Source organism: Pelodiscus sinensis, chromosome 1 (assembly GCF_052426305.1).
Source record: "Pelodiscus sinensis isolate ZL-2025 chromosome 1, ASM5242630v1, whole genome shotgun sequence".
Classification (NCBI taxonomy): domain Eukaryota; kingdom Metazoa; phylum Chordata; order Testudines; family Trionychidae; genus Pelodiscus; species Pelodiscus sinensis.
The window spans coordinates 236,639,103-236,710,425 of NC_143052.1; the positions used below are offsets into that span (position 1 = coordinate 236,639,103).

The 71,323-nt window shown below is 42.6% G+C and overlaps 1 protein-coding gene across 1 annotated transcript; it reads left to right on the forward strand.

The window, feature by feature from the left end:
• The first annotated feature begins 634 nt into the window (after window positions 1-634).
• On the forward strand, window positions 635-46,446 carry SLC9A4 (solute carrier family 9 member A4). Its single transcript, XM_006127647.5, has 12 exons — window positions 635-1,320; window positions 7,098-7,561; window positions 13,545-13,804; window positions 19,696-19,913; window positions 22,501-22,703; window positions 24,279-24,365; window positions 25,908-25,978; window positions 29,876-30,037; window positions 36,524-36,620; window positions 40,187-40,318; window positions 42,137-42,227; window positions 45,506-46,446. Exons 1-12 carry the CDS (start codon window positions 1,065-1,067, stop codon window positions 45,865-45,867), a joined length of 2,403 nt encoding a protein of 800 aa, XP_006127709.3. The 5' UTR covers window positions 635-1,064; the 3' UTR covers window positions 45,868-46,446.
• The last annotated feature ends 24,877 nt before the right edge of the window (window positions 46,447-71,323 follow it).

Sequence of the window (71,323 nt, forward strand, 5' to 3'; positions counted from 1 at the left end):
TAGATCACTCACGCAAGATATGGAGACACAGGTTCAAATGCTCTAGTTTTAACTGATGTGGAGCAGGGATGTGAGCCCAACTTGTATGTGAGTGCCCTTACCACTGAGCTATGGGACATTGTGACTGGGTCTCTCTCTCTCTCTCTCTCTCCATTTCTCCTGTTGAAGCTGTTTCATGTATGAAATATTAAAACACTCACTGGGCCAAAAAGCATGTGAGGATGACTGTACAATATGGTAGCTAGGGTTTTTATTTTGGGTCTGCACATCCTAAACTCAAAACCCCAATCATCTGAAGAAGTGGGCTGTGCCCACGAAAGCTCATGATACCATCTACATGTTTTGTTAGTCTATAAAGTGCTACCCGACCATTTGTTGTTTTTTAAGTTTATCCTGTACACTACAGACTAACTCAGCTATCCCCTGAAGCTTCAGTGTTTAAAGTGCCTCAGGACTTGTTTTTATACATTGAAAGTGCAACTTCGTGGATGTCCACTAGATGTCACTAACAGAACCTTTGAAGGGTCTATTTTCAATTAAACTGGTTTATTACAAATAAAGTGAGTGTATACCATTAATCAGATGCTTGAGTTACCTGCTGACTTGGGCACATAGAGTACATGAAGGAGAAAGAGAGGGAGGAAGACAAGGTTATGGAGCGGGCAAGTCTACATGTTCAGCATTTTGGGATCTTCGCCCTGTGATTTTTTTTAACGTGTGGTATTTGGTAAATGAGTTCTGTTCATTATTTCCTAGTTTTCTCTGTTTCAAGGAAAACTACTAAGCCTAGAGCAAGTATAAAAATCTTCAGGAGAAGAGAGACTGCATTCCTGAACAGTGCAAGGTTGCTGAAGTTCTTATCTGGATTTCAAAAGCCTGCATATACCTGTGTCTTCATCTGAATTCAAAGACACTCGGATGTTGGGACTTTTAAAGTGATAACTTGATAGATAATTTCCTAAGGCAATCTCGATGGCTAGGGTCAGTGCAGACAGAAAGAATACATGCAGTCATGTGTACAGTACATATTACATATAGTATAACAGAACATTTCTGCCCCAGACATGGGCTCTCAGATATTTATGCATGGTAATTTTTTGAACTGGTTGCTGTTGCTACTGACTCTTGAGTGCCCTTCTGCTGCTACTTATTCTGATGTATCTAACCTGGGCAGTAACTCAACAACTCCACCTGACCATCACAATGCTGAGGGCTCTCCTCAGGATGAGAGACTGGATATTTTTACAGTGGATTATAACTATGTGCAAATTCCCTATGAAGTTACACTTTGGATACTTCTTGCATCCCTTGCAAAAATAGGTAAGTAGAACATGGCTAGGTGAAGTTTTTCTTTTGGCAGTGGGAGGTTGGGGGTGAGGGGGTGGGAGGGGAGAAAAAAAACTTTTGTAGGTAAGAAGTTAAAGAAAGCAGTAAAACATGTTTGATAGCCAAACTGTTTTATAAATGTAGGAGAATGTTTCTAAATTATTGAGATTATTTTTGAATGCCCTTTGCTGGAAAAAACAAATGTCTTAGTTGTCATAATGCCAACTGCGTAGGCATCAGAAAAATGTTATAAATGATACCATGTAAGTTCTCTGAAACCCAGGACCTTTCTAGGCTACAAGCAGGTTCTGTCTGTCCCCAGGGTGGGGAAGCTAGCAATCTCCCCTTTTTCAGCTGTTTCTAACTTTAAATGGGACAATATATCAGGCGTAAGTGCAGCATGAAAGATTGAGATTGCATGTCCTGAACTTCAGGCCTAATTAACTTTGTGGGGGAGGGAGAAATGCTCAGGCTGGGGGGAATGGAGGGAAATATATCCCTGGAGATATTTTGAAATGTTTACTATTTGAAATAGCTCAAATGAAATTTTACTGGTTGGCCTGGATGAGAAGGACTAATGGGCAGAATGTAGACTAGCAGTCAGTGTACAAGATACTGTAAATGCAATTTATCATATGAACATAAACACCCACATACCTATTATATTGTTCAAACATACACATACATTTATTCTACAAGTATATATATGTGTATATATGAATGAGAGTGAAAGAGAGTGTACTATTTGCAGCATCAGGGCCATATTTATAACAAAGATTAGTTGGCATGTATCCTATATACAATAATTCATTATTATTAATTAGCATTTATATATTAGTTTCTAAATGGTACAATCATGTTGGGATCCATAGTGCTAGGTGCTGTACAAGCATATAGTAACTTTACAGCTCCTGCCCCAAAAGTTTACATATAATATCTGAATATTCCCATTGAGTAGTTGGTCAGTGAGATTGGTTGACTCCTGAAATTTGCCTTGTGATATAGAACTTTTCGTGTTTGAGCCATCCAGCATATAGGGAGCAAAGATAGTTGTCACTGACAATTGTTTCCCTGTGTGAAATTAGTTGATGATCTCAAGCCAGCTCTTAGAAACATGTCCTCATTAGTAAAACCATCATCAAATTCAGCACCAACTTTGACTCCTTTCTTGTTCACAGATTCATAGATTCTGAGACCAAAAGCACTGTAGCCATCTGGTCTGCCCTCATGTATAACACAGGCCATAGAACTTCCCCACAATAATTTCCAGAGCAGATCTTTTAGAAAAACATCCAATTTTGACTTAAAACTTATCAGTTATGGAGACTCTTGATAAATTGTTATGGCTAATTATTCTCACTAAAAAATGTATACCGTAGTTCCAATCTGACTATGTCTAGTTCAGGGGTTCTGAAACTCCACGGCACTGCGGCTCCCTTTTGACAACAAATATTTCTACATGACCCTCAGAGGGGGTACTGAATCCAGAGCCTGCCTGAGCTTTGCCTCCCCAGGCAGGGGCCAAAGCCCAAATCCCACCACTTGGAGCAGGAGGGCCAAAGCCTAAGGGCTTCATCCCTGGGCAGGGAGTCTATAACTCACCCTCAACACCCAGGGCTGAAGCCGAAGCCTGAGCCCTGCGTGATGGAGTCCAGGTTTTGGCCCTGGGTGGTGGGGCTTGGACTTCAGGCTTCGGCCCAAGGCCTCAGTCAATCTTATGCTAGCCCTGATGATCCTGTAAAGCAGGGTTGCAACTCACTTTGGAGTCCCAAATCACAGTTGGAGAACTGCTAGTCTAGCTTCAACTTCCAGCTGTTAGACTGTGTTATACCTCTCTATGCTGGATTGAAGAGTCCATTAGTGAATATGTGTTCTCTATGTTGGTATTTATAGACTGGAGTCAAGTCATTCCTTAACCATCCCTTTGTTAAGTTAACTAGACTAGTGTTTCTCAACCAGTGGTACCAGTACCCTTAGGAGTACTCAAGAGAAGTCTGGGTACTTCAACACAACTGAAATTTGGAGAAAACTGAATTTTTGTTGTAAGTTTTAGAAAGCTTTATTATTTTTGTACTTTTTATACCCAAAAATTTCAGCGCCTGCCTAGCTACGATTAAGTTGTTTAAACAAATGTGTTGCAATGGTAGTAAAAAATTGTGTGTGTCTGAAAACTGTAGGTACTAGGGGTACTTCTAATTTTTTTTTTTTTAAGGGAGTACTTCTTATATTTTTTTTAAAGGGATACTTTATGAAAAAAAGGTTGAGAAACACTGAACTAGACTAAACTCATAGACTCATAGACTCCAAGGTCAGAAGGGACCATCATGATCATCTAGTCTGACCCCCTTCACAATGCAGGCCACAGAATCTCACCCACCCGCTGCTAGAATAATCCTCTCACCTATATCTCAGATATTGAAGCCTTCAAATAGTTTGAAGACCCCAAGATGCAGAGAATCCTCCAGCTGTGATCTGTGCCCCATGCTACAGAGGAAGGTGAAAAACCTCCAGGGCCTCTGCCAATCTACCCTGTAGGAAAATTCCTTCCCGACCCCAAATATGGCGATCAGCTAAACCCTGAGAATGTGGGCAAGACTCATCAGCCAGACACCCAAAAAGTTCTCTATTGTAACTCCTATCATCCCTCCATTGACCTATTTCCCACTGATAATGAATGGTCAATTAGTTACCAAGATCATGTTATCTCATCAAACCATCCCCTTCATAAACCCATCTAGTTTTTTCTTGAAGCCAGATAAATCTTTTGCCCCCACTACTTCCCTTGGAAGGCCATTCCAGAACCTCACTCCTCTAATGGTTAGAAACCTTCATCTAATCTCAAGTCTAAATTTCCTACAAGCCATCTTATATCCATTTGTTCTTGTGTCCACATTGGTATTAAGCTTAAATAATTCCTCTCCCTCCCTGGTATTTATCCCTCTAATATATTTAAAGAGAGCAATCATGTCCCCCCTCTGCCTTCTTTTGGTTAAGGTAAACAAGCCAAGCTCCTTGAGTCTCCTTTCATAAGACAGGTTTTCCATTCCTTGGGTCATCCTAGTGGCCCTTCTTTGTACCTGTTCCAGTTTGAATTCATCCTTCTTAAAGTTGAGAGACCAGAAATGCACACAGTATTCCAAATGGAGTCTCACCAATGCCTTGTATAATGGCACTAACACCTCCTTATCCCTACTGGAAATACCTCGCCTAATACATCCCAAGATCGTATTAGCCTTTTTCACAGCCATGTCACAATGGCGGCTCATAGTCATTCTATAATCAACCAGGACTCCGAGGTCCTTCTCCTCCTCCGTTACTTCCAACTGATGTGTCCCCAGCTTATAACTAAAATTCTTGTTATTAATCCCTAAATGCATAACCTTACACTTCTCACTATTAAATTTCATCCTATTGCTATCACTCCAATTTACAAGGTCATCCAGCTCTTCCTGTATGATATCCTGATCCTTTTCTGAATTGGCAATACCTCCCAACTTTGTGTCATCCGCAGATTTTATCAGAACACTTCCACTTTTGGTGCCAAGGTCAGCAATAAAAAGATTAAATAAAATTGGCCCCAAAACTGATCCCTGAGGAACTCCGCTAGTAACCTTCCTCCAACCTGACAGTTCACCTTTCAGTATGACCTGCTGTAGTCTCCCCTTTAACCAGTTGCTTATCCACCTCTCAACTTTCATATTAATCCCTATCTTTTCCAATTTAACCAATAATTCCCCATGTGGTACTGTATCAAATGCCTTACTAAAGTCGAGGTAGATTAGATCCACTGCATTTCCTTTATCTAAAAAATAAAGGAGTCTATCACTGTAAGGAATGTTTATAATCCTTTAATCACCCTTCTTGAATCATAGACAACAGAACTGAACACATTACAACAGCAATTACACTTGTGTCAAATACAGAGGTAAAATAGCCTCTCTACTCCTACGTAAGATTTCCCTGTTATGCATCCCAGAATGATATTAACCCTTTTGGCCACAGCGTTGAATTGGGAGCTCATGTTCAGCTGATTATTTTGTTAACACAGCAGTGCATTAGGTCAAATGGAGACATAGGAATTGCTGTGCTATACACATAGGAGATCTAATCCAAACTCCTGTCTTCTGAGTGGCCAGAACCAGATATGTCAGAGGAATGTACAAGAAACCCCAGAGCGTACAAGATGGGATTACCTGTTGCATTCATTGGCTGCTATTTCACCTCTATGGTTGTAAATTGTTCAGACCAGAAATGGACACTGTTGCCATAAAAAGGCTATTTTTGTTTTAAAAATAGCTTTCCATGATTTCAAGTAATTTGGGCTAATAATTTTCACCCTTGGGTGTTGGTAGCTCAAGAGGTATAATTATGCCATCAACTGTGAAAATAATGTCTATAGCTTAAGGCACCAAAGCACTGCCAATGATTATATAGTTATTCTTAGTCACTTCACATGCACCATTCAATTTGGTTGAGGCTGAATATTAAATAGGAATAATGAAATCAGTGGACTTGAAATGGTGTGAAACTGGTACTAGTGAGAGGATATTCAGACCCACAAAGCTTTCATGACAAATGCAAACATGTACATGAAAAGGCCTACCTTTGCAGTTGCTGGCAAAAGAGTCTTTGATTTTAGTGGGAATAGATCTGAGTCCAAAGTTCAAATTCAATAGGATCATTCTTACCAGGAAAACAATCACGAGGAAAATGGGAACTGAATTCAATCAGAGCTGTGACATCTTCTCTTCCCATTTCTTTGATGGCTGCAGGGAGATCTTTACTTGTGGCTCCATCTGATACTGATTTTATTCAGAGCAGAATTACAAAGCTCAAAGTCTGTGCTCAGAAATCCTATGCAAGAACAACATAGAGGAGCGTCAGAAACATGCAGCTTGTAGAGATTCCTCCATAGAGATTAGTCCTTCTGTGGAAGGGATCAGGGATTCCAACACTTTTAATCTATGGCTCACCTAGGATCTGTTCAAGTCTCAAGAGATGTGCCTGAAGCAGAGAGTTTCCTTACATTTAGGCTGTTGCCTGACCTCTCTGCAGCTTCTGGACAGCATTCAGCCAAGGTCTCTCCTGATGGTGATTGCCCTTAGAGTCTTGTCTGGATGTGGGTGTGAAGGGAAACAAATATGCTAATTTGCCCCATGGGTTTGGCAGCAGCAGAATTTACAGAGCTTGGCCACAGTGCCTACCTAGAACTGTCATCCCTTTCTCATCTGTAGCTGAAGCCCTCTGCCCAGCCTTCTTGGAAGGGTTACTGTAAGTTCTGAAAGAAGAGAGGAGTATCCTTATAGATGGCTTTCTCCACTTCAGCACCTACCCTATTGTGATGCTGAACTTTGGTTCCATCCCTGGGCACTGAGAGGAGTTTGATGTAATGAGATTTTATTGGGTTTCACCTCATCCTTTACTGCCATTGAGGATATGGTTTGGTGTGTTAATTTTCCTTGAGATTGTAGAGCAGCTGTTCAAAAATGTTTCTCCATGCTTGTAGACAGACACGCATTAAATAAAAAATGTAAACTCGGGGTGGGAGTTGGAGATATTCAGGGCCAAATTCTGCACCCAGTTATGCTGATATAAATCCAGAGAAATTTCCTTTGGATTTGCTATGGATTTATGCGGGTGTGACTGAGAGCAAAACTTGATAAAAGATATTGCAACTTGGGGAAAACATTTGTCTGAAGTCAGGAAGAGTTGGCAACATGGTAGCATGAAAACCTTTTGAACTCAGATCACTTTCCCATGTTTTATTCAAGGTTTCCATCTCTACCACCGACTGCCAAACCTCATGCCGGAAAGCTGCCTTCTGATAGTTATTGGGGCACTAGTCGGAGCAATCATTTTTGGCACGGATCACAAATCCCCACCAGCAATGACTACAAACATTTACTTCCTGTATCTCCTCCCACCCATTGTCCTTGAGGAGGGGTACTTTATGCCCACTCGCCCCTTTTTTGAAAATTTTGGGTCCATTCTATGGTGGTCTGTCCTGGGATCCCTCCTGAATTCATTTGGCATCGGACTCTCTCTCTATGGGATCTGCCAGATCGAAGCCTTTGATCTCACTGACATTAACCTGCTGCAGAACTTGCTCTTTGGCAGCATGATTTCAGCTGTGGATCCCGTGGCAGCGCTGGCTGTTTTTGAAGAGGCCTCCGTTAATGAGCAGCTTTACATGATGATATTTGGAGAGTCTTTGCTAAATGATGGAATAACTGTGGTGAGTTTGCTTTTGCCATTTATTTTAGCTCAAATCACAGAGGCAGAATATCATAGAGGAGAACCAGAAGGAACTCCACTGGAAATGCACTTATTTATTTATGATTGTTAAGGATCATGTGTGTATTTCAGTGGTGCCTAGACACTCTAATCAGGGATTCAAGCCCCATAGTGCTAGGCACTGTACACACATATCACATCCAGATAGTAAACACTAGACTAACCCATGAAAAAAGCCATATTGTTATAGCACTGCTGGAAGTGAGAGGAGAATCATGTTCCATATTTATTACTCAATAAATGACACCCACCGATGTGAATGACCTCGCAATAACTGCATTGTCAGTGATGCAGGGTCAGACCCTAAGCTTTGAGAACTGTATTGGTATTGTAGAAGCAACAAAAGAAAACAGTCTATTCCAATCAGGCCCACATTTCCAAAGAAGCTTGTGATTTTGGGTGTCTCCATTTTTGTGTCACCAAAGAGACAACTTTAAAAGGGCCTGATTTTCGGAGGGCAGATGCTCATATCTTAATCAATCCCTTGTCAATCTGACACAAAATTGGTGATAGTAGAAAAATAAACAAAACCTGAATTTTATAACACAAAAGGGATGGTATTTGTGAAATTCTTTTCCAGGTGTTCAACCAGCTCTGCCGAAACTTGAGGCTCCCAGAATCACACGTCACTTAGGCCTTAGGACCTGATCTAGCAAAGCTCTTCTGGACTGCTTAACTTTAAGCATGCAAATTGTTTCATTGAAATCAATAGAACTACTGGTGCTAAAATTCAAGCATGGGCTTAGTAAATGTTTGGCTAGGGTGTTTTTTTAAAATCTAAAACACAGGCATCAAAAACAATTCTGACACAGGTTGAACATCAAGTGCTAGTGGAAATGTGATGTGTTGGAAGACTCATTGTTGAAAGTCTTTGCAGCTCATAGTACTTTGGGAGTGGTTTTTAAAAAAAGGGAAAGAAAGAGACTAATTTGATCTCTTGAGACCCAATTGTTATGAAATGGTCACAGGCTCCTAATTCCCCAATCAGAATGAAAATATATTAAAGTTAATGATGCATGCAATAAATCCTTGCTACTTAAATTTGTACGCACATTTCTTATGAGGTAACTCATTAATGACTGGTGTCCTTTTGTTATAACAGTAGCTTTTTAAAAAGACATTACATATTTATTAGGTTGAACAAAGGAAAATCTGAAGATTTATACAACATTGCTTGGATCCTTAACTCAAATATTTTTTCTTCATGTAAATCATTTCTCTGGGGTGGGGCTGGGGATGAGGGGTTCACTATTCAGGCTGTCCCTGGAAGATGACTACCCCAGCCCTCTCTCACTGTAGCAGCTTGTGGTCAGGTGAGACGTGCCTGTCCATGGGGGCATCGCTGGGGGAGGGGTGCAAGTCCCCCAGTTGGGGGACAGACAGACACACAGAAAGACACATAATCAGTTAAACTCTTTGGAATATATGGTAGATAGCCGTCCCTTTTCTCCACCTCTGCCTCCTGGTGGCCCAATGAGGTATTAGCTGTCCCATCCCCATATCTAATGCCTTGCTGCCCTCCCTGTGGTCATTCTACAGTATAACTCCCTTCTACCAGCCCCCTCCATTTCCATGTTATGAGAAACAATCAAACTCCAGGCACATCCCATTGTCCTGGCACAATCAAACACTGATCTTTCTTTAAGTTATGATAAGAGGAAGCTGCATATCAAATTTGGTGGTCCTAGAGCTTACTGTTTAGGAGAAGTTCTTGAACAAATGGACTTGCAAACAGATGCAGATTTCTAAAATATATAGTGAAGATAATATCATGGAAAAAAAATCCTTAAAAACTAATAAACTGTGGAATTGGAATAATGACTTGGAAAATATTCCTATTGATGTGACCTGAGGCCTAATAGCGGTCACCTTAGCCATTTAAATTGAACCATTATGTTCACAAGAACTCTTTTGCCTGTGAAAGATAAAAGGGCTCAATAGAAGAGCTGGTTGGCTGATGGGAGCCTTTTTATCTTTCTCATGCAAAGAGTTCTTGTGAACATAATAGCATAACTTAAATAATCAACATTTTAAAATTGTCTTGGGCATAATGAAACACAGGAGTAACTTGAAAGGGTGGTTTTTCTAGGTTTGCTGCACCTGAGTGGACACTTGTATTAAAATCAAAATATATTATTCATTTAATCTTTACCTACAGCGATCCATTATATGCATAGATAATTTATATTCATTGACTTTACTCCCTTCCCCGCCTCCCACGGTCTCTATCAAAATCATCATGTTGCTAATACACAGTTGTTCTGTGTTTCATTGTGCCCAAGACAATTTTAAAAAGTTGGAGAATAATTTTTTTAGAATGTATTTAGACATAGATCGGTGTTCCGCAAAGTGGTCCGTGGATCCACTCTGAGAAAACTGCTACTGGGCTGCTCCAGTTTATTTACTTACCTGCTCCATAGCCACTGAGCTTTGCTGTTCCCATTGGCTGTGGTTCCTACAGGTTCCCTTGGCTGCAAATAGTGAATCACAGCCAATGGGAGCCATGAAACTCCGTGGCTGCAGAGCTGGTAAGTAAACAAACCGGAGCGGCCCTGAAGCAGCTTTCTCAGAGTGGGTCTGTGGACCACTTTGAGAAACACTGACAGAGTAAGTTAGACATAGACTAGGTTAAGATTAAAAAATTATTTATCAATTAACTAGGCAAATATTGAGCAGTGTTGCAGCACCTTAGAGACTAACAAATTTATCAGGTCATGAACTTTTGTGGGTAAACCCCACTTTATTTATTTATTTATTGCAGTTACATACTAACACAGCTACTCCTCTGAGAGTATGGCTAGACTGCGAGGGTTTTTCGGGATACCAGAGGTATCCCAAAAAACTCCGCCACATCCAAGGAAAGTGTTTGCTCTTCTGCTTTTTTTTACAGACAAGCAAATGCGCTCTTTCGGAAGTCCCTGTATTCTTTGTTCCACGAGGAAGAAGGGGGCTTTTGAAAGAGGGTTTTTTTTTCCAAAATTTGGCCCAGTCTAGATGGACCAAATTTCGGAAAAGTCTTTTCTGACAAAAGTATCAGAAAAAGGTACACAAAATATGGAGCGCATTTTGCGTTTCTTTTTCTGATAGATCCTCGCAGTCTAGAGTACCCTGGGACTTTTAGTCAAATATTATGAAATAATACAAAAATGGTCAAACATTTTAAAGCACTAATTTATTAGAATAGTAACAAAAATGAATAAGCCTTTATGGGTTCCATGAGAGTTAACCTTGGGTAGGTACTTAGGCCTAATTACAAAAACAAGTTCCTTACGGGAGTTATTTTAATAGAGAAGTGCAAAACACAACGAAATTAAGTGCTGGAAAATGAAAAAATGGCACCATGATGCTACCAAACAAGTAGGCTGCCACCTGCACTACGGCATTCTTGCTTGAATATTTGACAATATTCGACTGAGATCAGATAGCAGGCAGTCAACTGACGGATCAATTTATGCATGACTGGCTTTTCAGGTATCATTTAGAAGTCATCAACAAAATCTTCCAAAAAGCTATAGGCTGTCTAACATAACACTTAAACTTATAATCACATAAGCTACGTCTAGACTATAACTGTAAGTCGGAAAATGATATGCAAATTGCAAACCACAATTTGCATATCTTTTTCTGCTTTTCTGTCGAAAGAGGCTTTTCTGATGTTTGGCATGTCTACACGATGCCAAATTTTGGAAGAACCTGCTCTTTTGACACAACTCGTTTTCCTCGTAGAATAAGGTTTACAGGGATGGAGAAAGAGTGTGTCTGCTTTTTCGAAAATGTTTTTGGAAAAGTGGACACGTTCCTTGGACGCAGCATTGCTTTTCCGGAATCCCGGAAAAGCACAGCAGTTTAGGCGTAACCTTAGTGGTGACCACATCACAACAGAAAAAAAGTTCTGCTCAGGTAATAAATGAACTCAGTCAATACATTAAAACTCAACACAGTGGGAAAGCTCCATTTTACCAATAGCACCCTCCTAATGCCCTCAGTTGACCTCAAAACCTCTATTAAAATCCTTAAAATATTTCTGTCAATCAAAGGATATAAATACTATGTCTGATTGATGTCTTAAAGGGGAACTGCAATATAACTGCCAAACCGCACTGTTTTAGGGAAAATATAAACCAAATCTATTAACTACAGAAAGATTTTAAGAGATTATTAGTAGCAGGCATAGAGATCAAAGTTAGTTACCTAAGAACTAAACATAGAAATTCAGTCTAAATGATAGGTGCTGACTCCATAGGGGCTCTGGAGCTGGAGTCATACTCCCTCCTCCCTTCAGTGACTCTCATCACTGTCACACCCACTGATCAACTCTTTCCCCTCCATCCCAGTGCCTCCCGCTTGCCATGAACAGCTGTTTCATAGCATTCCAGAGGCTTTGGGAGGGAGGGAGAGGGAAGGGCAGAGATGGGGCAGGCTCAGGTGCAGAAAGATGTGAGGCAGGGGTAAGCAGGGGCTGGAAGAGGTAAAGGAGGGGTGTGGGTTTGGGGGAAATGGTGGAATGGAGGCAGGGCAGGCAGGGAGGATAGGGTTGAGCAACCCACATCTAGAAGGGAAGTCAAAGCCTATGATCTAAAATCTAACTTGAATAGCCTTAAGCAAGATTAGAATCAAGCAGTGTTTCACCTTACCAGAAGGTACAAGCAGCTAACAGCTGTTCCGTACACAGACTAAACCACCTTCCAGCATGGGACCAAACTTGCCCAGGTCAAAGACTTTGCCTTCCAGACATTCTTCCAAGTTGAAATGGGGTGGGGTGAGGCCAAATGATGATGTCACTGTTTTTTTAATACTTGCTTCCCGCTTGCTGGAAAGATCTTTGCTGTGAGGTTCTGGGGTGTGTTTTTCCACTCCCAGAGTCTGCCTTTGCTGAGAAGTCTCTGGGTAGTGGATTGGCTGTTGATCAGCAATTAACGCCCATCTGTCTGGTGACAACTACTCTCTTGTTGCAACTGAAAGGCTGGCCATGGATGTTCACAACCTCCCAACATAGTTCAGTAATAAATATTACAATACTTCATCGATTCACATACAATGAGAGGATATCCAATCCAACCAGATATTAGTGTTCAACACATCATGATGCCTCAGAAAGCATAATTTATGCAGAGTACCTCATAGTGTAATTGCATATTAAACCACAAGTTGAGTACTATGAAGCTGGAGTTACCTTAGTTTCATTAGTTTCTATTCTATTCGATTCGATTAAATTTAATTCAATTCAGTTTGATCCTTAAGTTCTTACTTTTCCCTCATCCTAGTGCTTCTGAGCATCTTCTTTGCTACATATTTTATGGTATCTGATGCATCATGTACTATCTCAAAACATAACACATTCCATACACCAGACACAGGGGATATGCCTACACAGCAGGGCTAAACTTGAAATAAGCTACGCAACATGAGCTATGCTACTTGTGTAGCTTAAGTTGAAATAGCTTATTTCAAATTTGGGAATGTCTACACAGCACTTATTTCAAAATAGAGCATGCTTCCTCTGACTTCCCTTAAACCTCATAAAAAGGTTACAAGAGTCAGAGTAAGAAGTCCTGCAGCTGGACACTATTTCGACATGTTGAAATAACTGCTTGTGTGTAGATGCGCACTTTGTTATTTCGGAATAACGTCCATTATTCTGAAATAATGCTGCTGTGTAGACATAGCCAGCGTGTCCCAGACTACCTGTCTTGTTCTTTTTACAATATGCATATGATACATTCTCTGGCATTTTGTTCCATTTCTTCACTAGTGTTAGGACCTCTGCCAAGTAGATAATTTGAGGTCCTATATGTTCAGATTGAATCTGCAATTTTACTAAGGAATGAGAGTATACCACCATCTGTAGTACATATAACTAAAAACATTGGTAAAATCTACTTTTGAAAGATTTCTCATTTGCTGTCTATTATTTTTGCATTCAGGTTTTATATAATATATTCATCGCCTTCACCCAGATGCATAGATATGAAGAGATTGAAACTGTTGACATTCTTGCTGGATTTGCTCGTTTCTTTGTAGTGGGGCTAGGAGGAGTGCTGTTTGGCATCGTGTTTGGATTTGTTTCCGCATTCATGACCCGATTTACGCAAAACATTTCTGCCATCGAACCACTGCTTGTCTTCATGTTCAGTTATTTGTCCTATTTGTCTGCTGAAACCCTCTACATCTCAGGCATTCTGGCGTGAGTATTGAATAAGAATTTTCAAATGTCTCCCAGGGACAGAATTCCATTCTTAACAACATATTTTGTTTGGGGCTGGTATAATGATTTCTGCTGTCCTCGGCCCATTTTTTCCCCCAGTTTTGATTCTTTATGAGTCTAAATGTGCAATCTAATCTACTAAGATAGCTGTTTAAACACATCAAGATCTGATAGCAGAACAACGTACGTGCCATTATTTATTTCTATGTGGCATCCGAATAACATTATGAGAGGATGTAGTCAGTGTTCCCTCTAATATTTTCCAATGGTGAGTGGAGTGAGTATTGTCTTGTGCACCAATATAGAGGTCATGTGCGCTTGTTCGGATGTGTGCCACCATGATACCCACAAGTTGCTAACAAATATCTTCTATATATTTTAAAAATTATTTTTACTGCATCCAAAAGCAAGAAATAAATATAGCAATGTATACTCTCATACTGTGCTTTTCCTCAGTAGATCACACAATATTTTACAAAGGAGAGCAAATCATCACTATTTTATAGATGTGGAACTGAGGTATAAACCAGTAACATGTCTAAGGTCAATGACACATCCAGGTTTCAAACCCAGCTCTCCCAAGCCAAAATCCTATGCACTAGCCACTGGGTCACAATATTATAGCTAGAAGGATTACGGTCAAAATTTCTGAAGTCAGATGACTGGATAAATTATCCCATAAACAGAGATGTTCAGAACCTGCATCTCCAACAGATTTCAGCTCCTGTATTTCTCAGTGTCTCACTTGTCCTGTCTGACACATACCAAATTCTTATGACAAAAGAACAGATTGATTTTAAATATGCAGATTGATTTTAAAGTGTTATCTGCTTGCACTAGGGTTTCCAGCTCCTTTTCCTGGGTGCGGTGGGTAGTTTCAAAAACCACAGATGCCAATTAATTAATCCTGTGCTCTTCCCAACCCTGCTCTACATCCATTTATTCTGTACTTCCCTTGCCAGCCTGTGCCTTATCCCCTGGCATCATTTTTCAACCCCCCCCCATTCATTAACATGCACTCCTGCGCTGTTCAACTACCATTAAGAATAAACATTCATACTTGCATGTGCAGCTTGGCCAATCGCACATGCTAATACCATTCCCATTTCCCCAAGCACACCAATGTTTTGAAGAAAAAGTCAGTTACCCGTTTGTGCACCCAGCTCTCAAACAAGCCACGTGGTGTTCCGCCAGAGCTGTAACTGGGGCTGTGATTCCAGTTTAGAGATGCCTTCAAGGTAGCTACGTATCACCTATACAGCACTTTGCGTGGATCCCCTAACACACGACCCTGGCTGGCCCTGGGTGCCTGAGCACCTGCTTGCCACCCAGCACACGGCTCTGGCCCTGGCCAGAGCCACTGGAGGAGCAGCATCCTGCAGCTCCTGGGGAAGGGCTGAAATTAGAGCCAAGGCCAGGGCCAAGGCCGTGTGGTGGCTGCCCTGCTGCTCCTGGGGTAGGGCGGCCGCCTGCCATGTGGTCCCATCCTAGAGCAGCTGAACAGCCATTGCTCAGCTCTGCTGTAGAGGTGGGTGGGAGGCAAATTCTTGGTGCATACCTGCACAGGCATGCCCCTTAGAGGGAACACTGGATGTAGTTATATACAACATTGTTAATGTCAAAAGAACAAAGAATCTCGTTCTCAGTTAGAGCAATGTATATCAATTGTAACTCCATTGATTGAAATGGAATTATATTCAGGGCTCGACAAACTGATGTTTCCATTCGCCCATGGTGAATAGATTTCAGCGGGTTGCTCCATGTGCCCCATTCACTGGCGCTGCGCGCATGCGCAGTGCCAGTCTAGCGCAAGCGTGGTGCGGGGCTGGCGAGTAGCTCTTGCTGCAGTTTGTCGAGCCCTGGTTATATCTATATTAATTTTGAATTTGGAACTAAATCTGGCCCAAATATAAAACTCAGAAACATTAAACACACATGCGTATATACGTGAGCACACACACACACACACACACACATGCATACATATGGATGGTTGGATATTTATAGTGTGCATATTAAAGGCCAAGACAGGATGACAAATGTGAAAGTGCTCACTCTTGCTGGTATGTCATTCATGGGAATGTTGATTAGTAGAAAAAACTAGGTGGCTTGGAGAAGTCAAGCAAATGCCAGATTACAGGATGCCAAAGAGTGTACTGTACTTTCAAGCTCCTGAAGGGTCTAGAACAAGGGTGGGCAATAACCATTCATGGCCCAGAGGCTGGATACAGTTTGCTAGGATTAGCCCCTGGCAGGCTGCCAGATGCTGTGTTTATCTGAGCATCTCCAGGTATGGGCCATTTGCTGGTCCCATTGGCTATTGTTCACTGTTCCCAGTCAATTGGAGCTATGGGAAGTGGCATGGGCTGGGCCACCGTGTTGTACAGCTCCCATTGGCTGGGAATGGCAAACTCCAGCCAACTGGAGCTGCAAGTGGCCATGCCTACAGATGCTCAAGTAAATAAAGCATCTTTCAGCCAACCAGGTGCTCACTCTGGTGAACCACATGTGGCCCACAGGCTGCTTATTGCCCACCTGTGCACAGATTTCAGAATGCTTACAAAGAGGATTTAGTGTCCTTTGGAATCACTTTGGATGACTTGGAAAGAATGCCGCTCTGGTTGATGTAGTCAGCCTGTAGATGGAGTGAGGCATTGTCAGGCAGACTGGATCAAGCTTTGTGATAACTGGCATCAGTGCAAGAAAGAATCTACTGCTCGGATTCACAACATCGCCAGTGCATGGGTGTGCCCTACCTGCATCAGACTCAGCAGCCATCAAAGAACTTATCAGTGCATACTCTGAGCTCCATAAAGAGCAATGATTCCATTGATTAAAAGTTAGATTTTTGACTACAGTAATCTAGAAATAGTTCTATCACGGAGGATCTGATTCCAAATGTGTTCTAAATGTACAAGTGTGAGATGAAGAGGGAAGGTCATAAAGGACAGTATTTTATAGTAAACACAAAGGAAGAGAAAGTGGGTACATTAATAGGAGGCAGACGAGGGGGACAGGGATAGGAAAGAAGAGGGAAAGGATAGAGGGACGAGTGGAAATGTGCAGGGAGGCAGAGACAGTGAGGCGCAGCAAAGGGAACGTGAGCCAATTAATGGAGAGGAAAAAATACCAAAGTAAAAATGGAAGAAGTAGAAGACTGATGACATCACCAATTCTGAAGATAATTCCGCGGACTGATGCTGAGTCCAGTCTCTGGCTCCTGGGCTGGCAAATACCAGGGCTTTCCTTCCTGCCCTGAGTGCACATGAATGAGTGGGGATGGGACTTCACGAAGCCTAGTGTCCCTGAAAAAGTGAAGGCTACGTCCAAAGAGGACTCTCTCTTAGTGGGGACAGATGTTTGAACAAGTGTCATTATGAGTGCAAAAATGTTACCTTAGCTGTTCACTGCATGTTTCAGACTCTGACTAGTTTACAAACACCAGTTCACAGTCTCAGCGGAAAGCACACATATCTTGCAGGATCCTCTGAGGCACCTGTGTTTGAAAATTTAACCCAACTGTTTAATTAGATATAAAGTGCCTTGCCTCATACTCCCAAATGTGTTTATAAAGCAATATTAAGATGCTTCTTCTTCCAATCTAATTATTGACATATATATAGTTCTAATCCAGTTTTTCTCCACTGTTTTAAACCTTGTGTATGTATTTACACCTGTAGCAAAGTGGCCCAGATCCTGGTCCATGTTTTGCCCATTAATATATAATATATAGGTAATTGACAAAGCTCTCACTGGCTTCAGGATCAGGGCCTATCAGAGCTGAACATTAATTTATTATTCATGTATAGATTTGATCAGTCTTCTTGTACCATACAAATCACCTCTGTGAATGTTCATTATATAAACTTTATTTCACATGGGTCTTATTGCATTAATTTATTGAAAGTAATAAAATAATAATTTAATCAGGGTTTACTCTTCTTAGCAGCCTATTGCATATGTTAAGTATCAGAGGGGTAGCCGTGTTAGTCTGAATCTGCAAAAGCGACGAGGAGTCCTGTGGCACCTTATAGACTAACTGAAGTGTAGGAGCATAAGCTTTCGTGGGCAAAGACCCACTTCGTCAGATGCATGTCACGCATCTGACGAAGTGGGTCTTTGCCCACGAAAGCTTATGCTCCTACACTTCAGTTAGTCTATAAGGTGCCACAGGACTCCTCGTCGCTATTGCATATGTTATTGCTTGTTTTAGAGATGGGAATTTACAATTGCACCATTGATTATTGATGATTTTTGCATTTGGGTTATGAAAATGTATTATGCATATATCTTGAAAAGTCATCAGTATTAAACATTAATGTCTACTGATCTTGTCTTAGGATGTCCTTGGACCTGCTGAATGTCTCTGTTCCTCTGCAATACCCTACAGCTTTGTCTTTTTGGAAGAAATAGGAGACTTGAGGAGCGCTCAGAATATTCTGAGCACTCAAGATTAGAAAAATATTGCCATGTAGAAGGGTGATAGAACTAAAGTGATATAGATGGAAATCAGCTAGTTGACATGCTGGACTGTTAGTTTAGTATTCAATCTGCTTATTTATTTACAGTGTCCTTTAAGTTGAGGAAAACAAGACGGAAATGAGGAAGTCTTGAGAAAATGTTTGACTGCTGATTTAACAGAGAACACGGGATCTGCCATGCTGTAGGATACAGTAGAACCCCAGAGTTATGACATGCCAGGAGTGGAGATTGTTTGTAACTCTGAACAAAATGTTATAGTTTCTCTTTCAAAAGTGTACAATTGAACATTGACTTCATAGAGCTTTGAAACTTTACTATGCAGAAAAAATGCTGCTTTCCCTTTATTTTTAGTAATTTACTTTTAACACAAGATTTTTTTTTATCCGTTGTTCCCTGATTGAATACTTCAGTCAGATGTGTGTATGACTAGTCAGTTTGTAATTCTGGTTTTTGTAACTGAGGTTCCACTCTATCTTACTCCATTATCTCATTGTCTAATTATCTTCAGTGTGTGAGTAAGATGCTCTTTTGTGTGAGTAATAGTATCAGCACATGGCCCACATTGATTATTGATATGTTTGGGCCAGATGGTGGCCTGGTTCACACAGCCAAACAGAGAAGTAATGAGCTGTATAGTGTCCTTTCACTGCCTCATTCAAGCAGTCTGCTTTTCTCCCTTTTTGAGCCTGCATATGAGCCACAATCTCAAATGCAGAAGGGAGAGAGCAGCATCTGCAGAGCTGCTGGATGCTTCTGAGCAGGGAGGGGTGGAGAATTATTGAAACGAGGCCTCCACCCCCTAATATGCTAGTTAGCTGGTGTACGTAGGGAGCACTCTGTAGGTACAGGGCTGATGCAGGGTCCCTCCTCTGCCAAGTCAGAGTGAGGGAAAGCTGGAGGCAGATTGTGGCACTGACTTGTCTGCTCCCAGGGCAGCTCAACATTGCATTGTTCCTTGCTTGGTGGTGGCAGCAAAGCCATAATTTTGCCCTTTCATTGGTATTTGTGATGCATTCAAAGCAAAAATGACTTGGAGCCAGACTCCACTTTCTGACTCCTTTTCTTCTTCTTAATGAGGGATACACATACTAGCTAGCCTGATTCTGGCACTCTTCCATTCAATATCCGTATCATTACACAATCCCTTATGCCTCAAGGAGTCCCACTGAAATTAGTGGCTCCATTTGAGGAGGAAGATACTGCATAACGAAAGGTCTCAGAATGTGGCCCATAGGTGGGCCCAAATAAGGAGATGAGTAGATTGTGTAGATTCAACTATTGTAGTCTTCAGCCAGGATTGAAAAGAGGAGCCTCTCTCTTTTAAGATAATAAACACAGATGACCATTGCCAATATCTAACATTTTAAATGATGTTTCTGAATGAACAGGATGACAGCGTGTGCAGTGACTATGAAAAAATATGTGGAGGAGAATGTTTCCCAGAATTCCTACACAACGATAAAGTATTTCATGAAGATGCTGAGCAGTGTCAGCAAGACCCTGATTTTCGTGTTCATGGGAGTCTCCACAGTTGGAAGGAACCATGAGTGGAACTGGGCCTTTGTTTCCTTCACTCTGCTCTTCTGTGTGGTGTGGCGGGTTCTAAGTAAGAGACAAATACTGTATTTTAATATAGCCGTTCTGGGTAGAGGTGGTGTTTTTCATCTTTGAAAATAGTGCAAAGGTAGGTTAAGCAATATAGTGCTCACTTACGTAACCTGTTTAATAGGTGTGTCTTACTGACTAGCTAATTTCACAAATACTAGTACTAAACTGGCACAGGAAAAGACCCCAACAACCCAAAACTGGATTTTGTGATTCAGTGAAAAGGAAGCTTTTAAGTAAAATTAAAACACTTCCAGCATTCTGTTAATATTGAGGCTTGCAATATGTATTGCTATGTTTATTCTCGTAAGTGGGTTTCCTAATGGTTTCATTTTAGAATGTGGTTAATTTACCATTAGAAAGAGACCCTGAATGGTTCCTTATATATTTTTGGCAATTTGAACAATCCACTGTGCTTTTAATTAGGGAGAGAATATTAGTTATTTAAATTTATTCTTAAAGCAGATAAAGTTCTAAATATTGTGTACCCAGATCCTGGCTCTTTTCCACCATTCCTGGAAAGCCCTCTCCTTGGCTTGGATAGCATGAGTAGAGGAAATCTTCAGGTGAGGTAAAGCTGGCATAAATGGCTCTACCTCAGCTCTTCCCAAGCTCTCCACTGATTAGGGTGAGGCGGCCACATGGCCAAAAGGGAAAATGTGTGGCAGAACACCGATGCTCCCTGGCAGCAACCCAGCCCTGAGGCTGCTCTGACACACTCTGGTGTAGTTGAATTGGCTCCTGGTTCCCCAGGATTACAGAAATGGAGAAGTATGTATCCAGCTAATTTTGCCCCAGGCCTTCTCGTTCTGAATTGGCCAAATCCTAGGATTGGCCACAGTGTTTAGAGCAATTAAATTTGTTACTAGTAATGGTATACAAGTCCCAAAATAGCTACTCAGTCAGTCCATTGCATTCAGACGCAGTCTGTTTGCTCTTGGTTCTACTGCCTGGGAGCAGCCATTACAGGGAAATTCCTCCTTTGCCCCTCTGGCCCAGAGCTGGAACATTCTCATTATCTCTGTGGGGATGGTACATGCCATGCACAGCCTGGTCACACTTGGGAAGTGTGAGAGGATGGACTAGCTTCAATTATTCTATGAGGATTCAGTCTGCTCAATGGTGGGACCATGCTCAATGAGGATGGAATCTTAGAAAAGTTTAAGTGGGAAAATGATAACATCTCTACACAGCAAATGCAAACTGACATTTTACCGTTTGATAACTTGGCCACATGTCAGCAAATTTTAATGGGGACAGCAAAAAGCACAGCCCTGTCACAAATGCCACCTCCTAAACCCCTGTTTCAAAGAATGGGGATTGTAGAACTTTACAAATAATCAGCCTGGGTCAGACACCTAGCAGGGAAAACTTCAGCCCAAATGGTTAGAAATTTGACAAAGCTATAAGCAACTGAAAACAGGTTTTCATAATGGGAAATGCCATGAAACCTTAATATTAGGCGGTGCTATGAGATCCACCTAGAAGAGTAATCCACTAATTTTGTTTTATTTGTTGGTGTATAAAATGGAATTTTATAACTGTTCATTATTTACTTCAGTCAGGATGCTAACATGCAATATAAAATACAAGGGCATTTAATTAAGAAAATAAAGCTTTTAGAAAAGCACCAGTGAGGGTAATGAAGAAAACAAAACGAAACAAAACAAGCAAGCCACTGAATATACTATATGCAGAAACAGCAGACAACACCCAGTCACACAGAAGTGCAGATCTATAGGGTGAGATAGGACCACAAGAGTAATCTATGTCATATAGACAGTCACGTTACATAGTTTTACCTTTGATTAAAAGCAAAACTAATTAGGAAAATAAAGCAGCTACCACAATAGCTGTTTTGTTACTGAGTGCCTTTAAGTGTGTCAGTGAGGAGCACTTGCAACCCAGAAGTCCAGGGCTCTGTTCCCAGCTCTGCTCCTAGTCTTCTGGGTCACCTTTGTCTTTTCCACCCTTCTGTTATTTGGTCTCCCCTTCTGTTACCTAGGGATATTGATACTGCCCTTTGTCATTTGTAAAGCATTTTGAAATCTATTGATGAACGGGCACCAGATAAAGATGTAGGTATTACTACATGCAACTATTTAAAAAGCACTGTTCAAACATGCTGGTCTTCTATTGTGCAAGAAAATGGCTGGAGTAGCAAAGAAGGGGACCTAAATGCATTGGAGTGTGAAGGCAGAAGTATCTGAAAGAAAATTGTAGGGAAAAAATCAGGAAGAGCTCTTATCTATGATGTCTTCAAATCACCTCAGTTGAAGACCTCTCTAGAATACAAAAGTGTGTGTGTGTGTGTGCGGCGAGGAGTCCTGTGTGTGTGTGTGTGTGTGTAATATCACTTATCTCATCTTTTGAGCCTATTCAGCAAAACTCAAACATAACACATTTAAAAACATACACACTACATTAGAATAGTGGGTTAAAAGTTCCCATACAATAAGTCATCACATATATAATAGTATTTTAAAATACAATTGCAAAGAAAAATGTTAGTTTCCTAAGGCTAAAGATGCAGTTGCACTTAAATATTTCTTTGTTACTTTGTTGACAAGAGTTTTTCTCCCTCCTAGGTGTGTTTGGTCTCTTTTATGTCACCAACAAATTTCGGACTTACCCTTTCACCATCAAAGACCAGCTCATTATTGCCTACAGTGGCTTTCGAGGAGCCAGTAGTTTCTCTCTTGCATTTTTGCTTCCTTTGTATCTCTTCCCTAGAAAGAACATGTTCATTACGGCTACCCTTGTGGTTATATATTTCACTGTGTTCATTCAGGTAAGCAAGTTTCATAGTGGGTTCATTTCATATACAGGCAGTCCCCGGGTTACATGGATCCGACTTACATCGGATCCCTACTTACAAACGGGGTGAGGCAACCCCGCACTAGCTGCTTCCCCCCAGCAGACCAGGGAGACGCGAAGCTAGCGCACTCCCCCCCCCCCAGCAGACCAGGGAGATGCGGAGCGGCTTTCCTCAGCAGACACCTCAGCTTGAGAATAAAGGACTGAGGGAAGTGAGGTGTGGGAGAATAAAACTGAGCTCTGGAGAAATGTTTGGCTAGAGTTTCCCCTACAATATGTACCAGTTCCGACTTACATACAAATTCAACTTAAGAACAAACTTACAGTCCCTATCTTGTACGTAACCCGGGGACTGCCTGTGATAGAGGTGTCTACAGGCTCTATAGTTAAACTTGCACTGAAGTTTACACTTAAATCAGAAATAATGCTTCTAGTTCATACTCCAGTTGCTTGCTAGATAGAGTCTTCATTTTTAATACAATAACTCTTCAGTGGATAATTACATTTTTGTATACTTTTGTTTCAATATTTACTAACTTCTATGGTGGAAATACTTAAAAAAAGATTCCCTTAAGAATTCTTCTGAAAATGGTGTTTCGACTTTTACTTCATCTTGCACACAAAGACACAAAAAAGCTGCTCCCCTTGGCTAAATCTACACTGGCCCCTTTTCCGAAAGGGGTATGCAAATTTTAAACTTCAGAATAGGGAAATCCGCGGGGGATTTAAATATCCCCCGCGGGATCTAAATAAAGATGTCCGCCGCTTTTTTCCGGTTTGTAGATAAGCCGGAAAAAAGCATCTAGACTGGCCCGATCCTCCGGAATAAAGCCCTATTCTGGAGGATCTCTTATTCCTACTTTGAAGTAGCGGCGGACATCTTTATTTAAATCCCGCGGGGGATATTTAAATCCCCCGCGGATTTCCCTATTCTGAAGTTTAAAATTTGCATGCCCCTTTCGGAAAAGGGGCCAGTGTAGATGTAGCCCTTTTGTTCATAACTGGAGCTATGCAGGATGGAAACTGTTCTGTGAAGAAAATTTTGTGATTTAAACATTTGTCTTTGTTCTGATTAGGAATGAAACCCTACAATTAAGAAATTCTCTGCAAAAGAAAATTCTGAAAATTTGGGGTAAAACATTATATTTTGATATAGTATATTGAATATATTTATAACTAATATATTCAATATATAAAAAATGTCAAAAAGTGATGCTCAGATAATGTTGATAGTATTTTTTCCTCTTGAATGAAATTAGTTTGGTATGAGTGGTTAGCAGGCCAGGTAGTTTGCAGAAACCAATTCTTAGAGTTGGTTAGAAAATGCTAATTCAACTGTAATATTGATTAAAAAATGGAAACTTTTTTTTTGGAAATTGTTTTCCCACTCCAGCCCCATTTTTCAATCAGCCTTGTAGTAACAGAAGCCGCTGTATTCTAGACACAGTTTTCATGATTGATCAAATAAGATATAGTCACATCATATTTTGCCTTTTCTCTGCTTGTTCTAAAAGATAATTAACTTTCTCGTTCATTGACCTAAATGCAGGGAATCACAATAGGTCCACTGGTCAAATATCTAGATGTTAAAAAGACCAGCAAGAAGGAGTCCATCAATGAAGAGATTCATGTACGAGTAAGTTGTCTTTATCGATGAACTATATCCTAGAAAGAGAATGAGTGGGAGTTCCAAATAACTTCAAGAGAGTTAGGTACCTTGCTTCCTTGCAATTAATTGAGCAAATAAACCCAATAGGCTCCTTTGCAAAATCCCAGATGAGATATCTAAATACAAATTTTGGATGGTATTTGAGTCCAAAGAAGCTGTTGTGAAGTAATATCTGACAACCTATCGATGTGGATGCCAACTCATTAAAATTTCCAAACTACAAAATGGAGCTTTTTATAAAGTCACAACAGTAGAACAATATAGCAATTGGATTCCAGCCTTTCTATCTTAACATTTTGTAGCAATTAAGAAAAATCCCAACTACATCACAATGAAAAGTTAGGGTTGAAAAATCCACCACCAATTTACATGGAATCAGTGGTGTGACCGCACCACCTACAAACATACCTGAGCAAGCTTTGATTTAGCTAACTGGAACAACAACAGCAGCATGGATTTAATTGCTCAAGTACATACCAGGGTCCCAGGTGGGCTTGTATAGTCTCTGCTGTCATTATTCAAGCCATGTTAGATCAAAACTAGCTCAGTTCACACCTACATGTGCTGTATTCATGCCTCGGACTGCAGTGTTGAGTGGGCATCTTTCCCAGCTAGGGTCATCAACTTCTGCAAAATCTTTCTAAGCTCTAATTCAAATGTTTTTTTTGTCTTTATGCTTGAGATGAGTGGTTTCCAAATGTGAACTGAGATAGGCACCTTCATTGTCTCCACTGGCTGAAGGTGTGGTTCTTTCCACTGCTACTGTCTTTTGACCAGGTTTGAGTAGACATTAAAAAGCAGAAAAGTATTAAATCAGAGCACTCTGTTTTGTTAATTAAAATGAATAAAACCTCAGGATGCATTTTGAAGAATTCTGGGTTGTTTTGGAAGATCTATTTTCTTCTGAAACACTGTGCTTTAAATTTACATGCCATAATTCTTATGGGTAGGATAGAGAGAAGGTTATTAAACTAGCTTAATAATATTGTACAAAACACTTCAAAATGTGGTTAAATTTACCCATGAGAAGTCCTATTGAAATCCATGTGACTACTATATGTATAAAATTAAGCACATATGTAGATGTTAACAGCTAACTTTCATTTGATCTGAAATGTTTATCCTCAGTGTTTTATCTTTACATCGAAGCCATATATGATTTTATGTAAAATAGTATTATGTATAGTAATTATTGCTGGGAATTTTAAAGCTATTTCTATGGAAGTCCCACCTTGTTGTGAGAAAACATAGGAAGATGCCTGCAAAATCAAAGTAATTCATAGCAGATTTATTTGTATAAGTAAGACAATCTTACAGAAAAATAAAAAGTTCAGAGGTATTCCATATGGAGAAGTTTGCCTGGATTTTTATAAAATGTTGGATTTTCTAAGATTGGTTTAGTTTGAATCAGTGTCCAGACTCTTTAGAATCTGATTTTTAATTACCTCAGAACTGTGCTGACACTGATTTCATGCTATGACCATTGGTTTGATGTATTTTTTTCTATAGATGATGGACCACTTGAAGGCTGGAGTTGAAGATATATGTGGGCACTGGAGTCACTCTCAACTGAGAGACAAGTAAGAATGCTTTATTACTGTCTGGTAAAATAAAACAATTTAGCTGTGTCATATTGATCTATTCAAAGGTTAAAACAGTAGGGAATCCACTTTGTGCTCTCATAAGGTTTGATTAGAATGAAAATATTTCAGGTATGTGCCGTATCCTATTCTAAAATATAATTTGAACTCTTGTGTAGCCATCACCTTTTGGAGAGCAACATTCACATATGTTTCACTGCTGTGCCTCCTCAAAAGCTAGCATGAGATAAGCATGACAGAGGAGGAAGAGCATGACATTCACCTTCATGCCAGATGTGGACAAAAGCTGGCAAACAAGGCCTAAGGCCTAAGCCTAACCTTCTTCAAAGTGACAAGGAGTCCTGTAGCACCTTAAAGACTAACAGATGTATTGGAGCATAAGCTTTCATGGGCAAAGACCCACTTCGTCAGATGCATGTAGTGGAAAAATCCAGAGGCAGGTATAAATATGCAGGCCAGAATCAGGGTAGAGATAACGAGGTTAATTCAATCAGGGAGGATGAGGCCCACTTCTAGCAGCTGATCTGGAGGTATGAATACCAAGAGAGGAGAAGCTGCTTTTGTAGTTAGCTAGCCATTCACGGTCTTTGTTTAATCCTGAGCTGATGGTGTCAAATTTGCAGATGAACTGTAGCTCAACAGTTTCTCTTTGGAGTCTGGTCTTGAAGTTTATGCTCCAATACTTCCGTTAATTTATAAGGTGCTACAGGACTCCTTGTCGCTTTTGCAGATCCAGACTAACATGGCTACCCGTCTGATACTCTTCTTCAAAGTAACAACCAAATAAACAACAAATGGTCTGTTAACACTTTATAGACTAACAAAACATGTAGATGGTATCATGAGCTTTCGTGGGCACAACCACTTCTTCAGATGACCGGAGTTTTGAGTTTAGGAAGTGCAGACCCAAAATAAATAGGTTGATAGTATCCCAACCATCCTTCATCACAATTGAGTCAATTGGCATGAGACTTGAATTTGCGGATGAACTCTAATTTCAATGCTTCTTCGTGTATCTGTCTAGTAGAATTGGTTTGTGACAAGATAGCCACGTGAAGATCTTTTAAACAGTGATTAGGAAGATTAAAGTGTTCCCCAACAGGTTTCTGTATGTTTCCTTTACATATATCTGATTTGTGTCCATTGATTCTTTCCCGCAGAGACTGTCCAGTTTGTCCAATCTCTATAGCAGTGGGGCATTGCTGGCATTTGATGGAATAGATCAAATTACTGGATGTGCAGTCAAATGACCTTTTGATTTGGTAGCTTAGGTTGTTGGCTTCAGAGATGAATTCATTAGTATAGATATGTGGGCAGACTTGACATCGTGTTTGGTTGCAGGGCTGGGTTCCTGGATGCTTATGATATGATTGTGTGGCATGGTTACCGGAAAGAATTCGTTTCAGGTTGGGGAGGTTGTCTGTAAGCGAGAATAGGCTTTTCTTCCAAGGCCTCTGAGAGTGAGGGATCATTTTATAAGGTGAGTTGTAGATTGTGTATAATGCGCTGGAGGGGTCTGAGTTGTGGACTATAGGTAATAACAAGTGGAGTTATTACTATAGGTAATAACAAGTGGAGTTATTACCTATAGTCCACAACTCAGACCCCTCGGGAATGAATCAATGGACACAAATCAGATAAACGTAAAGGAAACATACAAAAACCTGTTGGGGAACACTTTAATCTTCCTAATTACTGTTTAAAAGAACTTCAAGTGGCTATCTTGTCACAAACCAATTCTACTAGCCAGATACACAGAGAAGCATTGGAATTAGAGTTCATCGGCAAATTCAATTCTCATGCTAATGGACTCAATTGTGATGAAGGATAGTTGGTACACTATCAACCTAACAGTCAATGAAGGTGCAAACATATCTTTGTGTAGATTCCTATGTCAGGAAGGATACTATCAATTGACTTTGATTCTTATCTGCTTCGTTTTAACTACCCAATCTTCAGATACTTACTGATTCCCTCTACCTTCCTGATTTTCTATACCCTTTGCCCCCTGTCTCCCACGTCCCTCCTTTTTTTCCTCCCCCTACCTTCTCTCCTATTTATTTTGAGTCTGCACAGCCTAAACTCAAAACTCTGGTCATCTGAAGGAGTGGGCTGTGCCCTCGAAAGCTCACGATACCATCTACATGTTTTGTTAGTCTATAGAATGCTACCAGACCATTTGTTGTTTTTTTCTGTACAGACTAACTTGGCTACCCCCTGAAGCTTCAAAGTGCCTCTTTAAATACAGACTTAGATTGCACAGTGTCCGAGGCATGGATCAGTCTTTTTATTTGAATATAAACCACTGTGCAAACATGTGGGACCGTATAGATAAGTTCATAATAAAAATAATAGTAAGTATTTTTCCCAGTTTCAGAATTATACTACCCTTCTGATTCTAGGAGAGAGAATATGAGAGATTCTGTATTAATAAAATAATTATGTGGGAGCAGCATGTAGGTAGATGAGATAGGTAGATAAGATGTTGACTTGATGTCATAAATTACCATTTGGTTTGTGACCTTTACATGATCAAATCTGTATGTGCCTATGATCATCTGTCTGTCCAATACCTCTGCATGCTCAGTGGTTGGTATAGAGCAGTAACACAAGCCTTTAAGGGGTCAAATATCTTTTCTGCTTGACAGATGGCCTTCATTTCCACAAATTTACAAACTATAGAATTCATCTGTAAATGGCCTAAAAATAGTCTTCTTGAAAATCTGTTGAGGATAATGCCTGAGTGGTGCACAGGTTATAAAATTCCCTATTTGAAGCCACAGACACAATCAAAGACACTGTCGCTGAGATAAGTTGACTGTCTGTCACTTCTCTTAGATCCATCCAATATACCTGATAGAAGGAGCCCAGGTGAGTAAATTATTGTTTCAGTCCAGTAAAAGCTAAGGAAACACATCATATAAAGAATCATATAGAAATGAAGGTATTCCGTTCATTAAGGTTAAGTAATATGCCTTTAGGAATTAATACCTTGGTTAACTGACAGTATAATTTCCTGTGGACTAGAAAGCTTTACAGAGCATCCAGAGCACAGAATAAAGCAGATCTATGTACAGACTTCTGTTACAGCAACAAATATTAAAAATCGTTGATTGTAAGAAATTGTATACATTCGGTACTGCTTTTCATTACACTTTAAAGCACGTATCTCTGCCCTAGCAAACTGCCCCATAGGAAAAAATATAAGAGCTGCTGCTGTTTGTTAGGTAATGCCTGAAAGCCAATACACCCCTCAACACACATGCACATTCAAACTGTGCATGCGGTATATTAGTGGTTTATTATAATATGCAGCATGCATACACACATCATTTTCTGGTCCATTCAATTTCCCCAGCATTCAGAATATTAGGACATATATATTTTCCTCTAATTGTCAGGATTCAAAATGATCAGCAACATAATGGGGCCTAACTACTGGGCCATTTAGAACATTATTGGCGTCTGGCTGAATAGGCCGGCATTGCTGTAAGTGCAGCTGCTGCTGTTATACCTTATTAGAATAGAACATTTGTACAAAAGCATAAAAGACTGGCCCCTTTTTATTCTTTTCATACAATTGTGGCAATGCCATATGCTTACACACACACAACCTTCTTTTTACCATGATTGCAGCTTGTTTCTTTCTTTTGTAGAGCAGATTTACTATCTATGTGGGCCAGTAGGCCATGCCCTTTGTCTTCCATCAGGTTTCTGTTCACTGATCCTTCAGCAAGTCCTGGGTGCCTACAATTTGGACTCAGTTTCTGACACAGAATTTTTCCAACATAGAATTTTATATACATGATTAATGTTGCCAGGGAAGAAGATCGACTCCTTTCCTTTTTTCAGCTGCTTTTCATTTCTGTCTCATAGATTTAAAAAGTTTGACAATAAATATCTAAAGAAAATCCTGCTGCGGAAGAAACAACCCAAATCCAGCATTGTATCTCTGTACAAGAAACTGGAAATTAAACAGGCCATTGAGATGGCAGAAAGTGGGATGATAAGTTCAGCTGCATCTACAGCTTCTCTCCAGTGAGTATCAGTTTTGTTACAGCTCACCAACCGTGGGGGGGGGGGGGGGGGAAGCGGGGGAGAGGACGGAGCAGGGGAATATGAAGAAACTGCTGATGGAGTCAAGGACCTTCCAAGAAATATGACAAGAGCAAGGTACTAGGAGGTGCAGTGGCAATAACTGTTAGGTGCTGGGACCTTGGCATGTTGTATTGGAAATGAGATGTTCTGCCATGATGGCTCTGTGTTCACACAGTGGGAAGGACTGTCTCTACCCATGTTTTTTCAGTAGAGAAGGGAGAGCCCGCAAGGCCTGGAGATTCAGACCTAGAGGCCATGGTACTCACTGGTAGCTTTGCACTGCTCCCGTGATGCCAAGCAGCCACATGTTTCATTGAACTGGCCATCAAATTCTGGCTTGCGGCTGCTTTGTGTTGAAAGAGCAACCCAAAGGAATGGAGTAGCTGGTTTGTCCGGCCGTCAGTTCAGAGTAGTAACCAGAATTCTGTGATCTGAAAGTTTGGGTTTAGCTCTCACGAGACTAGGCTCTTTCATATGATTGCAATGAGACATGATCAGAAATGCCATAAAGATGGGCTTACTTGTAGTACTTTGGTACTTCATCTTCTGTCTTGGCCAGAACTCAGGTGCAGAGAGGGACTAAAGAATAAAATAAGACAGCATCCTTTTTGGGGCTCTGGAAATGTTTGGTTTGACAGACGGGGAAAGGGTAAGGTTAGTTTTGTACTTTATCCAACTGCCCATTTCTAGTTTTCTTAACAAATAGGCTAAACAGTGCCAATTCATCAAAGGCTTTTGTTAATGGGTGGACAAAGGGGACATCCCAACTGTACAGAGGGAGTGGGCTAATGGCGCCACTATGCTGGAATAGTGAAATCTGTTCCCTGCAGTATGCTGATCTAGCCACCAGAGATACATGGAAGGTTTGAGTTTCTCTCTTCTCCCCCATACAGAGGATTCAACTGAAAGGCAATAGAAGGCTCTATGAAGCAGACTTGGTGAAATACAAACATAATCCCTATGGGGCAAATACCCTCAGTACAACACAGTTCTGGGTACTAGTCCAGGGACTCTGTAAATAGCAGTTGTCTGCTGTGAGCTGTCTATTAATGTTCTACTGCGATTCTAATTTCTTAGGCCATTTCTCCAGGGCCCCACACCATCCTTGCCCTTATCTCAGGGCTTTGTCTCAACAAAGTCCCAATGGCACTCTATGGGTATGTCTAGACTGCATCCCTCTGTCAGCAGAGGGATGCAGATTAGGCAGGTCGACATTGCAAATGAAGCGGGGATTTAAATATCCCGTGCTTAATTTGCATAAAAATGGCCGTCGTTTTTGCCAACTCAGCACTTTATCGGCAAAAAACGGCAGTCTAGAGGGGGATCTGTCGAGAAAGAAAGCCTTTTTCGACAGATCCTGTAAACCTCCTTGCAGGAGGCATAAGGGATCTGTCGAAAAAGGCTTTCTTTCACGACAGGTCCCCCTCTAGACTGCTGCTTTTTGCCGACAAAGTGCTGAGTCGGCAAAAATGGTGGCCATTTTTATGCAAATTAAGCACGGGATCTTTAAATCCCCGCTTCATTTGCAATGTCGACCTGCCTAATCTGCATCCCTCTGCTGACAGAGGGATGCAGTCTAGACATATCCTTTCCATGGTTCTGCAGCTCTTCCCACATGCCAAGCCCTGATCTTCAGCAACTGACCCTGGGTCTCAGTCCAGTCTTGCAATAAGCATTTCCCGGTGAGATGTCCTTCTGCTCTCTTTCAGCCAGCCAGTCAGACCGTTTTCACTCCTTGAGCTCCAAAGTGAAACTGCCTGGCTCTGCCCATCGTCTTTCTGTATACTGGCTTGCTGGGTCCTGATTAGCTGCTTCTCATACTACCTTGTCAAGGACCTCAAAAGACTCTACTGCTCTTTTCCTGGGGTGGGATGTGGCAAGGCCATAAACTTCCATGAGGGAGGCTTCGGGACCTAGGCTACCCCATCACACACAGACACAACATTGCTGTCTGTGGTTCTCACATTTTAGATAAGGGGAATAAATATTCTTTGTTAATCAGGGCACATCTTAGTTGAACCTTCTGGATTTGGTCCATGATCAGAACTTCCATTGGTGTCAGTGGGATTTTTACAAGTGAACTGTGCATTATGTATTTGCCTATTGACCGTGCAATAAGACATTTATATATGAGATAAAATATAGCACGTAGTTATGCTGGTTTAGAGAACATAAGCCTTATAATTGGGGATTTCAAAGGGAAAAGCACATCTAAGCAGATGCTGTAGATACCACATTTGTGTCTATATTTTAAAACAATATACCTTAAACATAATCATAAGAAGATAGAATGAGCTTGTTTTTGAGTTCACTTTCTCTGATTTCACTTTTGCTGTTTCTGAGCTTCACTTTTCCAATGACTCTTTGGACATCAGGGGAGTTAGATTTGATGTACACTGGTATAAGAAGGATCAGAGTCTGACTGAGGGTGCTTCTACACAGCAGGGCTTAACTCAAAATAAGCTATGCAAATTGAGCTATGTCAATTGCATAGTTTATTTTGAAATAGCTTATTTCGAAATTTGGGAGCATCTATACAGCACTTATTTCTAAATAGAGCACTCTTCCACTGACTTCCCTAACTCCTCATACAATGAGGGTTACAGGAGTCAGAGTAAGAAGTCCTCCAGCTTGACAGTATTTTGACATTATTTCAAAATAACAGCCTGCTGTGTAGACGTGGACTTCGTTATTTTGAAATAATGTTGCTGTGTAGATGTCCCCTGAATGTTTTCATTGCCAGTGATACAATTACACAAGGGCTATCTGATTAGGATGCTACTTTCTTCTGAGAAGAACTGGATGGAGAGTATGGAAATTCAAATTACAACAAAAAATGGGAAAATGGATAAGGATTTTTGGAGATTTTTTTTTTAAATTTTGTAATCAGCTCTATTTTTTAGAAAATATATGGGCAGTTTATTAGGTTCATTTATGGCCAGAATAGGTGGTTTTTGCCCACACAAATGTATAGGCAATCACTGTGCACCAGAAATAATATCATATCAGTAAAGTTTTTGCAAATAAAATACCCAGACTAGGCTCTGCAAATAAAATGCAGGAAGTTTCAATAAGCATCAGAGAAAGAATTTCAATAAATATTGTTTTATCGGGGTGGTAACAAGTCAAACTTGTTTTAGCTCAAAGCAGGTTTTTGAACTATACTGTATATTGTGAAATATGAATTAAAGGGAGTGCTAATTAAACTGAAAAGGTAACCTTTTCTCCATTCTCCAGGTGGCTCACTGTTATCAGTATAGCAGGTTAATGGCTAATCCCATGCAAAGACTACACTTTTTATTTGTGCTTTAGAACAATACAGATAATCTTCATGTTGTTTGTTCTGTTGCTATTTCAGTTCAGCTGAAACTGAGGGTATTTTATTTGAGTCACCTAAAGAACAAAGTGATAACAAGCACTGAGATAAACTAAGGCCTGCTGTTCCACCTACATCTGCAGGCAGAGGGGAGCCAGATTGGGTCGATCTGGAGTGGGGAAATTATCAGGATGAGGTGATCTGTGCATGATGCCATTCTCCACTATCCTTTCCCCTATCCTTTTTCCAATTCTTGATATAAAAGTCACTCTGCAGGTGTTCCACAGGCTTCTGGTTTCCTAAGTCTAGAAAGGGCAAACTTGAACAAGAAGTGGTTACACAGGCAGTTACTCTTTGTAGCATCAGGGATTGTAGTGCATAAGACTTCAGTTGTCAAACTATGTTTCATGGGCCACTGGTGCTGTGCGACTGGCCCACTTCTCAGTGGTCTGCAGAGAGTTTAAAAGCAGCCATTACAAAAAAAATTAGCAATTTAAGTGGTCATTGGACTATTCAACAAGGCACAGCCCAACTTCCCTATTTAGAGTGCTAATGGGTGCATTTATAAGTCCCTAGTCAGGCTGCCTAGACATTGAGTCTTTAACACATTTGAATTTTGGCAGTGTTCAGATACAAATGCCTGAACTCAACCTATCTCTCTAGCTTTGCTTTTCAAGTTAGATGCAAAACCAGATAAGGCTTATTTTCTAGTTATGCTATGAATAATTGAAATGATCCAGGAAAGAAAGTGGGGATTTTGCAAATGCAACAAATGATGGAAATGTTGTGAAATTAGCTATGATTTCCCATTATTTGGGCTGCCATATCTTAGCCTGGATTCTGCTTTGAACCTGAACCCCAAACTCTAGTCTAAACTAATCCATATCTGAACATCAAGGTTCCCAAATCATTAAACAGATAATTGTTTTTTTAGTTTACTCTACATGCAGCTTCTTTTGATATTAAAGGCTGCATTCTTTTACTCATGTAAGGGAAACTGAAAGCACAAGCCTTTCAGAATATAATTAAAGGAATCCCTCCTTTAATCAAGCCATTCACCACAATTACATCACTTAATATGAAGGAAAAGATGGACAAATACATAGAAAAGGAAAAAATGGACAAATACATAGAAAAGAAAGCAAAGAAAAAAGAAAATAAGTGGGAACAATGAAGTGAACTTTGACTATGGTTCAGTAGGGATGGTGATGCCCCTTTATTTTCTATCCCTTTTCTCCATTTCCTGTTAGTATATGTGACTAAGCTCTCACAGAGGTTGACCTGGCAAATCCAGTTAACATTTCAGATCAACCAGGTTCTATCCTGTCTTTAGCAAGTAGGAGAGGTAGTTGCAAATGACTGTAAACACCTCTTAACACTAATTTATAAAAATGGAAGTTATTGCCTTACGCATTTTCTTGCAGCTTAAGATAAGTGAGGGAGCTATACACCACGACCTCAGACCTCAAACTTACTATGAAGTTGCAGACATATAGAATCAAGATTATACTAGCTCTATTGTAGAGAAATGAAGCATGAGCACAGAGGAAGGCTGAAGAGCATTGGACTGCTGGTTTTGATTTTTGTCATATCTTTGTCAGCTGTTCCAATCAAATGATTGGACATAGTTAGTTGAACCCAGCAACCACCTCCATATGCAATTATTTGGTTTTGGCAGCTTTCTTGGTAGGGATGTATTATTAGAATGGAAGGGTAAGTATTCCAAGGGGTGAGTACAAGGAATGCCTCTACTCAGCCATCATCACATGGGTGTCAAACACTGTGGTGGCACTAGAAGATTGCCAGTGATGAACATAAACTGAAAAGCTGTTTGATCACCTTAAGCACCTACCCAAAGATTGACTCAAGTTACGCTCTGTCCACAAGAAGGCCATCTCCCTTTGGGATTTGTCATGATGATCATTTCCCCAGTTACAAGACAACTGTAAACATTTTCTAGACCTGCCAGCCAAAGCACCGGGGCTGTGACATCCCCTTGGTAAATCCTGAACTTTCTCCATTTCTATGGGACTGTCCTTTTTAGCTCTTGTTTGTTAAACTTAAAATCTCCCGCTGACTGCAGGAGCCATGCTGCACTATGGATTTGAAATTCCCCACAGAGCCGGGGTCAGCTGGGGACTCCCCAGCTAAGCCCGGGCTCCACAGCGCCACTTTGAAATGCCTCCTCTGCATTTCAAAGGGACAGTGCCACACAGCTGAGTGGGGCTGTCCCTTTGAAACACAGAACCGGCGTTCAAAGGGACAGTACTGCACAGCTGATCCCCAGTGGCTCAGCTGTGTGCAGGGCTGGCCTGAGCCCTTTTGGCACCCTGGGCCTGGGCGTGTGGCACCGCCCCCTGGGTGCAGGGCACATGCGCAGGCCCACCCCCGGGGTGCACAGTGCATGCGCTGCCCAGCCCAGCCCGGCCAGCGCTGCTGGCACATGCGCCAGGCCGTGCAGGGCCCCGCAGCCATGGGGGCAAGGGCTCTGCTGTCCAGTGCCACGGTGCCGACGCTGCGGGAGCCAGGCACGCAGCTCCTGATGGCAGCTATAAGGGACACCGCACGCCCCTTACAGCTGTCATCAGGCACCCCCCGTGGGCTGGTGCCCTGGGCAGCTGCCTGGCTCGCCCATGCCTCCGTCCGGCCCTGGCTGTGTGGTGCTGCCCATTGTATGCTGCCTCCTCCTTTCAAAGGGGCAGCCCAGCACAGCTGAGCCTGGGCTCAGCTGTGCAGTGCTGCCTCTTTGTAGAACACCTTTCCCTCCTCCTTCCCCCCCTTTTGCTGCATCTATCTGATAGAGGCAATAAAGAGGGGGGTAATTAACTAGTCAACTAGTCGACTGACTATCCGATAAGCTTTTACTTATCGGATAGTTGACTAGTCGACTAGTCCTTAACATTCTTAATGCAAAGAGCAAACTCCCTTCCCCCAAACTAAGAAGTTTTCTTTTTTAGCTTTTGTTGACAGTTTAGTATCATTGGCCAGGAAAGTGTCATTCCTGTCTTCAGTGTTCTAGAAATAATAACATAAGAAAATATATAATTTTATAGGAAAGGTCATTCCTGTGTGATTAGTATCATTTGTTTATCACTCCCTTCTGTTTACAGGAGCTATAGAAATCACAGAATGCATAGGCTTTCCCCTGCAGAGGTGGAGTCCATGCAGGACATGCTGGCGCATGGTCTGTATCAAGTACGACAAAGGGTATGTAAGTGATTCTTGTAACCAAGCTCTGTGCTTGTAGATCAAAAGAGCATGTTTTCTCTCCTCACAATCATCACAACAGCCAATGGCAGCTGCAAAGATTGAATTATTCTTCTCAGCATTGAACAATGTAAATGGGAAATATTAAGCTAGCTCCTCATCTGGTGTCAACTGGATTTTAATGGGGGGCACTCTGATTTATACCAGCGGAAGATCTGGCCTATTATGCTCACATCCTACAGCACAAAAAGTAAAAGGGAGTTTAGCTTCTAGCTTTTCACTCTGAGTTCTGGTCTGCAATCTAACAGGACCATAACCCCAGAAACTAGCTCTAGGGGTCAGGCTTCCCTAGCTGTAAAGATCTCAGTGACTCTTTTCTGATGTTGCCCAACACCTAGTGTATGTAGTTTCACTTTCCAGTCCCTCTCTCTAGTCACACACAAGCTGTGACCTGTGACAGCCGCAGACTTGCAGGGTGTTGCCATGGCAACCGAGGTGATGGCGCTGAGGTGGAATTCAGGAATAGGGGGATTTACCTCAACATATGCAGCAGGTACATTTTTTAAAGCAAATCACCTGCAGAGGAGATTTAAGACTGTTATTATTTTGACCTCAGTGAAGGAGAGGGCCATTAGGGACCAGAGCTGCTATTCAGGAGATTCAGGACCTCAGTGCAAATTTGCCAGGTTTGGGGGAGGAGGGGGCAGGTTTCATGGTTTGCTCTGTGGGAGGCAAACCCTGCCCTCACGATAGGATGATAGGGGAAGAATTCCCTCCCACCATGAGCTGGGGCTGATTTCGGCTGCTCAGAGATGGGGAATAATGCTGGCAAAAAATGGAAACTTTTGTTGGAAGGACATAAAATGCCAAGCTGGGCTGCCTCTGAAGAGGAGAACAGGCCTAGGAATTAGAGGGATCAGTCCTTCATTCCTTGGGTCTGACAGATTTATCTGGTGCAAGAACTGGGCGGGAGGGAAAGGGCACAAAGATGGATTCTTTGCACTCTCTTGATTCCTAAGCAGGCATAGTGCTGGGGTCCAGGCTACAGGAATATTCCTGGCCCGAGGGCCCTGCTCCAGCAAAGTCCGGGGCCAGGTCTCTCCCCTGGCCCCACCTGCTGCCCCTGCGTGCTCCCGCTGGTGCATCACCTGGCCCTTCTACTGCCCCCTGGTGATTTAAAAGGGTTGGAGGGCTCCCAGCACCAGCAGAGCAGTGGGGCTAAAGCAGATTCCTTCTTGCTCACTCTGCTGGGTGCTGGCACTTCCCTGCAGCCTCTGTGGGGAGGGGTGTGTCTGCATGCTGCCCCTGCCCCAACTGCCCCTGCGGCCAATGGGAGCTGCGGGGACAAACAGCAAATGAAGACCTCCCTGGCCTCCCGTGCTTAGGAGCTACTGCCAGGGTGATGTGCCCCAGGTAATCACCCCCACTCCCTCCCAGAGCCTCCCACTCCCAAAACTCTCTCCCAGAGGCTGCACCCCAGGCCCTCCCAGACTCAAACTCCATCCCAGAATCTGCACCCTCATGCCTTCCTGAGCCACCACCCCCTGCCCTGGCCCACAGCCTGCACCCTAGACCAAAGTTCCCTCTCATCTTTTCCATCCACGTGCATAATAAATGTTTCCATGTATGTTGAGGCATGTGAGAATGTGCACCCCCAGCAGATCCACAAAGCCGAACTGTGGGTGCTCTGCTAATCAGCTGGGTGGCATTTGAATCTCTCCTGAGCAGTCGCACAAGTGCACAGCTTACATGGAATACTGCCCCAGGCCTCTTCCCACACCCTCATTCCCTCCCAGCGCCCTACCCTCACCCGCTCTTGCACTCAAACTGCCTCCCAGAGCCTGCACCCTCCTACACCCCAATTCCCTGCCTGAACCCAGAATCTGTACTCAGCACCCAAATTCCATCTCAGAGCATGCTCCCTAGACTCCTCCACCCACTCAAACTACATCCCAGAGCCTTAGGCAGGTGGGTGGGAGGGAGTTTGGGATGGGGAGGGGTGCAGGGTTAGGGAGTTCTGGGCAGCACCAACATTTCTACTAATCTGCTACCCTTGTGTCCTCCAGCTTATGAAATCCTTTCATCCAGGGCTTGGCCACAAATCTGTAGGATGGGTAGGGTTGCCAGCTTTCTAATCACACAACACCAAACACACTTCCCCTCCCCTTTCCTGCCCCAAGATCCCACCCCTTTTCTGAGGCTCCAAGCCCACTCACTCCTTCCTGCCCTCTATCGCTTGCTCTCTCCTATCCTCACTCACTTACTCATTTTCATCAGGCTGCTGCAGGGGTTGGGGGATGTGAGAGGGGTTGAGGGCTCTGGGATGGGGTGAGAAATTAGGGTATGTCTACACTACCCTCCTAGTTCGAACTAGGAAGGTAACGTAGGCATACCGCACTTGCAAATGAAGCCCGGGATTTGAATTTCCCGGGCTTCATTTGCATAAGCGGGGAGCCGCCATTTTTAAATCCCCGCTGCTTTGAACCCCATGTAGCGCGGCTACACGGGGCTCGAACTAGGTAGTTCGGACTAGGATTCCTATTCTGAACTACCGGTACACCTCGGAATAGGAACCTAGTCCGAACTACCTAGTTCGAGCCCCGTGTAGCCGCGCTACATGGGGTTCAAAGCAGCGGGGATTTAAAAATGGCGGCTCCCCGCTTATGCAAATGAAGCCCGGGAAATTCAAATCCCGGGCTTCATTTGCAAGTGCGGTATGCCTACATTACCACCCTAGTTCGAACTAGGAGGGTAGTGTAGACATACCCTCAGGGATCCATGTGGGAGGGGGCTCTGGGCTGGGGCAGCGGGTTGGAGTGTAGGAGAGGGTGAGGTTGGCTGGGAGTACAGACTTTGGGGTGGTGTCAACAATAGGAAGTTTGAGGTACAGCAGGGAGTTGAGAAAGGGGTTTGGAGTGTGGGAGGGGCTGCAGGCTCTGAGAGGGAGTTTGGATGCAAAAGGGGATTCTGAGCTGGGGAAGGGGCATGGAAGTAGGTGCAGGGTGTAGGCTCTGGGCAGTGCTTACCTCAGGCAATTCCTTTGGCTCTTAGGCAGCCCCCAGTGGCTGTGGTTCCTGGCTAATGGGAGGTACGGAATCAGTGCTTGGAGCAGAGGTAGCATGCGGAGCGCCCCTGGCTATCTGGGAGCTGCATGGAACCAGGCAGGGAACCTACCAGTCCTGTCCTAGCCAAAATTTTAATGGCCTGGTCAGTGGTGCTAATCAGAGCCACCAAAGGTCTCTTTTTGACTGAGCATTCTGGCATGTGAATAAGGATAGTGTAGACCTGGCTGTCTACCACCTGGGGTTTTCTCCACAATGGGGAATCCATAGCTGCACAGCTTGGGCAAGACTAGAGTGGTATGAGGGGGCCATACTGAAAGCCTGGCTCTGTCCCAGAGAAGTTAAAAAAAGTATGCCAGATCTCGTAGTGAATCTATGGCAGAGCCAGGAACAGAACCGCAGAGAAGTTCCTTGTTCCCAGTAGCATGCTGGACTGTGCTGCTTCAGCCAACACAGAAAATGTGCATTGGGAAAAGAGTTAAATAAATGTACTTTCTATTTCAGACACCGTCTTATAACAGGCACAACCTGCCAACAGAAACAAGTGAGAAACAGGCAAAAGAAATTCTCATCCGTCGCCAGCACAGCCTGAGGCAGAATGTCTGGAAAGGAAACAGCTTACCTTGGGGGAAACCGGTAACTGTTATGCAAACTACAATTCATGTGATCAGGGCATAAAAATACCTGTATGTCTCTGGATATTCGGACCCCAGCCAATTGCAAAAGTTTGCTTTTGCAATAGTTAGAATGAATATTTCACACAGAGCAATGAAAGAGGAAAGCACCTGGAAACAAAGAGCCATATTCAACAATGATGTGATCAAGTTATGTCAATGACATGTCACTTGTAAGTCGGTCAGAACACAGTGTGATTGGTTTTAAACGGTAAACCACTGTAACTTGCGCTAACTTGTCATTCACTGTGTGTGCAACAAAACAAGGGAAGCAGACACACCTAGGCCTGGGCTACAGTCGGACCGTAGTCCGAAATTAACCCCCTAAGGTCAATTTTCTAAGCTACGTGTCCACACTACCAAGCCCGCTATTCTAGAATAAGAGACCACGGAATTTGAACTCTGTAGACCTGCTTTTCATGAGCTATGTCTACACTAGGAGATTATTTTGAATTTATTAAATTCGACTTCTGGGCACCCAATTTTACAAATTTGAACTTCAATATCCTCACCACGGGGAAGAATTGAATGTAGTCCGAGGCAAGCTCTGTTAATGTGGACGTGCTACCTCCAACTCAGAGCCCCAGGAAGCACTCTGGGGAACTGTGGGAAGCCACATGGAAGCCAGTAAGTTTGAATTAGTGGCACCAGAGAATCCACACTAACATTATTTTGGATTTACAAGTTCAGGAATAGTGTTAGTCCTCATGAAAAGCAGGAGTACAGAATTTGAATCCTGAAACCCCTTATTCTGGAATAACAGGCTTGGTAGCGTGGAAGCATCACTCACAAATCTGACTTTGATGGGATTATTTTGGACTAAAATCCTAGTGTAGATCAGGCCATGAGGAGTAACGCTATTCCTGAATTTGTAAATCAGAAATAACATTAGTGTAGACTAACTATCTGGCCCCTGGGGGGCCTCTCGCAACTTCCCAGAGTTCTTCCTCGGGCTCTAAGTCTGAGGCAGGCTCCATTAATGTGGATGTGCTACCTCAGACTACATTTGATTCTTCCCCATAGTGAGGACATGGAACTTCAAATTTGTGTCCAGAAGACAAACTTAGTAAATTGAAATAATCGCCTAGAGTAGACATGGCCCTAGGGACTAAGGCAAAGCCCTTTTAAGTCACTGGGACTCTTTCCATTGACTTCAGCTGGCTTTGGATCATATTAGGGCCAGATTCTGATCCTGTTTGGACTGGTGTAAATTCACTGTAAATGGGGTCAGAATCAGCCACTGAAAGTGCTGAAGGAAGGCAGGTATAGCGCAAAAACAGCACTATCTAAAAAACCACAGCTGCTTATTTGGATCTTGTTGCTAGGTGCTATTCTCACAGTAAGACAGCTTTACAGCCCCTTAGTGTGTAAGTTCATTGGTTTGGCCCATCACTGAATGCCAAAACAGCACCTCTATTGTTATACTAACTTTCCATTGTCTTTAATCCAGAATCTTCCTTAGCAATTTGCCCCCATTTATCTCAGATTGAATTTGGCCCATCAAAATGTGTAAGTTAACAGCTTGGAATGTCCTGCATGCTGAACTGGTTCTGCTTCTGAATCCACGTTGTCACAATTAAATGTACTGTATGTTTTTCTGTCTTTGCATGTAGGCTAGCACCACAAATGTGCGTTTCCTCTCTTTACCCTATGGTAATTTGGCCCATTTAAAATGTGTAAGTTAACAGCTTGGAATGTCCTGCATGCTGAACTGGTTCTGCTTCTGAATCCACGTTGTCACAATTAAATGTACTGTATGTTTTTCTGTCTTTGCATGTAGGCTAGCACCACAAATGTGCGTTTCCTCTCTTTACCCTATGGTACTCGCTATCCAGATAGACAACAAAAAGCAAGGCATGATGCTTTTACAGGTAACACAACACACACTTTACTCTGCATACTACTCCAAAAGGATACAGTGAAAAATAGAGAATTTGCTCCATGAATTTTACATCATCTCCTACAAAATCCAAAGTTTCTTTAAAGGGGACACATCCCTTTCACCTTTCTGTCTCTATGGGTGTGTCTAGACTACATACCTGTGCCGATCAAGAAGGGCTTCTTTGTCGGCGTGGCGCATCCAGACTGCCCCGATCTGCCGACAAACAGCTGATCGGCAGAGCGGGGCAGCCATTTAAATTTAAACGAAGCCGCGATTATTTTAATCGCAGCTTCATTTCCCTCTGCCGATCTGGCTAATCTACATGCCTCCGTCGACGGAGGCATGTAGTTTAGACGTACCCTATGTGTTGTTCATATCACACCAGCTGTGGTCATCTGCTCAGGTCACTGAGAACCATAAGCTCATGTGTTACCCCTGTGCCTCAGCAAGGGAGGGATTTGCTGGGGTCACTTCCCTGCCACTTCCGCAAACTCCTTGAGACTCTGCCAGTCTGAACCTTACCTTGCACATTAGCAATCATTGAGTTCCAAGTCTGCAATTTCCCCAGACATGTCTAGGCACCCTGACTGGATGCTCACAGGAATTTTTATGTTCCCTGCCTCCAAACAGACAAGTGTACATACACCAGCCTGCTGGCTCACTCTTTATTTCAATGTAAAGCACCGAGATGGTTTATACTAAAGCTAAGAATAAGTGTACTAATGAACATCAAATATGTAAATGACACTAAGCAGGAGAGAGAGGTGGGGACAAACAAAACATAACACACTTTTTAGTGACTAAAACTATAATTTTAATAGGTTATAATTTTGCCTGAATAATTTTCTCACATCAAGTTACCAATATCTATAGGCCCCCAGAAGTTCCACCTTTCAGAAAATCAGAGGGTGCCATTCCCTTTGTTCCCTAAATGATGGAACACTAGAGTGTCTTTTGGCTGTCATATTTCCCAGAATCCCATGTCTTTATCTCAAGAGCTAGGAAGTCACTGGGGATTCGGATACAGTATGTCCCAGAGTGTCTATTATCTCTTCCCTCATCTCCACTGTGACAAATACTTTCTTTGTATGATGGTGACAGATCAGGCCCACAAATTCTATGTACTTTACATACACATAGTAAGATGCAGTCCTACTGTGAAGAGCTTTCCATCTAAGTAGACAAGACAGAGACTGGGAGGAGAAACAGGTTTAGAGCAGTGATGTGACTTGTCAGGATCACACAGCAGGCCAGTGTCAGAGCGAGGCATGGAATACTGGTCTCTTAGCTGAGCTAGCTCTCTATCCATTGTCCTTGTCCTGGGTAATAGGACAATGGATGGAGTCCAGTGGAGATCAAGTCCATTAGACATCCTTCCATTTTTGTTTACCTCTGAATTCCTGAAACACGTGTTTTGGCTGTTGAGGATGACTATTCATTTTTTGGCAAAATTTAAAAAATGGCAGTGAAGGTATTTTTAATCATCCTTGTGGGAAAAGGGGAAAAGCCAAATGTTGCATGTTTCCTGCATGTGTAAAATGATTTACTCTGTTCCATTTCTTTTTTTCCCTATTGAAATCAAAGAATGTTTTTGTGATCTGTGTGAGCAAACTACCCACTTTAGCTTGTGCATATATTGGTTGATAAGAACCCCACCAAAACCTTCAAAGTTATTTATTGCCAGAGATTCCAAAATATAGATATAGAACAATGGGAGGCAACTAACAGGATTTATGGTTCAAGGGATATCAGTCCTGCTAAAAATGTGTTAAAATTTTCAGCACAAAACAGCATATGATAAGAAGAGCTATCACAGTCCCTTTCTTAGGGCCTAATCCTTCCCTTATTGCTGCCACTAGCAAATCTCCTATTTTTTCTTTGGAGAATTTGGGACATAGCCCAGGAATGGTGCAAAGCAGCTGAGGCTGGGCTGAAAATCTAGCTCAGGGCATATAGTTTTAAAGGTACAATCAGTGAATCTATGCAGGGAGTTTACAATAATCAGAAGCTTTGTGCTACCCACTGGTTAATAATCAGGGAAGACAAAATAAACTTCAGCAGAACACATTGGGTCAATGAGATATAAAGAAAATTAGTCACTTTGACATATCCCATGGGACTTAGGCATCTAAATATATGTGAGGATCTGGGATTTAGGTTACTTGAGTGTCCCAGGCAGCATGGGTAAAACAAAATAGCCAAATTGCAAAATAGTGGTCATTATTCTCATGTTTCACAGACGTAAATATTTCCATGGCCAATACATCTGACACTTTGTAGCACTGATTACCCTACCTGGCTAGATATAGGCCACTTCTTATTGTCTCCAGTCCTCTTTCAAATCTAAGAAAATGTCCATTTTCTTTGAAACAACTATATGCATGTGTTTAATTGCAGTTGGATGTCATCTGTTTTATAATCTTTCAAGTATTTTTGTTTTTAGAAGTTCCTGTATTGTTATGAGTAATTATGTAATAGTATAGCTAATTTATTTTTACATCTTTAGATTTCAAATGGCTTGTAAGTAATAAAAGAGCAGAGATTTGCTTAGTTAAATAAATAGGGCAAGAGGACTAGTTCACCTTGGTGTAGATAGGCAAAAGTTTGTACCAGAGACCAAGGAAGTGCTTGGGGTGCTAGAGGGTGTGTTTCTAATAAGATTAGGGAACTCGAATTCCGTGAAAGGCTTGTGCTCTGATACACCCAAGTTAATCAAAGGGCCTAGAAGCCAAACTTTCAGGTGCAACTGGTTCTTTTTGTCTTGTTAATTACAGGTGACCTGGAAGTCATCCTGTTTTTCAGTTGAAACCTTCTCACTAATCACATTCAGTCCTAGGGGATGTTTTCTGTAATGCTTCAGAACTATGGGTTTGGTTATCTGCCTGAATATCTTTGCAGAACTTAAACCTTAGAAGAATGTGTCTGCTGCACTAAATATAATAATGACAGTAGCAGCACTGAGAGCTAGTAAGATGGAGCAAAGTATGCTCATGTATTAAGGGTAGAGCAAAGCCCAATACAGGATGTGTTATCCACCAAAAATTGTGTCTCTCCCCTACTAAAGAAATATAGGGTTTTTTTAAGGCATCCCGCATAATAAAATATACTTTATTTTCCAGTAATTGCTGCAAACACTACAGCTCCAGTGTAACCTTATGATCTCAGACTAATACTTTATTATATTAAGTATTTTCATGTAATAGTTCTTAATAAAATACTCTCTCTTTTATTGTTAATAAAATCATTCCCTTTTGTGTTCATGCCCAGGTGATAGCAGCAGTTCTCATTCAGTGGTCTCCCGAATGCTCAGTTCACAGCTGCGAGCATGTTCTGTTGGAGCAAACTCTCGGCAGCAGGAGATGGTGCCAATGGAACTGTTAGAGAAAAGAGAGAAACTGTCAGATTTTGAAGGCCAGAGAGGAAGCCTACACAGGAAGGATCAAACTTCTAGAATAAGAAGACCAGCTTTAATGCCTAAGCTTAGGTTTGAGGCAGTGTTTGAAGAAGATATAAAGGGTTATCAATCAGAGGAGGAAGGAGCAGCAAGACCATCCATCAAATGGGCAGCAGAGAAAAAAAATGTGAGACATTTCCACAAGGCCCCAACCTCCCCATTCTGGAGAAAATAGCAACGTTCTTATGTAATAAGTGTTCATTTTGGGACCTTTGAACTAAATCTGATACCAGTTCCAAGCACAGTGCAAAAGGTTCTTAGAAGTTCTGCAGGGAATCAAATGCTTGAATACTCAGATCAAGCTAATTTTGCCTCAAGCCCCTGATGGTAAATGACTACAGAATCTGCTGGAAAAGGGTTGTATGTTAACGTAAATTATTGTAAATATCCAGACGCATGTTATCTCACCGATGGTATCACATAATTCTGTCTTCTGTGATACGGCTATGAACCAATACAGCACTCAAGCATGTGCTTCGGTTGAGCTTATGAGAAATCCCATTGACTTCACATGCTTAAAGTTAAGCACAGGATGACATTCTTTCCTGGATGGGGGCCTATATGGCTGTGTCTAGACTGGCAAGTTTTTCCGCAAAAGCACCTGCTTTTGCAGAAAAACTTGCCAGCTGTCTACAGTGGCCGCTTGAATTTCTGCAAGAACACTGACTTCCTACTGTCTGAAATCAATGCTTCTTGCGGAAATACTATGCTGCTCCCGTTCGGGCAAAAGTCCTTTTGCGCAAAGGCCAGTGTAGACAGCTCAAATTTGTTTTGCGCAAAAAAGCCCCGATGGTGAAAATGGCGATCGGGGCTTTTTTGCGCAAAAGCGCATCTAGATTGGCACAGACGCTTTTCTGCAAAAAGTGCTTTTGCGGAAAAGTGTCTGTGCCAATCTAGACGCTCTTTTCCGCAAATGCTTTTAAAGGAAAACTTTTCCGTTAAAAGCATTTGGGAAAATCGTGCCAGTCTAGATGTAGCCGAGATGTATAATTGATCACTATGCCTCATCTCTTACAATGTACTTCTGATTTGGTCCAACAAACACCTGATCTGAAAAATTTGGTAAGCACCACTGAAAGAAAAATTCCATTTTCTTTCTGTTCACAATTCAAAATAGAATTCAGAAGTTAAAAGAATTTAGCATATCATCTATACTAAATGCATGCAAAAATTTGATGAAACCCAAGTCCTATTTATATTTTTTCACTATGTGCAAAGAAAGTACAGTATTCGGCTTCCTTTAATGGTACAGAGGCAATGGCACAACTATTAGCAGAAGAATGAATGTTATCTTTTGTATTGGCACTGAATAAACAATGAATAAAATGTCTAAAAATCCAAAAACAAAATTCCACGTTATGAAACAAAAGGGCAATTGCACATAATAACTGAGGAGAGAGTTAAACCAAATCTCTAGATCCAATAATTCCTAAACTTTGGAAAAGTTTGTGTCTAGGTCCAAACTTTATGACTAGCCATATCTCTTCTACAGGATGAACTAAAATAGCCCCAAATATTGAAAAAGTTCAGATCTGAACATGGTGGCTCAGGTCCATTTCTAATAACAACATAATACTTTGCTGAATATATAACAAGAGTTCTCCTGGCTTTCTTAATTAAAATCTCCAAAGCAGAGGAGGAAAATATTTGGAAATTCACCACATCAGGTGGTGGGAATTTGACCTGCTCTCACCTACTCATGATGACAATAGAAAATTATAGGTTGTATTTAAGACCCTGTAGACAGTTTTAATGAGTTGGGGAAAAAGCAAATTAAATTGGTGTTATCCAACTGAAATCATAACATTATTTTAAAGTGTCACTTTGCACACCTACCTGGTATTTTCTTAATGTGCAATGCATGCTACCATTTCATGACTCTTTTAGGATGAAATCCACCCCACCTCACAGAGACCACAGAAGGTCCCCATAGCAATGGAACTGTTACAGTTTCATAGAACAACATAAATACATAAAAGCCAGTGGGTAAGCATGGGGACTATGCACTCCATGAACTCCAAAGTCAGGTAGGAGGCTGGGCTCAAGAGGATCAGCTGATGGGTCGGTCTTGCAAGTGGGAGAGGCTCTTTGAGATTGGTGGTGGAGAGAAAGTTGGAGGGAGCAGAGGTTCAAAAGATGGGAGGGGATGATAGGGTAAAAGGAGTGAAATCTTTGTACAGCATCAGTGTTCTCCTTGGAGAAATCTGTGGCTGCATCTAGACTGGCTGCTTTGAATTTGCACAAGAACACTGACGATCTAATGTAAGATTGTCAGTGTTCTTCCGCAAATACAATGACTCTACCGTTTGGGAAAAAGCCCTCTTGTGCAAATGCTTTTGCGCAAGAGGGCCAGTGTAGACAACTGAGAACCATTTTGCGCAAAAAAGCCCCAATGGCGAAAATGGCGATCGAGGCTTTCTTGCGCAAAACCGCGTCTAGATTGGCACGGACACTTTTCCGCCAAAAGTGCTTTTGCGCAAAAGCGTCCGTGACTATCTAGATGCTCTTTTCCACAAATGCTTTTAACGGAAAAGCTTTTCCGTTAAAAGCATTTGCGGAAAATCATGCCAGTCTAGATGCAGCCTGTGAGATTCTGGGCAAACAGAGAGCGTCAAGGAAAAAAGTTTAAGAAGAATTTCAGTATAAAAAAAAATCATTAGGAGTTAAGCATGCAGCACATTTCCCCTTTCACAAGATTTCATGGAGAGCATTTGTGGGGATGGCTATACCAGACTATCTCACATAGAGGGGTGGGGTAGCTCCTGCTACATGTGCAACAGCTGGGGAATGCACATCATCTGGCCATTGGTGCCTTGGGGGTTACCTAGGGAAAAAAGGGATCCAATGGAACTGAGGATAGACTTATGTAAGCATTTTTAAAAGAGTGTGCTTAAAATGTGTACTCTTTAATTCTCTATACAACCTTGGGTGCAGCATATTTAAAGGCCAATCAAAGAAGAAGAAGGAGCAAGCATATTTAAAATTTCATGTAAGAGGATATTTCTTTTATCTGATTTTGTGTATGTTTTTTAAAAAATACCAATGAAATCAATGGGGAGCCTGGGACTATTCTCCTCCTATTGTTCATTTTAAAACTTGTATTTTCCAGAAATTAACAGGTCAGATCCTCAACTGTTGTAAATCAGCACCAAATGATAAAAGTCAAAGGAGTTACACCTTGAAGATCTGTCCCTAAACTGGCAACGTGTAGTTTGTCTTTAGTTTGTTTTTCTAGCCATTAGAAAGAAGCACTGGAGGATTTTTTTCGTCTACATCATTATTTGCTGTTAATGGTTTAGTTGGCCATTAACCAAGAAGCAATATAACAGATGCCCATATAAAATACTTGCCAATAACTATAAAGTTCCATTATTATATTTTATTGAGGGCTTAAGTAATGCACTATGTACATATGAAAAGTCAAACCATACTGAGAGGATCAGCTGTGAGGGTTGAAATGATGCTTTCAGGGAGCTCCTTTCATGCATCAAAGGTGAAAAGGGAGAAAAGCACAAATTTCACAAATGGGCAGTCAAGACTGGCTTCAATTGCATTGCGAAGCTGTGGACTGATGTTTTGATGCTACATAAGAAAATATAGCTAGGGCAGGGAGAGGCTGTGAAAGGCCTTATATAAGAGAAGACAAGTCATTTGTGTTTACTGCAGTGGAGAAGGAGGGGCCAATAGAGAGATGCAAAGGGGGAAGTGATGTGATTGAAGCAACAACATAGGAGAACAGCAGTGCTTAATTTGTGCCAGGCTTTGCTAGGGCTGAGCCCTGGCATCTGTAGGTTTGGCAATTCATAGCCCCAGAACCTCTAGGCCTGTTGCATCAGTTAGGTGTGTAAAAAAATTGCTTGAGCCCTGACACCTCTTTCATTACAAATTAAGCACTGGAAGAGTGTGATCTTTGCAGCAACATTTTGAATGGCTGTAAGTGAAGTAAGGGCTGGTCTACACTGAGAACTTGCATTCTCCTAGCTACGGTTCTCAGGAGTGTGAAAAATTCACACTATTGAGACACACAGCTATGCTGACCTAACCCCGGTGTAGACAGTGTTACTCTCTCTTGAGGAGGTGGATTAACTACAGCGATGAGAGAACCCCACCCATTGTTGCAGAGAGTGTCTATGCTGCAGCGTTAGACTGACCTCAGCTATCTTTTGGTGACCTAACTCGGTAAGTGTCTATATTAAATGTAACTCGCCTACTACCCCTATTTAATAAGTCTATCTCCACATGAGGCATAGTGGTTAGGTCAATGGTTCCCAAACTGTGGTCTGTGGACCTCTAGTGGTCCATAATGGCACTGCAGGGGATCTGCAGAAAGTTTAAAAGTAAGTATTGGGCCCACTGCAGGACTGGGATTTTCCGCCAGGAGATTCTTGACCGGGGCTCTCCGTTCACAACCATCCGTTGAGATTGCACAGTGATTTTAAGAAGAGCCCTGTGTAGCTTGAAAGTTTGTCTCTTTTAACCAACAGAAGTTGGGACAATAAAAGATTACCTCCTCCACCTTGTCACAATTAAAAATGGATAATCTATCTTCTTGATTATGTGTGGGTATTTCCCCATAGGACAAATAATGCAAGCATTTTTAGTTGGAGAGCACACTGTAATAAAGAACTTTGAAATCTAGAGGTATGTCTACACTAGCTCGTTAGTTCGAACTAGGTAGGCAAATGAGGACAACCGGAGTTGCAAATGAAGCCCGGGATTTAAATATCCCGGGCTTCATTTGCATGTTCCCGGGCGCCGCCATTTTAAAATCCCCCTTAGTCCGAACTAACTGCCCGTGGCTAGACGCGGCAGTTAAATGTTAATTCGAACTAACTCCTTAGTTTGAATTAACTGTTACTCCTCGTGGAATGAGGAGTAACAGTTAATTCGAACTAAGGAGTTAATTTGAATTAACGTTTAATTGCCGCGTCTAGCCGTGGGCAGTTAGTCTGAACAAATGGGGGATTTAAAAATGGCGGCACCTGGGAACATACAAATGAAGCCCGGGATATTTAAATCCCTGGCTTCATTTACAACTCCGGTTGCCCTCATTTGCCTACCTAGCTCGAACTAATGAGCTAGTGTAGACATACCCAAAGATAGCAGGAAGTATGATAATAGACTGACCCAGTTAAAAGGACTAAAGAGCTATGATGCTAAATTACCTAGTTTATTTATTTTCTTATGAGATTCTTTTCGGAATCTTAAATGCAAGTGAAACTCATGTAGGTTTGGTTTCACAGGTGTAAAATTTCAAGAGCTAATATTACTTCTTGTTGATTATAGTCCAGTTTAGATTCCCATTACCTATCCCTTCTATCAGAAGAGAAGACTGAAAAAAATAAGTTGAGACTTTGATTTTCAGCAGTGCAATTTTGGACCAGCAATAACTGTGCCCATATTTTTGGCCCACAGTGAGCTGTAGCTGCAAACAGTAACTGTATGCATCAACAAATCAAATAGCTAGACATCTAGTTAATATTTTCCAAACAACATTAGTCCTTTGAAGATGACACTTCCATACAATATTTAAATGAATATTCTGTATCACTATCATTGTATCATTGGTGTATCACTACTTTAGCTAAAACAAAAAACAGAACTATGTAGCACTTTAAAGGCTAACAAGATGGTTTATTAGGTGATGAGCTTTCGTAGGCCAGACCCACTTTGTCTGACCCACGAAACCTCATCACCTAATAAACCATCTGGTTAGTCTTTAATGTGCTACATAGTCCTGTTTTTTATTTCAGCTAGACCAGACTAACACGGCTACAATATCTATTACTACTTCAGCTACTAATTCCAGGGCACTAGAAACTGATGGGCGAAACACCTACTATTTAGTCTTGGCTACACACTATTATCAGCAATGATAAGAAATAATGAACAACAATATTTATTCTTCATTGATGAAGTAAATGGATTCTTATTTTTAAGTCTTCTTGCAATAAAAACAACTACTTGTAGCCAGTTCCATTTGTCTTTACCCCACACTAAATTTCCCATCACTAAAGGCTTTCATCAGGTAGATACTCTGGGGTGGGGGCAGCGTGAACAGCCACCAGTGAATTAAAGTTGAGATTGTGTATGGAAAATTTTGTTTGCTGAAAGCAGACTTACTCTTTTCCCCATAGACCTACCAGTATATACAGTGTGAGTAATACATGTTCAATAATAATAGGACTTTGAACTTGCATAGCACCTTTCAGGCAAAGGCCGCATCATATTTTCCAAAGACCAGTTAGAATCCAGAAACCATGGAAGTTACTACCCTCATTTGAATGACAAAGACGTGAACAAAGAGATTAGGTGACCCTCAATCCATCTTTCTACCCCTTTGGCAATCAAGTGACTGAAATTTCCTCTGTCAGGTGACTGAAACTTCCTCTGTTGAACAAAACAGTGGACTAAAAATGTTCCTCTTATTCTCTCAGCACAGAAAGTGGAAGAACTTGAATGGAAAGGATGTTCTCTGTAAACAACCTGGAATAAATGAAAAACCCCTGCTGTTTAAGAACATCTAATCTCTTACAGTCCAAGTTAAAAAAGAAGATATTTGGAGAAAATCCATGTGACAGAGGCTACCTGAGTTATGCTTTTACATCAGGAGAGGATGTAGACCTATGTACCCACTAGAAGCAGTAATACAAATAATAAATACAAATAACACAGTCCACCAAGATGGACCTTAAAGTCTGATTGGCTTCCCTTTATTATTGGTTTGTTACTTGCGAAGTCAGGTGTCATTTGGCAACTTTTTAGTTTGTCCCTAAGTTTGGCCAGGGCCTTCACTTGAAACTTTGGACAACAGCTACATCACTCAGGAGGGTAACAAATCCACACCTCTCAATGACATAACTATGCCAGCCTAATTTCTGGTGTAGATGCAGGTAGGTTGGTGGAAGAATGGTTATACCTAGCTACCCTACCTCTGGGCAGGTCTGCACTATGGGGACAGGTCTATCAAAGCTATGCAATTTGAATTACATTAGTAGTGTAACTCAAATTGACAGAGCTTAGAACTACTTACTGCAGGTCCACGCTGCACTGGGCTGACAGAAGAAACTGTCCCGTCAACTCCCCTTACTTTTCTCGTTCTGGCAGAGTACCGGAGTCAACAGGAGAGCGATCAGTGGTCACTTTATCATGTCTTCTAGACATGATAAATTGACCCCTGCTGGATCGATCACTACCCCATAGATCTAGCCCATAGTGAAGACATACCCTCAGAGATGTTATATTCCTATTCCAGTGGAAAATCCTCTTCTGTCAGAATAGGCTGTAGCTACTCTGTGGGGTAATGCTGGCATAGGTATAGTTGCATAGCTGCCTGGTACAGTAGACATAGCATTGGAATGCAATAGTTCCCATGATTGTGTTGTTGCGAAATAAAACATTGGTTCCCTCACTGTGTGCTACAATACTTTTGTAAACACCAACCTCCTGTGTTATAATTTCCGTTCAAGAATAGGCTTGTTAACAATATAAAACCCCGAAAGTTCTTCTATGAGCTTTCATTGCCTCCATTGAGAAGGTAATAAGTCTGAATAGGTATTTGAGGAAAATATATATATATATATATATATATTTATATACATAGAAAAAACTTTTCATGCACCAATTGTGCTTTGTAATTGACAGCAGTTACCACATTTAAGACAATTAAAAGGAGGCAGAAAGCATTTCCCTCTTACAAGAATTACTTACAAACAAAATACAGACCTATGAGGAGGGTTATACTCAGTTGAAAACATTATTCAAACTAGCTTCCCTTCCCTGTAATAGGAGGACTGATGAAAAAAGGTATTTGACTGACTTCTCTTGACACAAAAACCTCCCTAATTTGGTATAGGTATAGTATGCAAACACACACCTCTCAGGCTCTTTTAACAACACTGAATCTACTTGTAATGAAAAAGAGAAGTGAAGAATTTGCAGCACATTTATTTATTTATTGGCATCTGAAATTGAATCTCTTTTTACCCAGTGTGGTGCGCAGGACTGGGCACCAGTTTAAAAACTTCAGTTCTGTTATTGGATCTGCCACTGGCTAGACGTGAGTCCTTTCCGCTTTCTGTACCTCAATTTTTTCATATGTAAAATGAGATAACAATACCTTCCTTTGATATCTGTGGATAAAAAGCAATATATAAGAGCTACGTATTTTTTATTCCACCAGTACTGTTTGAAAAGAACATTATTATCCTGCTTGTAGAAACTGAAGTGTTTACTTCTGAGTAATCAATAAATGCAGGAAGGACAGTAAAGATTGTTGCAACAATTGATAGTAATTTATCAATTCATTCATGCATTGCACTTTGTTTCTAAAGCAGTCAATGACTGAATATGTGTTGGCTCAGTTGTTACACTGGGGTATCAGCTGCAAACTCCAGTACTTATAATATTGCTTGATCAACTGGATCCTTGGTTTTGAATTCCTTATTGTCACCAATGACAAACCCCAAATCTCTCTCCTCATCGTTTTCATAAACATGCGAATGCATCTTCAAATTCAGCTTATGGCTGCTGGCAAATTTACTAATCAAGTCCTGCCATTTGAAATGAGATTTTTCAAGATCCTTCAGAAACTTCCTTCCTTTTTTCCCACAAGCCTAGTGAGAATAATCTTCCCTGTGAAAAACTTAAACAACAAATTGTCTAGTAGCACCTTAAAGACTAACAAAACATGTAGATAGTATCATGAGCTTTCATGGGCACAACCCACTTCTTCAGATGACAGGAGTATTAGAAGTCCAGATCCAAGAATAAATAAGGGAAGTAGGGGGGAGAGAGAGGAGGGAAAAAAAGGAGGGGAGGAAAAAAAAGAGAGACTGTGAGTAGATGGTTCAAATCTTGGCTAGAGGCTGATAGGAACAATTAGCACCTCCATTGCTTGGATCTGGACTTCTAATACTCCTGTCATGTGAAGAAATGGGTTGTGCTCATGATACCATCTACATGTTTTGTTAGTCTTTAAGGTGCTACTAGACTATTTGTTGTTTTTTAAGCTTTTCCTGTTACAGACTAACTCAGCTACCCGTCTGAAGCTTCCCTGTGAAATACCTTATATTCACTTGATGTTTATAAAAGCCAGAGTGCAGCTGTACACCCAGCAACATGCCTCCAGAGATCAGGGATACACAGAGACACAAGCTGCATACAACACAGCCAAAACCAGACACAAATCCTGTAAGTCTTTGTATGAATATACTCATTTCGAAAGCTGATCAGTGAATCCCCCTTTAACAATCTTTTCACTAATAGCTTTTTTCACTCTTATCCTCTGTGTCTTTTTCTGTTCCAATGCTCAAAGTTAGGGGAGAGTCCTACATCCAGTCTCATTTCATTCTGCTGATAAAGGAAGGCTTGTAGCAGAGAGCAAAAGTGCCGCAGTGACCTCTGCTGGGGCAAACCAAGCAATGCGCTCACAAAGTGGTTTGGTTTCAACCCTTGAGAAAATGTTAACTAACTGTTCCAAGTTCTCCGAATGGGTCTGACTAGGAACTGCGGTAAGCTTTGTGAGGAACAAATGACTTTGTGGCTGTATACCAGAAGGCCTACTTCCTGTCACATGCTCTTCTTCACCACCTGCAGGACAGATTTTTCCCCCTCTAGCTTGTCACCCTCACCAATCTGGAGTTTTTTAAAAAAAAATATCCAGGGTAGGTGTTGAAGAATGGTATTGTGGTGTTTTAGATGCTGCTTGTAATTATTAGAACTGGGAGCACTGGCTGTTGGGAATCTGGAAGCACAGGAAACAGGAAGGAGGGGGGAGGAGATGGGCCAGGCCTGAGTGAGAGCTACAGAGGGGAGCAGCAGCAGCTTTGTAAAGAGGTTTCACCTTTGGTAAATAAAGGCCTGTTGAAGTTTGTTACTACCTTGCTTGCATGATACAACAGATATGGTGGGCAGGGGGCAGTCAAAGAGTTCGCGGCTCACCAGCCGCGCTGTCCGGCGATCTGCGCATGCACAGATCGTTCTGCGCATGCGCATATCGCTGGAACCCGGCTCTTCCGGGTTGCAATCTACTCACCATGGGCAAGTAAATTGCATTATTTGTCGAGCCCTGGTTATGTTAAACTAAGAAACAACCTGTTATGTTATGTAATTCTGCTTTGGTGGGTGGCATGAGGTGGCAGCCTCTCACACCAACTTTCAGATGTTTTGAAGAGAAGAAACTTTTTATTAGGCTGTCTGCCTATTACCGAATCAGGTATCTAGGTACTATCATGCCTTTATGACCAAGAATCCGGGAAAACTTAATGGCTAACTGTATGCATGGGAATAGTCCCACTGAAACTGGTTATGCCTACACTTGCACTTTTGTTAACAAAACTTTTGTCGTTCACTCTCCACCCCCGCCGCAAAGTTTTGCCTGGCAAATGCAAATGTGGATGCTGTTTAGTCTGCAAGAGCACTCTCCTGCCAACAAAGGGAAAGCTGCTCATTGGGGGCAGAAGTATTTTTTTCAGCAAAAGTGCCAACAAACCACATTCATGCAACAGAGCTGGGTTGATGCAGCCTTGTCGCTGAAAGTTGCATAGGAGAGACATACCTCAAGGTATTTAAGGACAAATCTTGCACCATTTAAGTTAGTGGTAGTTTTATCATTGATTTCAGTGGGAGCAGGTGCAGGACCTATGTGTCTTAGTGAATAAGGGCTCAGGGCCTGATCCTGCAAAGACTTATGCATGTGGTTACTTTCACACAGGCAGGGAATTTAAATCAGATCACAACAATCACATTTCTCACCATGTTCTTCAGGAAATGGTAAATCTGCTCATTTCCTGTTCTGAAGATGCCATGCAATAATAGTGTGAGGAAGAAACACCCCATTTTCCAGTGTCACAGCAATTGTATATGGCATATATCACATTAATATTATGGGAGGATTTGAGGAACGTCCACATGCAATTGCATTCTTCCGAAAGAAAACTGAAAGAACACAGGGGTTTTTCCAACATTGGTAATCCTCATTCTACAAGGAAGAAGCCTTACGGAAAAAGGTGCCTGTGGACAGGGAGGACAGGGTTTTTTCGAAAGAAGAGGCCTCCAGGAAATAGCAGAGGTGCGCTGGTGGCCACTCCATACAAAGTAATCACAACTCTATAATTCCTGTCTCCTGATCCTTCTTAAAGCTGCAGGCACCCTGGACAAGCCTTGTGGCAGGAAGACGGCTTCCGAGCAGCACCCTGACCTTGCAGCTCTCCCTGCCACAGGCCTGCAGAACGATGGCACAGCCTCAAGCTCCCCGCGACCTTCCTGGTCCTCATGGGGAGCAGCCCCAGGGGTTCCAGGACCCATCCAGGGGGACCAAGAGGTGCGCCCCATCCTGGTCTAGTCCTGAGATCTAGTCCCTCCTTGAACTGTGGGGCGAGGAGGAGACCTTGCAGCATCCCCAGGCCAAGCGCAGAAATACAGACATTTATGGCTGGATATCCGACTCCCTGGCGGAGCGTGGGCACCCACCCCAGACCTTGGAAAAGGTCCAGAGTAAAGAGCTCCACCAGGGATATGTGTGTGCCAGAGAACGCAGCTCGCGCTCAGGGGCAGGACCCCATACTTGCCCCTATTACCAGGAGCTGCACCAGATCCTGGGAGGTGAGGAAACATCTTCCCCACCCGTCCTAGTGGACTCTGGCCTGGAGACCCCCATCATCACCCACCTGGAGGTCTCTGCGGACAAGGAGCAGGAGGGCCAGAAGCAGAGGAGGAGGAGACGGAGACCGTGACCCTTTCTCTGGAGCCTGTGCCTGTCAGCCAGGATGTCTCTCAGGCCTCCTTGGATGCCTGGGAGAGATCTTCAGGTGAGTGGTCTCACTTTGTCACACACACAGGGCAGAGGAGGTGGGTGCACAGAGGGTGGGGGTGAGTGTTGCTCGGACTGCTCGGGCCGGACATCATGCTGTGGTCCGTGCACATGCAACCACATGCAGTATTAGTGTGCGGCACGCAGACACAGCTGGCAGCCCCTGAGCACACCTGGGATCCTGCTGCCAGGCTCAGGGGAAGTCACACACGTCCTGCCACGGAGGCCGGGGGAGCCGCCACGGCTGGAAGCAGGCTTGTCACAAGGGTGCTGGCATGACCCCACACGGACGGAGAAGTGCCACACATAGCACGCGGGCATGCCTGCCCGTGCGAGGCTGCAGCCACTCCCCACAGACAGCACTGTGAGATGCATCTGTGTGTGGACCCCAGGGAGGGCCAGGCTGCTCCTGTCTCCTTTGCCGCCCATGAGGGGATCCCCTTGTAGTCAGACACTTCCCTTGGCTGCTTGACCCTGGGCCGGGGGGTAAGGGGGGGAGAAGTGGGCAGCATGGTCCTCTGGGCACGTTGGGGGCCCCTATGAGGCATGGGCCATTGTGCAGGCCACACATGGCCTTATTCCTGGGACATCCTCCTCCTCTGGGCTGCGGACTGTTGATTGCTCCTCACAGAGGAGGGCTTGGACTCAGGGACAGTGTATGCAGGGATGACTGACCACCTCTCCCTCTGTGTGCTCGCCACAGCCGGACCAGCCAGGACTAAGGGCCAAGCCACACCAGCACTGCCACCTGCCAGAGCCTGTGGGACCGAAAGGTGTGCCAGGGTCTAAGAAGACCTGATGAGCCAGGTCCTGGGTTCCATCTTCCTGCCCTCCTGCTATGCCCATTGCTCCTCCACCTGCCTCCCTGCTATGCCTCTGCTCCCTTCCCATGTGATGCCCGTGCCCCCTCCCCAAGTAATGCCTATGACCCCTCCCCCTGCCCCGCTGCCAACCCTAACCCCACTCCAGCCACCCGCCTTTCACTCCCCTGTGCTCCCCAGACCCACCCAACCCCAGCTCCAACGAGGTCTCTGAACCCGAGGTGGCACATTGAGCTGTCCACCCCCCTCCCAATTATGAGCTCCTCTCCGCCTGCCCACCTTTTCTGAATGTTTCATAAATACAGACCTCATTTTTTTGAAAACCAAACAGGTGTGTTTATTCAGAGGTCAGGGAAAGGGTGAAGGAAGAGGTTGTGGTGGGGAAGGGATAAGACCACAAGCCAGAGAACCCTAGGAAGGAGGCCCTGGGGGTCCTTGAGAGAACCTCTCCCTCAGGGCCTCCTGGATGCGCACCCCAGCCTGATGGGCCTGGCGGATGGCAGCTCTCCTCGGCTGCTCAAACGCTTGTATCTCGCTGCCAGCGTCTGCCTCTCACCCCAGGTGAAAGGCCTCCCCCTTCCTTTCCACAGTGTTGTGGAGGACACAACATGCTGCGACCACCTCAGGGATGTTGTGCTCCCCCACATCAAGGCAGGTCAACAGGCACCGGAAACATGCGTTGAGGTGGCTGAAGGTGCACTCCACTTGGATTCAGGCCCGGTTCAGGTGGGCATTAAATTGGTCCCTGCTGGGATCCAGGTGGCTGGTGTATGGCTTCATCAGCCATGGCATGAGAGGGTGGGCCACGTCCCCAACAGAAAAGTCCCAGTGGGGGAAGAATGTGCTTTGTGGTACAGGCTAGAGTGTTTGAACACTTTGACATTGTGTTCCCTGCCCAACCACCCAACAAAAATATCTGTAAAGTGTCCCCAGTGGTTGACCAGGGCCTGCACATCATCGAAAAGTAGTCCTTTCAATTTATGTACGGGGCTGCTTGATAGTCCAATACATGGATAGGGATGTGGGTCCCATCAGTAGCTCCAACGCAGTTCGGGAACCCCAGGGCAGCAAATCCAGATGGATGGCCCTCCACAGCAGGATTGAGTTGATGGCCCTCACCACCTGAAGAAGGAGACAAAGAAACATACAGAACAAAGAATGAGAAAGGGGGTGCCTGAGCCCTTGGGAGGCACCTGCCATACTCCCCTCCCCTGCCTGCCCAAACACCCCAGGAGCCACCTTCTATTAAGTGCCCCCCCCCCCCCAGCACCAGGACTGTGTGAGGGTGGAACAGCATAACCCCCTGGGGATGGGACTCCCCCCTCTTGCCTCCACTCCATCTCCACAGCCCCAAACTCCCCTTTCCCAAGGGTCCTCCTTCTCCAACACTCTCTCCACCATAGAGTGCCTTACCTCCATGAGGAGGACTTCCCCATGCCGAACTGGTTGCCCACCAACCAGTAGCTGTTGGGGGAGGCGAGTGTCCAGAGGGCTTTTGTAACCCTCTTCTCCAGGAGGATGGCGGGCCACAGGAGAGTGTCGCATCGCCACATAGCTCCTAAAAGGTGGCCTTCTGCATGTGGAAGTTTTGGAGCCACTGCTGGTTGTCACCGCTCCATGACCAGCCGGTCCCACCAGTCCGACATGGTGTCCCGCCACCAAAAATGCCTCTCCAGTGTGGGGTGCGGTTGCCAAAGTGGAGCAGCAGCACTCAGGGAGAGGATCCCCAGAATGAGCTCAGGGTCCAGCTTGTGCAGGTCCAGGAAGGCAGCTGGAAAAAAGTGCTACAAAAACTGCAGCATGGCCGAGTGGTGCCATTGCATGCCCAGGGGCAGCTCCGGCTCCATGGCTCAAAGGAAAAAGCTGTGGCATCCAAAAAAGAACAAGGCAACCAGAACAGGCACTACGAGAATTTTGCTGTCCCTCAAAGAGGTAACAAGCACGCAGCAGAAGCAGAGAAATGGCTGTTCAGGAGGGTCCCTTTAAGCATGTGTCTCTGTAAGGCTCCAGCACCAGCACTCGGAAGCAACTGGTGACCTAAAGCCCTGGCTGAACTGGTTCTGGGTAATTTTATATGTTTTATATGTCCAATCAGTCTGGACGCTCTCTTTTGCAAAAGCGCATCGCTTTTTCTATATGCTTTTGCATTGTGGACGCTCTCTTTCGGGAGAAGTTTTTTTGGAAGATCCCTTCCGAAAAAAGCTTCTTCCGAAAGAAGCCTGCAGTCTAGACATAGCCTGTGTGTGTTCTAATTTCTTCTATATAAAGTTTATCCAACCACATTCAGGGGTAGAACCCATCCTCTGCGTGAAGCCAGTTTTTGACTGAGCCCAGACAGTTATGTTTGTTTTCAAAAGATGCCCCTGGAACTTGCATTTGTGGGGCCAGATTCATTCTTGTTACAGGTTTAACAAGACCTGTAGGACCTAGGACTGACAGGTGCCAACCAAAAATTTTGCTGAACCCTGAGATGTCAATATTATGTAGCAGCATTACCAATAATTCCACTGCGTATTTGGCTCTTACAAGACATTTAGGGGTAAATTCAGCAGTGAACGCTACTTAAAATGTCTTACAGGTACTGTCTTATTGCAACCCAGGCCCCTGCCAGCTCTTTAAATAGCTCTCTGCAGCCTTTTGCTGCCACTCAGCCAGCTCTTGCCATAGCTGTGCACCAGGGCGCACCTGCTTACTTTCACCTTTGGATAAATGAGAGCTAAATAACAGCACAGAACACTGACAGCCAGGTCTAGGGGCTATAAAAAAACTTTATAGGACTGTGAGAGATTTGGCCATGCCCATGATAAGTGGCTCTCAGGCTAACTAAAATCATGCCAGACCACAGATATTGCCAGACCAGAGAGTGTCATATTAGAGAGGTTCAACCTGTAGTACAATTTGCAAATTTTTTTTTCTTCCCTGCTTTGCTACTCAAGAGGGATTGAGCTGTGTGAAGGGGGGTGGTAACACTAATAGACTCTGCCAGGGAATGGAAGTTTTGCTGGAAGCTCCAGAAGATACCCATGTGGCAACTGCCTTGACAATATGCAAAACTGGCATGTCCCCGCTTAACTCTTACTAGAGCTACTCTCCCAATGACACTTTTCATTTTTGGACAGTGCTGGCCTGCACAGCACTTGTCAGTGGTGGGGAGGGTTGGGGCATGTTGTACTTTTGCAAACCCACTGGTGGGTCAGGGTGTGATACAGGAGGGCTGATCCACACCTATGTCCATTGTTTGAGTAATAGCTGAAAGAAGGAGATTAGAAACTAACTGCATAAAGCATTTTTCCATTCAATTCATAATGTCTGCATGAATTTCTATCACTGTCCTATTCCAGCATGCCCCATTTTTGTGTATGGGGAGATGTGATCGTTACTAGAGCGCTACCCAGGAGTTATCATTAAGAGCTTTCCCTAATGTAACAAAATGATATAGAACAAAAGCGTGCTATATTACTCTTTTTCTTCTAAATTTGAAGCGGTTTGACAGATCAAAAGGCTTACCTCCTATGGTACAAAACACAGTTCAGAATAATTGTGTTTGTACCTCACTGTGGTTTTCATAGAGGACTGGCTATATTTGTTCACTTACAGTCACTCCTGATTTAACTGAGATCACAATGAAACTGACGATCTGACCACACCTGGAACTTTGCCCCAGGGAGAGAAAGCTATCTCCATTAAATGCTGGAACTTGCCTTAAGGTACAAACTATCTGGAAAAAAAAACTGGTCTAGGGTAGAAATTAGGATCGGTGTTATCACTAACTTTCCACTGGCATTTTCCAGACTATCTGAAGAAGGACTAATTGATCCATGTATCTGTGTATACAGCACATGTATATAAATTATTTCAATTTGGGAAGCAACCATTTAGAATGGGAACTGCCCATTATTTAACATCTTATAGCTCATCTCTGAGGTTCGGCGGCAAGAGAAGGCATGCAGGCATAGGCACTGATTCTGGGGGTGCTCCAGAGCTCTAACACCCACTGAAAAAAAGAGAGGGCGCTCCATACTCACAGGACTGGATTAATTTTTTGTGGGTCTCGGTTCCTGAACCACGGTTCTCTCCCCAAATCTGCCAGTGTTCTGCCCTGAGGCTCCACCCCCCATTCTGCCCCTTCCTCCCCAGGTCCCACCTGCTGCTTGATGTGGGGAGTTGGAGTCATCATGGGTAAAAACAAAAGTCAGCATCTGTGCACACGGGTGCTAATTCTTCCTCCCGTCTTCCCTTTTTTTGTACTCCCCAAATGCTCCTGAGAACCTCCTTTACCCCTGAAGAACTCTGCCTGCAGAACTCTATGCTCCCAGCAAAACACACACAAATCTTAATAGACTAGAAAAAAATAGTACCCCTTGTCCTAAGAATCTGCATTCATTCATTTGTTTATGCAGTGCATTTTTTCCTCAGCAGGTCAGAGATGCAATGTTGTTAGGGCTCAGTTTGCAAAAATAATGACAACTGCAGTTAATGAGCATACATACCTGCCTCACCCTTTTTTCCATGATATAATGTGCCATGAAGACAGTTGCATAAGAAAGTAATTGGGGCAGGTCTAAATATGAGGCAATATATGTAAACCTCCAATTGCTGTAATACTATATACTAGCATGGTTTCTCCTGACTCCTGTCAGGCTGTTTCATTTGCCAAAGGGCACATTTCTATTTTGCCTCACTTCCTCTTACACTTCAGTAGAAAAATCAATTGAGGCTGAAATTTTCCCAGCAATGGAGAGGATTAACCAGACAATGTCCCTGAACTCTGGACTATCTAGAATCTTGAGACCCATAAACAAGCAATGAATGCATTTGTTTCCCCAACATAATTTAAAATAGACTATAACAGGAACAAGTTATTTCTGGGTATGTACTTGATACTAATACAAGTTGAACCTCTCTAGTCCAGCACCCTTATGACCTAACTGGTGGCAAACCAGAGTATTTGCCGAACCCTGGGAGGTCAGTATTGCCTAGCAGCATTACCAACACCTCCACGGCTTACTGGGGCTCTTATAAGACATTTAGGGGTAAATGAGAGTTAAATAATAGCATAGAATACTGAGAATCAGGGATAGTGATTGTAAACAAACTTTATAGGACCAAGGGAAACTTGGCCACACACGATAAATGGACATCTGGCTAACTAAAATTATAATGGATCGCGGATGTTACTGGGCTAAAGAGGTTCAACCTGTATTACCATCTGTAGGAAGAGAATGGATGATGCTCCACTGTATCCATGTGTTTTCACAGGTGACAGGTAAGAAGGGAAACATTATCACATCTTGTTCCATATATGTTGTTCAATTTACTTCCCTGCTGCTTGTTTCTTCCATTATGAGCCAGATTTGTACAGAAGCCTCATTCCAGCCTGACCTTACAGTGAGAAACACTTACACCTGCAAAAAATGTGTCTATTTTGGTCCCTGTACTTAGATGTGGGCTCAAAGACTATAACCTGGAGAAGTAAAAAAAAAATTGACAGAGCCAAAAAAGTATCCAGACATGAACTACTCCAAGACAGACCCAAAAGAGAAAATAACAGAACTCCTCTTGTTGTTACCTATAGTCCACAACTCAGACCCCTCCAACACATTATACACAACCTACAACCCATCTTGGAAAATGATCCCTCACTCTCAGAGGCCTTGGGAAAAAAGCCTATTCTTGCTTACAGATAACCCCCCAGCCTGAAATGAATTCTTTCTGGTGACCACGCCACACAACCACATCATAAGCCTCCAGGAACCCAGCCCTGCAACCACAAACGATGCCAACTCTGCCCACATATCTATACCTGTGAATTCATCACTGACCAATTCTATTCAAAGATGATTTTGCATACAGCTGTTATATACTCTGCTCCAAAAGATAGAACAGCATATTTTGCAAAGTAAGAGAAAAAGTGAAAGCTTTATTCCTCTTCCATCCATGAATTAAAAAGCGTTTTGTTCAAAATTTTAAAAAAAATCACAGCTGAACACAAATATCACGTGAAATGTTTTAACCAAGTAGGTGATATTTCTGAATGTTATCAGCATTTGAAAAAAGTGTTATATGATTGAAACTGTTTTGCAGCCAGAACTAAGGCAATTGTTACAGATGACGGCTATTAAGATAATGTCTAGCAATCAATTTACAGTTACAGCACAACCTTTGTCTCCCAGAGTTTTTTAAACAATCACAAGACTCTTAAAATCAAAGTTTTGTTTCCATTAATAATACACTACTCAGATAAAATATAATAAAAATAGTTTCTATGTTAGAATAAAATATAAAAGCATTCATATCACCACAGGTAACAAGGACAATTTTGTCTGGGTCTTATTTCACTCTCAGCAGCAGCCAAAAGGAAGTTACCATCATTCTGGGAAAACATGTGCTCATAGTATGTGTAACTGAAGTGAGGGATAATTAACACTGAAAGCTGATGTAGGTTTTCACGTAAGGCAAAAAAAGTTTTTTAACCTCTTCATAGAACTTGAATATCAAACAATGGGGCTATGTCTACACTGCACGCTTCTTGCACAAGAACTGTTTTGCACTAGAGTTCTTGTGCAAAAGGTCTTCCAGTTTCAATAGAAAAAGGAAAAGAAACAAGAATGTTTTCCATTTTCTAATTAGTTTTATAGATGATTTAAAATTGCTGTCAAAATTTTGATGAAAAAGGGGACAAATATTCCTAAAAATGTTCAAGAAATTATTTTCTTTTTTTCCAATTAAATGCAGTTTGTTGCTTTTTAAAAAAAGGATTACAAATCCTAGCCATATAAATATCAGAGACAATGCAATAATCATTACAACATTGAACTTTGGTTTAAAAAAATTATATGGTAATATAATATTTAGTATTAATAGGTGCACTATATTGTCAAGTGCAGCTGCAGTTTTGAACACATTATCAATAGGCACCTATTAAGATTTTAACAGGGCCTATAAAATGCCATTTTCTTTGAGGCTTCATTGCACATTAGCCTTTTCAAATGTGGTTGACAAAGGGATTGCTACTGTCAGTCTCCTGGAATAATTTACATGAGGGACACTGCAAATCTATTATCGAAACATACACAATGATATTGTCCAGAATAATTCCTTAAGGTCAGGAGAAAATTATACATGCAAATAAAATTGCAGGTCATGTGGTTTAGGATCTCTCTGAAAATGTGACTGAATTCTACAATATTGTAAGTATTATCTCTCATATAAATGATTATCTTTTCCCATTTTTAAAAAAGAGTGAGCACAATGTTAACAAATGAATATTTTTTTTCCATTTTAAAGATAGAGTCCACATAATAGTAGTTCATCCTTTTAACTCAAAACCTCTATCTGTATGAAAGAAATATATTGTTGCAAAGGTCTGACTGGACCATTGTAACTTGATCAAAATCTTCACATTAAACATCCTGGTCAGTGAGACCCTGTATAAAGTGTCTAGAACTGGTAACTGCTCATACTCACCATTGAAGGATCAATGCATTTTGGGCACTCAGCACCACTCTCTAAAACTGAGGTAGCAATCAATTTTTTAAAAATATAAAACAAAACTGAAATGCATGAATGACTATTTTATGTAACATCACATATTTTGAAAAATAAAATGCCAATACATGGTGCATTTTTTAAACAAAGAAAGCCTTAAGATTGTGCCTTGTAAAACCGAAAATTTCTATGCATAAAATGACAGCTACTCAAAGCATGAAAATACTCAGGAACACAGGAGATATTGCACAGAGTGGACAAATGAGTGGGTGCAGGTGTATTGTAGGACTGTGCCAGAAGGGCTATTTGTAATAACACAGCTGCAATGTCAGTGCTTTCTGTTTGCAGTAGTGCTGCAATGTTGCAGAGTTTCCTAAGGCAAAATGCCATAATGATAAGCTTTACTATTAGGCCTTAGACCAGGTGTTGGCAACCTTTCAGAAGTGGCATGCCAAGATTTAATCTATTCCCTTCTATTTACATATAGAAGTGCCAGGGAAAGGAAGGGGAAGGGGCAGGCTTGGGTAGGCTGGGTACAGTGACCATATTTTCTGAACGAGCTGCAGCTAGGGAGAATGGTTTAATTTAAATTATTAAACAGACTAAGTGCTTTAACTTGTTTATGTTAGTGTATCAAACTTCATTTTAAATGAAGTAAAGTAAATAAAGTTACTTTATGTCCAACACAAAAGGCTTCACTTTTTTTTGTTTGTTTATAGCAGGAGGGGAAATCTTTTTTTGTTTGGGGGCTACTGACTCATAGAAAAATAATTTGGGGACCTCACAAGTAAGAAGCAAAAAAACTTCTCCAAAAACCCCCAACCCTCACTGATGTGGCTCCCAATGGAGACACTTCACTCCTCTGGCACTCCAGTCTCACAGGGTGAGGGGAAGGGACAGGGAGGACTGAGGTTCAGGGTTTGCCATAGGCCAGATTTACTTTTCTGAGGTTCCAGAGTTAGTGGATTTAATGGATCTCCTTAGGCTCTGGGGTAGAGACAAGAATGAGGGGTTCAGTGTGTGAGACAGGGCTGTCAGCTAGTGGTGTATGGATGGGGTACAGAATCTTGGAGGGAGGTGGGTTGCAGAAGGGGGAGAGGTTGTTAGGGGTGGGTGGGACGTAAGGTGCAGAAGCATGCTGAGAGTAGGGTGTCTGGCTGGGTGGAGGGAACAGGAGCAAGAGAGGGTTCAGTGTGTGGCCAGGAGGGAGGGTGCAGGAGTAATGTTGGATGCAGGAGCAGGGTGGGGTAAGTATCTGGTCAGGCCATGGGGGAAGGTGCAGGACCAGGATGGGGGTAGGGTGTCTGGCCAGAAGGGAGGGTGCAGGACAAGGGAGGGTATTGGAGCAAGCTGGAGGTGCAGGGTCTTGGTGGGGTGAGGGGAGTGAATGAGGAGGATTGGAGTGTGGGGTCTGAGCATGAGGAGGGATGCTTACCTGGCTTTGTGCCCCCGTATAGTAACTGCTGTGGCCATGCAGTCCTGGGCAGCCCTGGAGGCACCACTGCCGCTGCTGCAGCCAGGTGGTCCTGGGCTGGCCTTGGAGGCCATAGGCTCCTCTAAGGAGCCTCAGCTACAGCACTGCCTCCTCCCACCACAGCCTAACCTGCTATGGAAGAAGGAGGGCTCTCCAGTGGCTGCACGGGAGAGGAGCAGCAGAACTGAGCTCCTGCCACTCATGCCACTGAAAATCAGCTTGTGTGCCATAGGTTGCCGACCCCTGCCTTAGACCTTAGTCCCTCCCATGTTTCAGCATACTGGGCTACCCACATTCTCCATGCTTCCTTATCAGCTGTCATGTGACCTAAGTCCTCCTATTTCAAATTAAATATGTCTATGTCTTTTATAATCACATGCTTCCAAGTCATCCTAAATCGACCCCCTCTTTCTTTGTTGGATTTTCTGGCTTCCAAATGAGAGGCATAATCGGTAGTCGATTGTGATCCATTTGTAACACATGCCCTAGCCATTTATGTCTTCTCTTACAAATGATTTGCAATTATTTCCTCATAGCTTACTTCTAATATTCTCCACTAGCACTTATGATCAAACACATCTAACCTCTGAGCATTTGTTTTCTCAAGTTGTCAGGTTTCACTGTTGTGGGTTTCAAATACAAATGCAGCACTTGTGCATGTCTACAATGTTTTTATGGGTGGACACAAGTACCCTTATGGCTGAAGCCCTATTGACTTCAGGAAGCTGTGAAAGGGTGCAGAGGCCCTCCCACATAGATACAGGCAATGTGTGAGACCAATATAGTAAGTGTTCACAACAAAGCAAGTCTGTAATGTTCAGCGGATGTAGGAAAAGTGAAAGCACCATTCCATTTATCGCAATAGATTATGATCATAAAAGCCTAATTGGGGCTATCTAAGTGCCAGCATTATCACACAAAACATGCAATTGCTGTTCTTAAAAAACAAATCCAGGAAATATTTATATCTAGAGTTTAGGGTAACAATAAATCTAAAAATAGACTTTTCTATGAATTCCCTGGTTACCAGCTCCAGTTTCAGTGCCTTTCCCTATTTGTCCCCTTTGGCTTGTAGCAGTATGTTTCTTTATCATTTCCTTTTTTATCTGCCAGGTAAATCACTGGTCCCAGGATTTATGACAATACATTCCCTTCTCCCCCTGACACTATATTCCACTCTTTCCTCTATTAATTTCCATTCTCATGCTTATCTTTAGTTATATTTATATTAACGCATTATGGAGCCTTTGGGTCCTATTCATCTGCCTATGTCTGTGAAATACTATAACTCAGAAGACAACCTTTGTATAAGTAGAGCTCTTCCACAGTCCTCTCCATATTTTCTTCTCTGTGTTGTAGAACATAAAAACATAAAAGATATTTTTCAAAATGTTGAAGAAAAGACACCATCAACAAAACAGTTCTCGCACACTTTTGGCCACTTTTGACAAACCAGATTCTAAAAGAATGGTCCGGTACTTAGAGTGCTAGCATGGTTCTCAGAAGAGGAGCGTTCCAGTTTCTATTTGCCACATGCGACCTTGGGGAAATCATTTAGCTTTTCTGTGCCTCCCTTCCCCATTGGAGAGAGATAGTACTGTGCTACCACACAGGGGCCTGCTGAGTATACATTAAAATTGAAAGTCCCCCGCCTCCCTCGCTACGTGATTGTGATTAACATTGGTAGATGGGTGTGGACACCATCTCCTTACCCCAGTTTTATCAGGGAATTTTGTTAACATACTATTCCATAAGAGGGCCTGAAGCCACAGAAACATAGATCCATCTTGTTTTGTAATGTCAGCTTGGCTGGACCTTTCTTACTACAAATGGCATCTTTCCTGGGCATTGCAAAACTTTTTCTTTCTGTATTCCTGGCTCCTTCTAGGGAGAGTTCCTTTGTATGCCAATGGGGTTGCCAGGTGTCCAGTTTTCTACTGGACAGTCTGATTTTTGGGCCCTTTGCCCAGCAAAAAAAAATCCAGAAAATACCGGACGTGCAGTGACCGGTATTTCCTGGTTTTCCGGCGAGGCACCGGACGGAAGCCTGGCGGGGGCAGAGGGAGTGACTGGGAGGCGGGGCGCAATTGGCGCTGGGAGCCCTGGTTGCGTGTGAGGAGGCGGAGGGGCAGTCCGGTCCGTGCTCCTGAGTGCTGGTCAAGCGCATGGTGGAGCCACAGCCTGACTGACTCACGTGGGATGGGAGTACCCTGGGATCTGCACAGCCCAGGTCAGTCCTGCTCCGCTCCCCCGCCCCTTCTTAGCCAGCTGGTTGGTTGATTCTCCCTGACTTCTCCTCCCAGTCTTCCCCGGACAGTACCTCCCCCCCACCCTGCTGCCAGCTCTGCTGCCCGCTGGTTGGTTCCTGCTCCGGATCTTCCCCGGCCAGCCCTGCTGCACTCCCTGCCAGCTCTGCTTCCGGCGGCCAGTTCTCCCCTCCTCCTCCTCCTGAGCTCCTCCGGCCAGCTCCATCCCTGCCAGCAGCCCCCTCTCCCCACGATATCCTGTGGCCAGCCCTGTTCTGCCTGACCCCTCCTCCGCCACCGACCAGCCCTGCTTCCCGTCGGCCCCCCCATCTCCCCCGGACAGCTCTGTTGCCCCCCCGTATTAGCTCTGTTTCCCACCCCCCCTCCTCCCGGCCAGCACTGCTCCCTTCCTGGCCGGTCCCTCCCCCCATGAAGTATGTCCGGTATTTTTTTTATGACTGTCTTGAAACATGGCAAAAGTAATTTCCCCCATCACTGTCAGGAAGAAAAGAGCTGTTACTGCTGCCTTCAGGGGTATTTGCATTAAACCACTATTGAGAGAAAGAGACTACCTCATTGTGCACTAGGAAGTTTTTATTGATCGAGTTTTGAAATATCACATTACTCATTAGTAATGTGAACAGCCATGAAAAAGTCATGCTGATTACACTGCTCTACAATTTTTTAGAAGTCGTCTGCTTCAGAGATAAAATGTGCTATTTATTATGTATTTTGATGTGCTGAATTCAAATATGACAATTAAAACAACTGATTGGCTACTGTTTCCAAGATATTTAAGTTTTTACATTTTACGTCTATGTATATTGTATAGATAGTAGAGTTTTAATCATAAATTGTAAACCTAGGTCTTTTCATGTGTTTATGGTTGCTTTACATGATAATATTTCACCTGTCCTGTTTATGTAACACTTTAAAAATCAACAAAAGGGTTATATAAATAAAATTATGAAACAAAAGGCAAAAACTATTATGTACATAGTTTAGTCCTATTCAGTGTCTACTTGGCGCTTCTTGGCTTGTCTCTTGTATTCATTAAATGGAGCATCTCTTGTCACTGTCCAGCAATAGCCTGCAAGCATTGATGGGCTCCATTTGCCCTGATAGCATTTCTCCATTGTTGCAATGTCCTGGTGAAATCGCTCGTCGTGCTCATCGCTCATTGCTCCACAGTTCAGTGGAAAAAAATCTAGATGAGAGTGCAAAAAATGTATCTTTAGTGACATGTTGCAACCAAGGCTTTTGTATGCCTTGAGGAGGTTTTCCACCAACAACCTGTAGTTGTCTGCCTTGTGCTTTCCGAGAAAATGTATTGCCACTAACTGGAAGGCTTTCCATGCTGTCTTTTCCTTGCCACGCAATGCATGGTCAACTGCATCATCTTGAAGAAGTTCACGAATCTGAGGACCAAAAAGGCACTTTCCTTTATCTTAGCTTCACTTAACCTTGGAAATTTTCCATGGAGGTACTTGAAAGCTGCTTGTGTTTTGTCCATGGCCTTGACAAAGTTCTTCATCAGACCCAGCTTGATGTGTAAGGGTGGTAACAAAATCTTCCTTGATTCAACAAGTAACACTTTTCCTCCCAGGCTCCAATGACTGTCGGAGTGGCCAATCTATCTTGATGTAGTGGGAATCTCTGGCACGACTATCCCATTAGCAGAGAAAACAGCAGTACTTTGTGTATCCAGTCTGCAGACCAAACAAGAGAGCAACAACCTTCAAATCGCCACAAAGCTGCCACTGATGTTGGTCATAGTTTATGCACCTCAA

Bases quoted from the DNA above. Each gene is read 5' to 3' on its own strand.
- SLC9A4 (XM_006127647.5), top strand. From the start codon at position 1,065: ATGGGCTCTCAGATATTTATGCATGGTAATTTTTTGAACTGGTTGCTG. The intron at 1,321-7,097 runs GTAAGTAGAACA...GTTTTATTCAAG, and splicing joins TGCATCCCTTGCAAAAATAG to GTTTCCATCTCTACCACCGA. The intron at 22,704-24,278 runs GTAAGCAAGTTT...ACCTAAATGCAG, and splicing joins ATTTCACTGTGTTCATTCAG to GGAATCACAATAGGTCCACT.